Source organism: Musca autumnalis, unplaced genomic scaffold (assembly GCF_047663935.1).
Source record: "Musca autumnalis isolate F117 unplaced genomic scaffold, ASM4766393v1 scaffold_5, whole genome shotgun sequence".
NCBI lineage: Eukaryota > Metazoa > Arthropoda > Insecta > Diptera > Muscidae > Musca > Musca autumnalis.
In genome coordinates, this window is record NW_027412088.1 from 82,624,717 (window position 1) to 82,696,511 (window position 71,795).

The 71,795-nt window shown below is 35.1% G+C and overlaps 6 protein-coding genes and 1 long non-coding RNA gene across 12 annotated transcripts; 3 read left to right on the plus strand and 4 right to left on the minus strand.

Annotated features, from left to right (window-relative positions):
* The first annotated feature begins 8,856 nt into the window (after window positions 1–8,856).
* On the plus strand, window positions 8,857–9,327 carry LOC141404644 (U6 snRNA-associated Sm-like protein LSm8). The gene has a single exon (XM_073988160.1). It carries the CDS (start codon window positions 8,948–8,950, stop codon window positions 9,236–9,238), a length of 291 nt encoding a protein of 96 aa, XP_073844261.1. The 5' UTR covers window positions 8,857–8,947; the 3' UTR covers window positions 9,239–9,327.
* On the minus strand, window positions 9,309–10,940 carry PolD2 (DNA polymerase delta subunit 2). The gene has a single exon (XM_073988159.1). It carries the CDS (start codon window positions 10,622–10,624, stop codon window positions 9,350–9,352), a length of 1,275 nt encoding a protein of 424 aa, XP_073844260.1. The 5' UTR covers window positions 10,625–10,940; the 3' UTR covers window positions 9,309–9,349.
* Window positions 10,941–14,048: 3,108 nt separating this feature from the next.
* On the plus strand, window positions 14,049–32,293 carry LOC141405849 (uncharacterized). Of its 6 annotated transcripts, none has more exons than XM_073990626.1 (7): window positions 14,083–14,365; window positions 14,459–14,537; window positions 30,220–30,676; window positions 30,894–31,214; window positions 31,291–31,517; window positions 31,578–31,731; window positions 31,797–32,293. In XM_073990626.1, exons 4-7 carry the CDS (start codon window positions 31,136–31,138, stop codon window positions 32,003–32,005), a joined length of 669 nt encoding a protein of 222 aa, XP_073846727.1. In that variant the 5' UTR covers window positions 14,083–14,365; window positions 14,459–14,537; window positions 30,220–30,676; window positions 30,894–31,135; the 3' UTR covers window positions 32,006–32,293. The 6 variants fall into 6 exon arrangements, with proteins under 6 accessions (XP_073846731.1, XP_073846732.1, XP_073846727.1 ...); XM_073990627.1 differs by having other exon boundaries at window positions 30,220–30,316; window positions 31,077–31,214; XM_073990628.1 differs by lacking the exon at window positions 14,083–14,365 and having other exon boundaries at window positions 14,423–14,537; window positions 30,220–30,316; window positions 31,077–31,214.
* On the minus strand, window positions 18,640–19,909 carry LOC141405420 (uncharacterized). The gene is made up of 4 exons (XM_073989715.1): window positions 19,692–19,909; window positions 19,390–19,607; window positions 19,151–19,304; window positions 18,640–19,079 (listed from the first exon to the last, which is right to left on the minus strand). The coding sequence occupies exons 1-4, from the start codon at window positions 19,768–19,770 to the stop codon at window positions 18,778–18,780; spliced, it is 753 nt and encodes a 250-aa protein (XP_073845816.1). The 5' UTR covers window positions 19,771–19,909; the 3' UTR covers window positions 18,640–18,777.
* On the minus strand, window positions 28,452–30,296 carry LOC141405850 (uncharacterized). The gene is made up of 4 exons (XM_073990632.1): window positions 30,114–30,296; window positions 29,791–30,017; window positions 28,824–28,977; window positions 28,452–28,761 (listed from the first exon to the last, which is right to left on the minus strand). The coding sequence occupies exons 1-4, from the start codon at window positions 30,190–30,192 to the stop codon at window positions 28,577–28,579; spliced, it is 645 nt and encodes a 214-aa protein (XP_073846733.1). The 5' UTR covers window positions 30,193–30,296; the 3' UTR covers window positions 28,452–28,576.
* Window positions 32,178–33,876, minus strand: LOC141405848 (uncharacterized). Its single transcript, XM_073990623.1, has 4 exons — window positions 33,575–33,876; window positions 33,256–33,506; window positions 32,740–32,893; window positions 32,178–32,672 (listed from the first exon to the last, which is right to left on the minus strand). Exons 1-4 carry the CDS (start codon window positions 33,726–33,728, stop codon window positions 32,341–32,343), a joined length of 891 nt encoding a protein of 296 aa, XP_073846724.1. The 5' UTR covers window positions 33,729–33,876; the 3' UTR covers window positions 32,178–32,340.
* A 29,180-nt stretch (window positions 33,877–63,056) lies between these two features.
* LOC141404660 (uncharacterized) lies at window positions 63,057–63,634 on the plus strand. The gene is made up of 3 exons (XR_012413059.1): window positions 63,057–63,112; window positions 63,187–63,253; window positions 63,319–63,634. It is a non-coding gene; the product is annotated as an uncharacterized lncRNA (long non-coding RNA).
* Window positions 63,635–71,795: the final 8,161 nt, after the last annotated feature.

Here is a 71,795-nt window from a genome sequence, read left to right on the forward strand (position 1 = left end):
TATTAGTAACGCTTTCGCCTTTTGGACGTCTTTCTTTTTTAGTTTATGGAGATACGATGCTTTGCTCAAAGCATTCCACCACTCCAAAGAACCATACGAATTGGGCGTACTATGGTCGTTTAAATCCAATAGATGATCTGCTGTCTCTGTCCCCAACTCTTTCCAATGGAGTTCTTGCATGAATATAGAGCTATTAGACCTCTCTTGGCAAGTGCTTCGACATTCCTTTCCCAAGTTAATTGATGATACAGAATAATACCGAGGTACCTAGCTTACAAGCTAACTCCATCAAGCATCGGTAGCGTGAATGCTTTGATTTTCCTCTTGTTTGTAACCTTAACCAGCTCTGTCGTTGATGGGTTCACTCCAAGATCATTGTTGTCTGTCCATCTCCAAAGTTTGACTAGAGCTCCTTGCATGAGTTCCGTTAGTGTTTGTGGGAACTTCCCGCTGATCGCTTTTATTCGTAGTTGATCAAAATCGTTAAGTATTTAATTTATCACCAGGAGCCACAGCAGTGGCGATAGAGCGCCACCTTTTGGTGTGCCCCTGATGACATATTTCCGAATGGATCTTGCAACGATTTTTTAGTGGATTATCCTGCTGCTAAGCAATCCAGCAATCCAGTTGGATTAAAGCTTCAATGTGTGCTGCTAATGTGTAGTTTGAGCCTTACATATTTCTCTCGTTAAGTCATACGAACTCATATAGCGCTGATTCTAAAATGCCTTTGATGTAGGCATGTTGCCCGGAACCTATAATAGAATTTGACAACTAGGTCCAGATCCCTAGGTCCAGCAGCCTTTCTAAGGTATTTAGCATTGAAAATATGTTCCAGGTGCCTTATGTACGACAACACTCACATCTCCGGTGGCCTGAAGTTGGTTGTTGGAGCACTTGGATGTTCTGGTATATCCATAAAGTTGGTTATTGGCTAGGAGTACCATAACCCCGTTTTGATACTACCGATGGTTTGATGATAATTCGTACTTAACCCCCTCTATCGACTCGCTAAAGCAGATCTAAGACCTCAGCGTAGCCTTCTTTATTTCACTGTTGTACTTATTCAAAGACACTTTGTAGTTCTCCCATCTGTGGACAACTTCGTTTTATTGGTTTTGTTGTAAAGCCTTCTGCGAATCTTCCTAACATTTCCTAGATCTTACGACGGCCAGACCGGTTGTCTTCTCCTACCACAGAAGACCTCATAGCTATCCCCAACAACCTGTGTAACATGCTTCACACGCATTTTCAAACTCTGCGGCTGCTGTAGGACAGTGCGGTGTTCCCAGCTTTAAGTTTACTAAATTAGCGAATTTGTTAAGTCAGTTTTATGTGGATTACTACATAATGGATGCCGAATGCCGTAGATAGAGACTTGGAAAAGTATTTTCCGGTTGTCGGAAAAGAAGCACTCATTGGATACTTTCCAGTCAGTAATAAGGGATTCGTTATTATTTATAAGGGTTATATCGATAACCTCCACCTTGTTCTATTTTGAAAATACCCCAGCTCACATTACCTTTCATACCCCGAAAGGCCTGGAAGAATAAAGAAGGCGGAGCAAATTTCGAACTAGGTTGCCCTTTTCTTTTTTATTCCAAAGACGTATAGCAATAAAGACCAGAACAAATGCATTTTCCAAAAACATATGCTAATAGTTCCACATTTTGGTTACAGATGGCTACACAACTCACTGGAATTGATAACAGCAATGCCAATCGTTTTTGATTCCCATTTATCCCCACAGAAAACATAATCGTCGTGTTTTGTGGCTGAAATTTATTTATTTTTTTATTGTTCATTCAATGAAAAAATCAAAAGCGAATTCCGTCAAACTTGAGTTTTAATGTTTTTTCTTGTCAATATTCCAATGAATAACAGTTTTCGTTTAACAGAATGTTGCTATGATATCGTAGCAACAGAGGTTAACTCCACCTGCAGTTAATTTTTAACAATTGACTTGTCCTATCTTATAATATTGACATCTTTGTTTATTCTTTTATCAGAAACAAGCAAGGCAAGCAAGTGAGGCAGCTTATGTACCCAGGCCTTAAGTTTATGTCTCAAAATAAACTCAAATAAGGAATCACCTCCGACATTTGCGTCGTTTCTACCCCAGTCGTATTAGTGAGCATTGGCATCATATCCTAGGATTATGAGGCATGAGCTCCCCATCTCCTTAATTAGCCTCCTCTCCATATCATGGCCTGGTGGGTCGAGGCTTTCAAACGGAATGTAGATGCATAAAAAGATGATGGCTCCGCTGAAATTGTGGGTACGTCGGCGAACAGTATGTCTTTGTACTAACCTTCCAATGGTTTTACATAACAAGTAAGAACGGCGTTAAGTTCGGCCAGGGCGAACTTGTTATACCCTCCCCCACGAGTAGTCAAAGATGTAAATATACTAAGTCCCGGTCCACACTAGCATGTATTTCATTAAAAAATTTCATGAAATTAGGTGTTCTTAAATCGAATTCCCCACTACAGCAATTTTATGATTTTTCTCTACAATGGAGGTCGATCTAGAGACGCATAATTTCATGCAATTTTTTCAATGAAATCACTCTAGTGTGGTCCGGGACTATGATAGGAAAAGTCAATTGTGAAAAATTAACTGTAGGTGGAGTTAACCTCTGTTGTTACGATATCATAACAACATTCTGTTAAACGAAAACTGTTACTCATTGGAATATTGACAAGAAAAACATTTAAACTTAAGTTTGACGGCATTCACTTTTGATTTTTTTATTAAATAAACAATAAAAAAAGTAAAGAAATAAATTTCAGCCACAAAACACGACGTTTATGTTTTCTGTCGCGAGAAATGGGAATCAAAAACGATTGGCATTGCTGTTATCAATTCCAGTAAGTTGTTTTGCCATCTGTAACCAAAATGTGGAACTATTGTCATATGTTTTTGGAAAATGCATTTGTTCTAGTCTTTACACCTATACGTTTTTGGAGTAGTATTGTAGTAAAATGAAACAATTAGTTTCCTTTACTTTATGAATTCTTCTTCAATACCAAATTTCTGCAAGATCGGTAAAACAATGTGCCTAACCTTCAGAATACCAGAATTCCGGAGGTACCGTTCCGTGGGGGCTATATCAAAACTCCGATTTATAACTACAAATTTCTTTCGGAAAGTTTTTAAACTTAAAGAAGACTAAATACCAAATTTCCGATATTTCGGTAAAACCTTCAGAATACCGAAAATCAAGAGGTACGCTTCTATGGGGGTTATAGGAACCCGCGGACCAATATTTATGAATTTATAAATGAAACACTGTAGCTTATTTTTTTAATTATTTCTTACTCATTTATTATTACAGAATACAGTTATATTTTTAATAAAATGTTCATATCGTATGGTTTAAATATAAAGGAACACATTTCTCTTTACTATTTGCGTATTAAAATAATCCATCCGATGACTTAAACGATAATGCCATCCTTCTTAGGTATCTCAGCTATTAAGAGTGATCTGCATGGCATTGTATCAGCATAAAGAACACTGTCACTATTCGGTAGAAATACTGTACATTTTTGTCTATGCTGATCCACGTTTAATTGGTACAGGAAAATGTGGACGTGGTAATTCATCAAGGACTCCTCTCTCTTTTCTAGATACCAATTTCATGGCCAATGTCACCGTGAAAAGCAAAAACAATGTCATAAAAATTAACACAATTGAATGGATTTTCATCGTGAATTGCGATTAGTTTTTTATCTCTCACTTTTAGATTTGTATTGCAGTAAAAAACTGCACCTTTCAATCGATTTGCATCATCTTTTATAAGCACTCGAGTGCAATTTTCCTATGTATATGTAAACATATGAATGTGTATTTAACGAATATGTTTGTGTAAAAGTATTTTTTTAAATAAATGCTTTTAATGGCGTGGTTAAACCATTTAAGTTTATATCGAAAATTCAAAACCACTTGTTAGTGGTTTTAAAGTAAATTAAAGAAATTTCTTTGCAAATGAGTCAAAATAACAATAATGATTGTACCATGGTAGAACAAATACAAGGTAAAGTTAATACTACAACAAATACAACTCAAACAACAACCACAAAGGAATTTGTTTTTGTTTGTAACGTTACTGCCAGTTGTATTTGTAAACAAAACAAGGAAATGTCTATAAATTATTGGAATTTAAAAAACTAATAATTTTTCACATTTGGTTGAATATTTTGGAAAACATGAATGAAAATTCGTTACATTTTTAATTTTTATGTTTCCACATCATTCCACTAAATGCATAAATTCTCGCAGAAAGTAGAATTCTTGCAGAAAAGTTTGGGGTCGCTGGAAATTCATAGAAAAAGGAGAAGCTGTTTCAATGTTTTGTTTTAGAAATCAAAGAAGCACATGTTTATTAGGGCTTTATTTTTTTTAAATTTAAACAAAATACCTCACATATTAACAAACGTTGTATCGCCCCTACAAGCGTGGATTTACTGTGCGGCTTATCGTTCGAACTTGGAGGAGGTTACATATCATTGATATGAAGAAGTCTTTCTGGGAAATGGTTTTTTCCGAATGATATATTTTTTTTCTCAAAAAATATATGTCCCTAATGTACATCGAAATAGAAATAAACGTATAAAATGTCATATGAAATTTGACACTATCGTTACAACCCAGTTCAGTCAGCTGTGTATTGCTGCTACCTTTTCTTATTCTACCATGGTACCTATGTATGTTTATGGTATAATACATATATATGATTGATTTGAAGTACGAAATAGGCGCGATGCGGGGGCTTAAGTATACCATAGCTTCGTTCCAGTACTGTTTTAATGATAAAAGTGTCAAAAGAGCAAACTGTCGAAAATGAGTTCTACATATATGAAGACGTGGACCTATAGCGATAAATTTCATGTGGAAAGTTTTATACCTCCAACGAAGACTTAATACCAAATTTCAGCTATTTCGAAGGGATATTAAGGGCACAACCTTTAAAATACCAGAAATCCGGAGGTACCTTCTATGGGGGCTATATGAAGACGTATACATATACCGGCAAATTTCAGGTGGAAAGTTTTATACCCACAACGAAGACAAAATGTCAAATTTCATTCATTTCGGCGGGATATTGTGGCCACAACCTTCAAAATACCGAAAATCGGGAGGTACCTTTCTATTGAAAATGCCGAATATCGATAGGTACTGTTCTATGGGTGCTATATGAAGACGTGGACCTATGTGGACAGATTTCACTTGTAAAGTTGCATACCCCTAACGAAGACTTAACACCAAGTTTCAGCCATTTCGGTGGGATATTTAGACCACAAATCTTTGAATATATTTTTGCATATGCTCATTTTATGCAGATATGTTTAAATATGTCAAAATATGCACGATATGCAAAATATGCACGATATGCAAAAATTTCTGGGCCTAATTCGTTTTATTTTGTGATAAAACGAATTTCTGTCTAATCAGATTTTCTCTACGACCATCCTAACCATAATGCATTTGCATAGGATTCCGCTGTCTACTCATATGACATTGATAGATAGTGTAAACAACCCTTTATAGAACATTAATCTTATTCTGCAGTGGCCCGTGATTATTGCCACCGTTAGTTTCAGATCAGATTTCTTCATGTTGAGCAGAGTTGTAGTTCTTTGCTTGGAGAGGATTGGCCACATTGCATTGGTTCCGGTCCACACTAGAGTGATTTCATTGAAAAAATTGCATGAAATTATGCGTCTCTAGATCAATGTCGTGCTTTGATATTGTTAAAGTTACGAAGTTTTTCGGCAATTCACACACACACGACCCGAACGCAACGGAAGAGCACACAAATGTTTTGATTTGTTTTTGTTTTGCAGCATGCGTGCATACAACGTTACTAACACACTGGCAAAAGTTGCAAATATTGAGAATTTTGTGTGCCCTCTTCTTGGTCGGCTGTGCTCTAGATCGACTTCCATAGAAGAGTAAAATCATAAAATTGCTATAGTGGGGAATTCGATTTAAGAACGCCTAATTTTATGAAATTTTTCAATGAAATTCACGCTAGTGTGGACCAGGACTTGGATACCTTAACAGCCAGTTTTTGTATTTCGAAAGAAGAATGTGTGCGAATGAAACACGCCCGAACTTTAGTTTTCGAAGTAGTTTTACCTTCGCTTTTGCTTCAAAACAAAAAACAAATTTCAAAAACACACAAGAGTTTGGACGTGTTTCTTTCGCACCCATTCTTCTTTCGACATACAGGAACAGGCTGTATATCTTACTTCATGCAGAAAATACCAGCTGAGCGAACTTGAACTGCTAGAATAAGTTATTGTAAATTAAATTCTCATACAAACACAACAAATGTTGACATTTTGGTTGTACAACATTAAGTTTATTTGTTTTCTTTTTTCGAGATACATACATCTACCTAATTCTATACAGTTTGACATTTCAATACCTCACAGCGAATTCAAACGACAAATATGAATTTTGACAGCTCAAATCGAAATCATCTGATTTTGCCGGAGGACCTATAATTGGGCCATGGTTGTTGGCTTCCACATCAGTTGACTCCGATAAAAGAATAAAGAAGAACAGGACAACCTAGTTCGAAATTTCTAACTAGATTACCCTTTTTTATATCCTTTTATCAGAAGCAAGCTGGCGAGGCAGCTTATGTACCCAGGCCTTTATTATGTCGCTGTCCTATGCTTTGAATCATGGGTGAACACACGAACCAATCCCCGGCAACCTTCTGCCGAACCAAAAAGTCTACTTCTTCTTACCATAAAACTCATAAGATGAGAACACAATGAGAAATTCATGCTTATAGTACGTTTAGACTTATAAATCCACTCGATTTCAAATGTCAATTCCATAGTATATACGTCAAATAAATCGTAGTTCTAAATCCACTGGATTTGATTTGACATTTATTGTATGGGATTGACAGTTTAAATCATAATATAATTTCATAGTCTAATAGTACGTTTATATAACCGGATTTAACAAACCCACTGGGTTTCAAATGCCAATTCCATTGCATATATTTCAAATAAATCCTCATAAAGAAGGTTAACCATGCAAAATGCTATAATATAAACATGGCCTAACAGGCGTTTTATCCAAATTTATGTGTAAAGGAATAAAGAAATCCAAAATCGCATTTGATTGCCAGTGTGGTTGTTCACTTTTGTCAGTCATCAGCATGACGTTTGGTGTGGTAAATTCCCCGATTATTGTTATCGATGTAATACTATGTTTACATTTACGAAATCCACTCGATTTCATCTGTCAATTCCTTTGTGTATACGTCAAATGAAAACTCATCAGAAATCGATTGGATTTCATTTGACGTTTGAGCAATGGAATTGACAGTTGAAATCGAGTGGATTTCGTAAATATAAACATAAGCTAACACCTTATTATTCCACCATGGTCATCAGTTGTGGGATTCTGTAAAGCTGGGTACACATTAGCTTTGTTCCTTTACTTTTTTAATGGTAAGAGTGGTAAAAGAGAAAAGTGTCAAAATTGTTCAAAATTGCTCTCTCATGAACATTTTTACCAGAAAAGTAAAGGAACGGAAAAATGTAGATCCGGCAGCAATGTCAGAAAAAAACATAAAAAATCAATTTTCGTCTTTTATTTCACAGTTTTTGATTTAGTGTTGTCAGTGTTCGACTTTTTCTTCGGTTTTTCGTCCATTTTGTGAAATAATCGTCAAACAAAAGTCGAAAAATCAGTTCTGCCATTTTCTACCTACAGAAATTTTGCTGGTAGCCTGTGGTAGAAGAGAAAGCCATTTTCGATCTCTCTCCCCTCTCAGTCTCTTAAAAATTGCTTCCAGTTTTGACACTTTTCGGGGTTAAGGAACGCTTTGCAGGTTAAAAATGGTAACAAATGGTTAAAATGGTAACCACAGGTAAGTAAAGGAACACAGCTATTGTCAGTTTTCAATGTCGATATTTCGCAATTATCGATAACTGTCAAACCGTCCATCAACCACAAAACATTTTGTGGTTGCATGATGAATGACAAAAATGAACGACCATACTAGCAAGCAACAACAAAGCTGTCATTCAAAACTGACAATGTGTACCCAGCTTAACACATTTTTGCTGTTACCGACAAAAATCGGTAAAATTAAATCGCAAAATGATGACTAAAAACATAAAGAAAAATTAGCTGCGCTGTTTGTATCGGTAGAGGCTACCGACTACTTTTTATTAATCGTTAACTTACCGAAAAATTTCGTTAATTATCGAAATTATAAGCATTTTAATTTTACCGACAATTATCGATAACAGCAAATATGAGCTACAGAATCCCACTACAGGCAACCACAAAATATTTTGTGGTTGATGGACGGTTGGGCAGTTATCGATAATTCCGAAAAATCGACAGTCAAAACTGATTGTGTGTACTAGAGCTGACAAAAAATCGATGGCTCTATCGATAATATCGATTATTATTTAAAAATTCAATATCGATATATAGTTTTGCCTATCGATATTATCGGAAATCTATTGAAAGAAATAGAAATTTCGCTGCTTTAAAGCTGGGTACACATTGTCAGTTTTGAATGTCGATATTTCGCAATTATCGATAAATGTCAAACCGTCCATCAACCACAAAACATTTTGTGGTTGCATGATGAATGACAAACATGAACGGCCACACTAGCAAGAAACAACAAAGCTGTCATTCAAAACTGACAATGTGTACCCAGCTTAAAACCTTATATCGAAAATAGTAGCTTCTTGCAGGTTCTGGAACAGAGCAATAATGTTGGGAATATCGATGGTTTGCCAGCTATTGTGTGTACCCCTCTTAAAAGCTATCGATAACTCTCAAATCTTGGTTATCACTTTACAGTACCGCAAGATCAAGAAGAAGAGTTGGTGTTGTTTACATTCTACATTTTCCATAAAACGTTTGTTTTTCTTCCTTCTCGAACGTAATCAGAATGGCATCCACATTGGAACAGTACATCAACCATACAGTGTCCATAATAACGGCAGATGGTCGAAATTTTATTGGTACATTAAAAGGATTTGATCAAACCATAAATATCATATTGGACGAATCGCATGAGCGGGTTTTCTCAACAACGTCCGGCATAGAACAAATCGTTCTGGGTTTGCACATTATACGCGGTGATAACATTGCTGTTATAGGACAAATAGATGAAACCATTGATTCTCGACTGGACTTTGCCAACATTCGAGGAGAACCCTTAGGTCCGGTAGTTCATTGATGATGAAAACCCCCTTTGCCTCCTGCCTAGTCCATATGAAACAAACAAAATTGTGAAATAAAAGAATTCATTAAGTTTAAGTAAACAAATTGTGTGTTTTATTTTATCTTCTCACTCATCATTACAATCAAAACAAACTTCATGACATTCCAGATTTTCCAAATTCACCACAGCTATACTTTGGGTTTTGGCAAATCTCGGCACACATACCAAACGTGTTTTCTGGCCCTGTGTTCCTTCATAAAGCTGGGTGGAAAATTCAGCACAGTTACCCACAAAATACACGTGTGGGCACTCATTTATAACAAAAGGATCACAATCCAAGTACGGATAACATGCTAAGGTATCGGGAGCTGTTGGAGCCAAATGACCCCATTTAAGTGTAGAACGCAAGGCATCCAATGGTTTTTCGAAACCGGTGTTTCTTAACATGTCATTAACATTTTGTCCCGCCGTACCCATGATAAGAGCATCATCCACAGAACAAATATAAGGATTTGAAACACTCTGAAAACTTTCATGTTTGGCAGCCTTGGGAAACATGCAGCTGTGGAATGGTTGCTGAGGCATCATAAAATTTGCCGGATCATAGGCTCCTGGCATAACATCAAGATTTATAGAACTAGACCAAGCCGCAAACCATTCATCCAGTGCATGCATTGCATCGACATCTTTGGCTTCATTAGGTCGCGATTGTAATGAGGGTAGGCGTTTTTCTTCACTGCTCTTTACCGAATTGCCAGCAATTATAACTCGCAACTTTTTAGTTTCACCCGACTGAATTAAATTACCTCTTAACCAATATTGGAACAAATTAAGTGAGTCGACAAAATTGTGGGAATTAACTTGATCCAAGCCGGATAATAAAATAAGCAAACGATCCTCTCCTTTCTTGGGCAACGGTCTCTGTATGCCACCCTCATAGAAAAGGATTTCCTGGACATCGAAACGGCCATCTTCTTCTATTAAACCCATAACGGCACACACAACTCCCGTGGCCATTTCTTCACATCGCACCTTACCGTGTAGACGCACACGTTGTAGCTCATCTTCCAATATTACCTTATCCTCGGGATCAGAATAATGATGTCTGGCTGGCTGAGGGGCCAATTGATTTTCTTCGGATATTTCTTTGAGTATACTAGGCTTGTGTTCCTGATGTTTGTAAATTGTTCCAATGAGAATACATTCTTCTTCGTTCTCTTCACGTAGATCGCACAGCTTCTTAATCGGTACTGTCTTACCCCAATGTTCCTCGGCTCGTTTGGTCAACAGTGCCGTCATTTCGGACAAACGATGAGAATACAAATGAAAAAACTGCCTTTGATAATCAAATGACTTTGCCAAGAACTTCTGGGAAAGATTTTCATATTTCTGTGTGACCATTTCTTTATTGTGGGTACTTTTTGTGTTGTTTCCTTCCAAAGATTGCTTATTTTTCCGCTTTGTTTACCTTTTTGAACCGCCAAGCCAAGATATTTTCGCAATATAATTTTCTATAAGGGTGTTCGCATGGTATAGCGATAAATTATTGGTTATCGATATAATAGCTCTGCTCCTTTACGTGCCTGAGGTTACCATTTTTAACCTGTAAAGTGTTCCCTTACTTTTAATAGCCTACAATTTATTGTTCTGTTCCAGAACCTGCAAGAAGCTTCTAATTTTTAATACGATAACATTTTTTCCTTTATGTTATCGGAAAAAATAGTAAGAATTAGTAGATTCTTCCAGAACTGTAGTGCGATTCTCTAACTCATTTTTTGAGTTACCGACAGTTGTCGGTAAAATTAAAATTCTTATAATTTCGGTAATTACCGATGTTTTTCGGTAAGTTAGCGACGAATAAAAAGCAGTCGTAAAGTTCTACAGATAGCAAGAGTGTTGTCAACTTTTATTTGAACTTTTCATTCATAATTTTGCGTTTTAATTTTACCGATTTTTGTCGGTAACTCAAAAAATGTTTTAGAGAATCGCACTACTGGAACAGACTAAATATGATAGCAGTCAGGGGTGCCAAGTTGGTGGTTTTCCCGCTACTTGTGGTGATTTTTGACGTACAAAAAACACTGTTTGAGCAGGAATGTCAACTGTTTTAAGGTAAAAATCGCTACAGACCTATGGTGCGTATGTGGATGTAGCGATTTTTACATCGAAACAGTTGGCATCCCTGATAGCAGTTTACCACTTTTACCATTTTCTGCCACTGTTACCATTTTTAAAAGTAAAGGAACAGACCAAATGTAAAGCAATGGTCTGATCCAGAACTGCAAGAATCTACTAATTTTTACTATTATCATAGTAAAAAATAGTAGACTCTTGCGGGTTCTGGAACACACATCAATAGACTGCGGAATCCTATGCAAATGCAGTTGGCATCCCTGATAGCAGTTTACCACTTTTACCATTTTCTGCCACTGTTACCATTTTTAAAAGTAAAGGAACAGACCAAATGTAAAGCAATGGTCTGATACAGAACTGCAAGAATCTACTAATTTTTACTATTATCATAGTAAAAAATATTAGACTCTTGCGGGTTCTGGAACACACATCAATAGACTGCGGAATCCTATGCAAATGCATATATGGTTAGGATGGTCGTAGAGAAAATCTGATTAGACAGAAACTCGTTTTATTACAAAATAAAACGAATTAGGCCCAGAAATTTTTGCATATTTTGCATATCGTGCATATTTTGACATATTTGTACATATATGCATAAAATGAGCATATGCAAAACCATATGCAAAAATATATTCAAGGATTTGTGGTCTAAAAATCCCACCAAAATGGCTGAAATTTGGTATTAAGTCTTTGTTAGGGGTATGCAACTTTACAACTGAAATCTTTCCGCATAGGTCGACGTCTTCATATAGCCCCCATAGAACGGTACCTACCGATATTCGGTATTTTAAAAGTTGTAGCCTCAATATCCCATCGAAATGACTGAAAATTGGTATTTGGTCTTCGTTGGGGGTATAAAACATTCCACCTGAAATTTGTCGGCATAGGTCCATGTCTTCATATAGCCCCCATAGAATGGGACTTCCCGATTTTCGGTAGTTTGAAGGTTGCGGCCTCATTATCCCACCGAAATGACTAAAATTTGGTATTTGGTTTTCATTGGGGTATAAAACTTCCCACCAGAAATTTCTCGGTATAGGTTCACGTCTTCATATAGCCCCCATAGAACGGTACCTCCCCATTTTCGGTATTTTGAGGGTTGTGGTCTAAAAATCCCACCAAAATGGCTGAAATTTGGTATTAAGTCTTTGTTAGGGGTATGCAACTTTACAACTGAAATCTTTCCGCATAGGTCGACGTCTTCATATAGCCCCCATAGAACGGTACCTACCGATATTCGGTATTTTAAAAGTTGTAGCCTCAATATCCCATCGAAATGACTGAAAATTGGTATTTGGTCTTCGTTGGGGGTATAAAACATTCCACCTGAAATTTCAATTTGTCGGCATAGGTCCATGTCTTCATATAGCCCCCATAGAATGGGACTTCCCGATTTTCGGTAGTTTGAAGGTTGCGGCCTCATTATCCCACCGAAATGACTAAAATTTGGTATTTGGTTTTCATTGGGGGTATAAAACTTCCCACCAGAAATTTCTCGGTATAGGTTCACGTCTTCATATAGCCCCCATAGAACGGTACCTCCGGATTTCTGGTATTTTGAAGGTTGTGGCCTCAATATCCCTCCAAAATGGCTGAAATTTGGTATTAAGTCTTCCTTGGGGGTATAAAACTTTCCACCTGAAAATATTCGATATAGGTCCACGTCTTAATATAGCCCCCATAGAAGGGTACCTCCCGATTTTCTGTATTTTGAAGTTTGTGGCCTCAATATCCCACCGAAATGACTGAAATTTGGCATTTTGTCTTAGATGTGGGTATAAAATTTTCCACCTGAAATTTGACGGTATAGGTCCACGTCTTCATATAGCCCCCATAGAACGGTACCTCCCCATTTTCGGTATTTTGAGGGTTGTGGTCTCAATATCCCTCCGAAATGGCTGAAATTTGGTATTAAGTCTTCCTTGGGGGTAAAAAACTTTCCACCTAAAATTTGTCGGTTTAGGTTCAGGGCTTCATATAGTCCCCATAGAGCGATACCCCCCGATTTTCGGTATTTTGAAGGTTGTGGCTGTGGTTATACATTTCTCTATTTTATTGACTTGTCTGAAGAGAATTTTAAACAAAAAAAATTTACACGCAAACATTTTTGTACCTATTATTGAAATATTTGTTGTATAAGAAAATATGTAAAATGCACAAATTTTGCATATGCAAAAATTTATGCATTTTGCATAATGTTGCATATGTCATATGTTTCGATTGCAATGTAATTAGAAGCCAAAAATATGCCCAGTCTCAAAATTTGACATGAATCGGACCAAAAATAGGGGTTGCATAAAATTCCGCTGTCTACACATCAAATATTAACCCATTGTTTCTTATGTCTGTGTTTAGACACACAAATTTCTCGGGAATGTAAATTGAGTTTTTTGGGAGAGAGCGGAGAGGAAAGAGCTCCTCAATACTCTTTCCTACCCCCTATTGCCTAAAAACTGAATCTACTTTCCCGAGCAATTTGTGTGTCTAAACACGAAAATGTTTAACACAATCCAGAATTTACCACGAAAAAAATTTTTCAAGAAAATATTTGGTCTGTTCCAGTACTGCAAGAACCTACTAATTTTTACGAATTTTTTCGATAACATAAACGAAAAAATGTTATCGTAGTAAAAAATAGTAGCTTCTTGCAGGTTCTGGAACAGAGCATATAATTTTTTTCATTTGACATTTTTGTCCTTTATAAAATTTTTCATTTCACATTTTCAATTGGTAGTACAGCAATAAATCTGAAGATGGGTGAGAGAGTTCGCTGGCCAGTATCGTGTGATCGTTGCGGTCGATTGATTTATCAGAGCTTGCGTTCTTCTGCAACTTTATCACTGTGGACGCTATTCTAACCTGGCTCCTTGACAAGAAGTTTGGACAATAAATATATCCTGTGTTTATATATTAAACTGACATAACGATTCAAACAGAAAAAAGCTTCAAGTAAAGAATGGCATCTCAAAATTTGGCATTCCGAATTGGAGACGAGTAAAAGAAAGGGTAAGTTGGAGAGCTATCTAACAGTAAGCATCTAATTCCTATTTAATTTATCAGTGTTTTAATTTTATGCTTTTCGTCGCATTGTCTTGATAGCCAAACAGAGCTCAAATGTTTTTTATCTTTTCCAAGGATCTAATCGCTTTAGAACAAGCCTTCTGCTTCGAACCACCACGTAAGTAATCCATAGAATCAATTCTTTATCATTAAAACTTCGTTCATTGAACATCCCATTAGTTCCTGATGTCTTCAACCTATTCATGGGTGTCCTGCTGATTTAATTTGGTCTATATATGCCGCGGATATCGCCATGGCCACGTATACTACATAGCAAAAGGTTAACTCAAATTCATCTTCCATATCCTCAATACATTATCTGTATTGGTTACCATATTTACCACATCGTCATTACGGGAGGGTGTGCTTTCCTTCCGCCATAATTTGGAGGGTATAATTACATTTGTCATTCTGTTTGTAACTCATCGAAATATTCGTCGGAGACCCTTTAAAGTTTATATATTCTTGTTCAGCATAAAATTCAAATTCGATATAACCATGTCCGTCCATCTGCTGAAATAGACGTTTTTATTAATCCTATTCATAGCGATTATGAATCTTCACGTAGGGAGCTACTCACAAGTGAGTTGCAGTTCACTTTCACCTGCTCGAGCTATTACGATTGGGCAGGGAGGAGCACAAAAAGTGAACAAGGGTTGACAAGTCGGAAAATGGAAAATAATGGCGCGACTTGTGAACCCTTGAAATAATAATTTGTGTTACCATACCGTCATTTTTTGCACAAATAACTTTGGGATTATTAAATTCTTATTTTTTGCATAAAAAGTAAATAAATTTTCAAACTAATAAACATTTCTAGCAAGAAAAATGTCGGTTATTAAAAATCCACTGTAAAAGAACATGAATATTGGTAAAAGAAAATACAACATTGAAACAACATGGCAACATCTGTAACAGCTGTTCTTTTGTTTTGACAGATATGTGAAAATTGTTTATTTACACTGAAGAATTCGTAATTTATTGGAAAATCGTAAAAAAGTGAACAAATGTCGTTTAAAAACGTCATTAAATGGCTACAATAAGTAAATGTTTAATGTTGCATTTTGGGTGATAACAGAAATGGCAAGTTATCAGGAATACCAAGGAAATGGAGTGGAAGCTGTACCAGCGATGTTAGGACATCACAGGAGATCAATGATTGGTTCAAATGAGGTTCAGCATTTAGCCAATTCCAAGAATTGTAAATACAATTCGTGAAACATCCGATATTTTCTCCAGTATAAGAACCAATTCTATGAATGCTAAGTATAATTCCTAATGCTTTCTTCAACACTTAAACCAATTTAATGAATTTTAAATACAATTTCAATTGTAATTCCAATTTTTTTTTTTTTTTTTGTTCATGGCATATAACAACCGGTACTTAAAATACTATTCCAGGAAATTGCTTGGTGTAGATACCATTCCACTGGGTTATCGACGATGACGTGATTAAGATCTCAAAATGGTTTGGATCTCTTTGGGGGCATCAAAATATTTGATTCTATTCAAGCTTGAGGGCAAGTGATTGGACATGTCATCTTTTTAGCACCAGCACCCATTTTTTCCAAGACTGCGACCCCAAAAGTTCCAAATCGTGTACATTACTCTCTCCAGGAACAACAATCGCAGACATGGGTTGCTCCAGATTGGGTCCTTGTATATTTGTGAACCGCTTTATACAGTATGCACCTTTTTGATCTGTCCATACCTGAAAACGGGGAACGCTTTAGTTACAGTACTTGCTTGGGCGTTACCGTGAGAGCCATCCCAATCACCATCTAGTAGGTTGGCCCGACACACTAGGTCCATCAAGAATGATCTTCACTTTCTAGAGAGGAAAGCCCAACGATACAGGAGAGAACCCCTTGCTCAACAAGATTTGTATAGCTTTCACATAGTCGCAGTTTCTAATGTAAACAAATATAGTGTGAATAAAGTCCACCACAAACCAGAGTAGTTTTTGCTCAACTATACTCGGGATATTGCAGTCGTCTAAATTCTTATAGGGCAAATGTTGATAGCACCATGCATAGCACTCTTCGTCTTTTAAAGGTGCGATGCCAAACCTAGTCATTAAACTTCAGTGGATAGTTACATCCCATTCTTGGAACTGAAGTTAGACCCAATTTTGTACCAAATTCTGAAAGAATTCAGAGATTCAGACCGATTTGGTAAAGAACTCTGAAAAAATGTTAGCGGTAAATGTCCTAATATTTGTTTTTGTCGAAAACATATTGCGATTAAAAATATAAAGAAACTCTTATCACAATAAGGTAGAATCTATTCCATTTCCAATATTTCAACCATCTTTGATGGTCATCCTCAGGGATTGGCTTTCAAAAACAAGAACATTTGTTTTATGCAACTATAAACAATATGGTAGAAATTTATAATAACAATGATATTTCTCTCTTTTTATAACAATAAAAACAAAAAAATTTTAATTCTTAAGTTGACCTCAAGCCAAAATTAAAACCAAAGAAAAAAGCGTCCAAAGGTCAACAATAACCTCAAAACATAAAAAATTTCGGACCAGGATGAATGTTTGGACTGGATTCGGATTCGTCTGAAATTTTTATCACAGGTAGGGCTTGCAGTGCTGATCACGCCAATGTATATATCATGGGCAGGAAGTCCATACTTCCCGAGATATAGGCACCGAAAGTTCAAAAATTCCCTTGGTTTTGACGATAAGTTTAGTTTAAATCTAATTTTTTCATATATAGCCGGCCTTCGGCCGGGGATTTAAGACTTTCTCCTATGGACAGGACCAAATCTCGGCTAACGCGAACAAAATTTTCCTTTAAATCGAAATTTTTTTATCATCGATCCGAATCCAGTCCGTATATTCAACTTATGCCAAAATTTCTAATTATTTTTTGTTGCTTTCAACCTAAAATACAATTAATTATCATTACAGATACAAAATATTCGTATTTTTTAAAATAAATGACCACACTTAAATTTTTTTGTTCAACTCACTTTGATTTCGGTGGTGAGAAATTTCAGCACAAATTTGCCACTTTTTCTCACTTTTTTTACATTTGTAATAGCTAATTTTTTCACGAACGTGAGTTTTGCTGACCCTCTTGTTGTTTATAATAAGGGAAGAGTGAGAACATAACAGCACTCACGGCGATATGATGTTTATAATAGGGGAGGAGGCGAGAAAGAGAAAACTCACGGTGAGATGCCGTTCATAATTGGGCTGATTATGTTTAATGTTGAAAATGGGATATATCGGTCCACGTTTTGATGTAGGCCTCATACCTCCTGGTATTTGAAGGTTTTGGCCTCAATATCCCAAAAAACTATCCTCCATAATCGACCCCGTAGTCTTCGCGCTAAGGTATATAACACATTATTGCATGTACAAAAACAGCTCTTACAAAAAATCAGACAGTATAGGTCCAGGTTGTGGTATAACCCTCATAAAGTAGTAGTCAAATTTTTCTATAGAAAAACTATCCCTATATATCCAGGTTTTTATCCATGTACCGTTATTAACCAATATTATGTATTTCGATGGTTTTTAGTAAAATTTTCGGTCCTAGATTGTTGTAGTTTAATATTGTATGTTACTGTTACGGGAAATCGTTATGGAAAGAACAACGAAGACATTTGCCTTCTGAAAAGGATTTAATTTGGTATTTTGGAATCTCTCACAGAAAATGATCGATTATATGTTAAGATATTCTGATCCTTCAAGGAATAAGCCTTACGTAGGGAAAGAGCTTAGTACTTTATTAAACGAAAGGGCATATCTTTCCTTTACCGACCCAACGCAGAAAATTGCGAAAAGAATTACCACAGATAGTGCTTTTCATGCCTCCAAAGTTCGAAAAATTCCCTTGCCTACTTGGGACAAAATTTACGATTTAAAAAAAGGTTTTTTCGCGTAACCGAAATTCGCTCCTGTCCATAAGAAAACTTTCGATTTAAAGGAAATTTCTGTATTTTTTTCTGCGAAGGGTCGGAAAAGTAAATTTGTTCCAACGAGAGGACATTAATTATTTCTATTTAATACTGTTCGTAATTGAGGGTATAAAATGTTCGGGCCGGTCTAACGTAACGGCGTTCTTCCTCGTTTTTTTTTACTTTTTTTCTCTTGTGTTGCTTTATATGACGCGTTTTTTGATTATACGACACTCGTTCGTATAATGGATTTTAGTTTATAGTATTTTGGGTAGTTTAAAGCTCTACAAGAATTTGCAAAATTTTCCTTCTTTTCATATACTTTATTGTTGTATCAAAACAAGAGAAATTAAATAACCAAAATACTTTTCTATTTAACATAAATTATAGCTTAGTCTAGTAATAGATCTAAATCTTATAGTTATGCAGTCCATTTTTAGTTATTCAAATTCATCAATAACAAATTGTTCCATTTTGACAATATTCAATGGGGGAACATCATCATCAATCACATTAGCATCAGAATTATTAAAATGTTCATATTCATCTATATCTTCCGTTTTCACAATACTATTAAATTGCCCATCACTACTTATATTATTTACATCAGAGTCTGATTCAAGTCGCTTTTGTTTGTTTGCAATACATTTGTTCTTATGCCAACGATTTTTGGTATTTTTTAAAGCACGTCGTAAATCGTTGAGGAAAACTGTTCTTGGATAGTTTTCCTTATTACAAGCAGCTAAAATTCGAAAACAAGGATAGCAATCAATTAAAAAAATTAATCTGTTAATTGGTTATATAGTCATTTACCATATAAAACGTCGATGAATTTGCGGAAATCCAGTAGCCTCTTTTTCTGATGTAGACCATCAACATTGACCGCCACAATAACTTCATCGGAAAGTACATTTCTTAGATTTTTTACGAGACCACGAGGAACCAATAGATTTGTTATAATATTGATCTAAGGAATATCACAAAAAAGAACCACAAACATACAATTAATTACTTGTTCATGATTGTATTCCAAGAAAAAAAAACTAACTTACATTATTCTGCATATTTTCGTCATTAAGTTCCTCCTCATACTTAGCCAATGCCTCTAAGTTCTTCAATGGAAAACGTCGCAGCAGTTCTGTACCATTCTTACCATATATTACATCGTATACATTTGGTGCAGCTGTTGATGTTTTGCTCGCTTGCTCCAGTAATGCATTCTGTTTCATAAGTAGGTTGATAATCAGTTCATTTTGCTGTTCCAACCTTTCTGTTTCATGATTGAATAGAAGAAATAAATAACAACACATGTGTAAGGCGACGTCTCATGAAAATAGTTGTTGTTATTACTTACCTTTTAGTTCTTTCACCTCTTTTCGTAAACTAGCGGTTTCATCCTTTATTTTACCAATACGTTCACTAAGGTCTGTCATTTCCTTTTATTTTGCAGCTATTTTTGGGGTGGGTTTGAAGAAAACTTCACTTCGTGCAGTGTTTAGTTTAGCATTAACTTCGTTGAATGACAAAGTAGAACTGATGTATAAGTAGTTGATAAAGAAGTCATTTGGTAATAAGTACTGTTATCGGTATGAATGTTATCGATTAAGTTAAGGGGGTTCGCATGCTGTACATAATTGTATGAATTGAAAGAACTAACGAACATCAACTCGTAACTATTAGGACGTTTACATTTACGCAATTGAGTGGTTTTTAATATAATGCTTGGTTTACATTCGAAGGCGTTTCGTGATTTCGCGCGGAATCAGGCAACATTTTGCATCATTTCGCATACAAAAATGAAATCATCTCATTTCGTGATTTCAGCGAAATCAACATCGAAATCACAGTACTCATGATATACAACCCTGTTTTTGCCTAAAAAAGTACCAAAAGTTGCAACACTTTTCAAGTAACACAAGCTTCGTTCCCGTACTTTTTATTAGTAAAACTCGTAAAAGAGAGAACTGCAAATTGTTCTCACACACAAGTTTTTTGAAATAGTTCGGGAACGGAAAAATGGAAAATACGTCAAAAAAATTAAAACAAATGTAAAAGTCGGCGTATCAGCCAATCAGACGCCGGCAACCATGTTACTATTTTTTACTCACCCAAATTTGTCGTGTAAAAAGTTTTTAAAGAGAGCGTCATTCAGCGCCATTTTTGTTTAAAGAGAAGTGATCATTTTACAACTTTGTTGTGTACGGGAACGCTTATTCGGGTAAAAGTGGTAAAAATTGTAAAAACTTTTTAGTTCTGGAACAAAACTACAATAGGTAGGTAGATGGTCAGTTGCTGCAACAAAAAATTTTAGTATCAAAATGTGTAAATTACTTTGTTACGATGATATTTTCCATTCCCGTACTTTGTTAATGGTAATTTTAGAAAATAGATCGAATTGTCAAAAATTTCTCACCCATACAAATTTCCTAAAAAATACGGAAACGGAAAAATGACGGAAATTGCAAAAACTCCAGCAGAAATGTCAAAATCAACGTATCAGCTATAATATTCAGATACCAATAAACATGCTGCTAGCTTATACTATGCCAATTTTGTATAACGGAAAACAGGAGAAGAGCGTGTTTGTTATTCAGCGCTATTTTTATTCAAAGTGAAGTGCAAGTCTTGCTAGATTTCGGAGTACGGGAACGCATTTTTAGCACTAAACGGCAAAACTACTGCAAGTAATAATATTTTGCAGGCTCTGAACACAGCTTTTATTATCAAAATTTATTATTATGTCTCAACGATAAAATCATTTTTTATTTTTTCATTTGTTAGTACTATACCCAACTAATACGATATACAGATAATTTTCGAAATATTGTCGTATATTTTTGATGACTAATTCAATTTACAACAACTCATGGTTTAATAAGAAAGGTTAGCCAAAGCTTTATGTCAATTTAATTTTTTTCATTCGAGTATGCCTAAAACTTCAAAACAATATAAACAAACTGTGTATGTGTGTGTGGTGTTGGAATAATATGCCAAACAATTTAAAAAACAGTCGAATTCAATGATTTTTAAAATTGTTTTTAGACCATTTGTATGGAAGAAATTGGTGAGATTTGCATTGAAACAATCAGTTTATCATATTCACAACTCGATTATGTGGAGAAAACTTAACTCTTCATTCATTTTTCGCGTTTTTTATAAAATGCTCAAAAATGCATTGTAAACAAAACCACTTGTTGCTTTTATTTTGAAGTTTTAGGGATTCAAGAAAAACAAGGGTTCTATAGATTTTTTTCATTTAAATCTACCTCTTTACTTATACCATGCAACAACTTGTTTTGAAAATGCATGTTCAAGGCAAGCAGGCGAGGAAGTTTATGTACACAGGCCTTTAAGCCTTTACCTAATTAACTGCGTGTTGCGTGTGCGTTCAAAAATACAAAAACAAAATACATGTATTTCAAATTGAAAACAAAAACAAATACATGTATTTTGTTTTTGTATTTTTGAACGCACACGCAACACGCAGTTAATTAGGTAAAGGCTTTAAGCAAGAATGTCATGCTTCTTATGTATCTAGGCATTGAACACCGGGTCTAACCCGGGTTTTGTACCCGGACTTTCGAGTCCAATAACCTCTGGAAAAAAATTTCAAAAAATTCAGAGTTTTTACTAATGGTCTGTTCCAGAACTGCAAGAATCTACTAGTGTTTACTATTTTTTCCGATAACATAAAGGACAAAATGTTATCGTAGTAGAAACTAGTAGATTCTTGCAGGTTCTGGAACAGAGCATAAATGTGTCGAAGCAAGTCTTTTCGCAATATTCAACCACATACAGAAAAACTAATACAGTTAGATGTTTGTCGCATACAAATAAAACTGTGACACAAAATCGAACTCAAAGTCTGGGGGTGGAAAATTTCTTTTGTAGATGAAAGCCCTTGGTGAGTATATTAAGAACCCAAATGGAAATTTTCGCCATAAGTCAAGTTTCTGAGATATCGCGTGATGAATTTGTTGATATTTCCCCTATAAGCTTCATATCTCTCATGGTACAATAATACAGGTAGCATTATCAAGCCAGCTGATGGTAACATAATGTGTCAATTGCATTGAATTGATGTCAAATTTTGACATCTTATGTTACCAACAATTGCCGATGCGGCTACCTGTGTATTTGTACCATGATATCTCTCAAGGCAAATTTATATAGGGTATATGCATGAATTACAACAACTAAAAAAATTACAAAAACAACATTGTTGATATTTACCCATGGTAGAACAAGAAAAGGTAGCAGCAATACCCAGCTGACTGAACTGGGTTGTAGTGTTAGTGTCAAATTCCATTCGACATTTTATGTATTTATTTGTATATTTTTGAAGAACAAATTTATTCATCAGAAAAAAAAACTATTTCCCATAAAGACGGCTTCATATCATTGACATGTAACCTCCTCCAGGTCCGAACGACATGCCGCACACTAAAACACCGCTTATAGAGGCGGTACAATATTTGTTAATATGTGTGCTATTTTCTTAAACTTGAAAAGAATAAAGCCCTAATAAACATGTGCTTTTTTGTTTTCAAAAGCAAATGATTGAAACATCTTCTCTTTTTTCAATGAATTACCAGCGACCCGAAACATTTTTGCAAGTATTCTACTTTCTGCGAGAAATTATACATTTAGTGGAATGATATGGAAACATTCAAATTGAAAATCTAATGAGTTTTCATTCATGTTTTCCAAAATATTCAATCAAATGTGAAAAATTATTAGTTTTTTAAATTCCAATAATTTATAGACATTTCCTTGTTTTGTTTACATTTACGTTGACACTAAGGTTTACAAACAAAAACAAATTCCTTTGTGGTTGTTGTTCGAGTTGTATTTGTTGTAGTATTAACTTTACCTTGTATTTGTTCTACCATGATATTTACCTTAGGCAATTTCTCTTTGGCAATTGTCAGTTTGTCGGTGAGAGAGGGTGTTGAGAGGCAAGGGGTTACCATATGCCTCACCTCTCTCTCCATAAAACTGACAATTGCCACAAGGAAATTGCCTAATATAACTATGGACTAATTTTCAATAACAACAATGTTGTTTTTGTAATTTTTTTAGAAATAGAAAAGAAAATATTGAATAATAGGGTCGTTCCAAAAATTTTCTTAGGAAAAAAATAAATACATTTTAAAAATCCTCTAAAATACATGGTAGAACAAATATAAGGTAAAGTTAATACTACAACAAATACAACTCGAACAACAACCACAAAGGAATTTGTTTTTGTTTGTAACGTTACTGCCAGTTGTATTTGTAAACAAAACAAGGAAATGTCTATAAATTATTGGAATTTAAAAAACTAATAATTTTTCACATTTGGTTTAATATTTTGGAAAACATGAATGAAAAGTCGTCACATTTTCAATTTTTATGTTTCCACATCATTCCACTAAATGCATAAATTCTCGCAGAAAGTAGAATTCTTGCAGAAAAGTTTGGGGTTGCTGGAAATTCATAGAAAAAGGAGAAGCTGTTTCAATGTTTTGTTTTAGAAATCAAAGAAGCACATGTTTATTAGGGCTTTATTTTTTTTAAATTTTAACAAAATACCTCACATATTAACAAACGTTGTATCGCCTCTACAAGCGGGGAGGTTACATATCATTGATATGAAGAAATCTTTCTGGGAAATGATTTTTTCCGAATGATATATTTTTTTCTCAAAAAATATATGTCCCTAATGTACATCGAAATAGAAATAAATGTATAAAATGTCATATGAAATTTGACACTAACGTTACAACCCAATTCAGTCAGCTGTGTATTGCTGCTACCTTTTCTTATTCTACCATGTGTAAAATAGAACAAATTGGAATCAAAATGTAAATATAAAGAATACAGAACTGTCTTAGGTCATTGTAATTACACGTTTAGGATGAAAATCAGTATTTTATGGTAGCAAATATCGAAGTTTTAAATTTCAGGAGTAGACCCTATTACGTTTTGAAAACTAAATTTACAAAAAAGTAAGAATACAGCTGATTTTCACTTCTACCTTATATAAATATGCCTTGATATCTCTGTTTGGCATTATTGTTGCTTGGTTTAGAGAGGAAATGTGTTCAGTCATATCGATTTTTTGTAGAACATTTCATTCTTCTAACTCACTTCCTTTCATGTCCCTTTTGTCCTTCATTTCTTGAACCGTAATAAAATCCAATATTTTCTAAATCCAAATATTCTACAAAAATTCAAATTTTCTGTCTCTCGTTGTGCCGAACACGTTAATGACAAATTTTCTTAGACAATAGATCCGGTTTTCCCAATATAAAACCCGGGTTTTGAACAGGTTTTAAGTGACCGATTAAGCATACATGTATACAATTAGAAAGCTTATGAAATGGTCAATCACATGAAATCAATTCGCTGATTGCAGCTTTGTTGGTACCGATGCTAGAACAAAAAAACTTTTTTCTTAAGTCGTTTGAAGGGAAAATATCACTGCGCGTGAATATGAAGATCTAAGTTTGGGGGTGAAAAATTATTTTTGGCAATGAATGTCGATGAAGATAATCGGGTATGTTCCACTTCACGCCTCAAGCATTTTGCTCACCTCATTTACTCCAATTTTTTGCGAACTTATTGGGGCTAAGATTCATTGGGGTATTTAAAAAGAAGAGTACACCTTTGTCCGTCCATAAAATACTCGAAAAATAAGCGAAAATTGGGTGAACAAAATGCTTGAGGCGTGAAGTGTGTCTCAGAACATACACGAATATTATGAACCCGGAAGGACAGTTCTGCCATAGGCCAAACTTCTGAGTTTAGCAAACTGAATTCATTCTTGATGGTATACATATGTATAAGCTTTGTTCCTTTACTTTTTTAATGGCCAGTTTTACCAGAAAAGTAAAGGAACGAAAAAATGGTAGATCTGGTAGCAATGACAAAAAGAAACATAAAAATTCAATTTTCTTCTTTTATTTCACATTTTTTAATTTTGTTTTGTCAGCGTTCGCCTTCTTCTTCATTTTTTTCATCATTGTGAAATAATCGTCAAACAAATGTCGAAAAATCAGTTCTACCATTTTTTACCTGCAAAAATTTTCTGGTAGCCTGTGGTAGAAGAGAAAGGCATATGTGCCACCTCTCCTCTCTCACTCTCTTAAAAATTGATGCCAGTTTTACCACGCTTCGCAGGTTAAAAATGGCAACAAATGGTAACCTCAGGTAAGTAAAGGAACATATCTATACATAAGTGCATGACAAAAAACAACGTAACACAAATTTCATCGCTCCAAAACTCAGAAGTTTAACCTATGCACTATAGGTAATTTGCCCTGTTTTTGAGGCAAAAAGTCGATTTTGCAACTTTTAATAATAATAATTTTTTAGTTGGCATTGTAAAAAGAACATGTCAAAATTTATTAATATGAATGACATTTTTCAAAATAGCGCCATTATCGCGGTTTAAATTGCAGTCAAAGTGAGAATTTCGAAGAAGAACTAAAAATATATATATTGTAAGGCATATTTCAATGTACTTAAAACCGCGGAAAAATAAACCAAATATAAATATATGTAAAATGGAATAGCTTGGCAAATGGGAGAGGAATTTATTTCATATATAATATAGCTTAAACATTTTGGGTAGCGACCAAAAAACACAAAAAGTCAGAAATAAATATTTTATTTTTCTTAAAATCACTTCATATAGACTTATACTAAATTGGCCGTGTTTGGCCGTGATTTTGCAACCTAGAACACATTACTGAAAGTCTTCTGCATTGGTATTACTAGGTTTCAAAACCCGATTTTGCCCGTTTTTTGATATTTATGAGATTTTATTAGGTTACTTCTCAATAAAAAGTCTTAAAATTGTGGAAGTTTGATTTGAGGAAATAAACAATAAATGGAAAAAATAGGGTTGTTTACAATTTCATTGCAAGTAGAATAAGTAATGGCGACAAATTGTTCGGTATATCCGTGGTTTTCTATAAACGGTGCGGCAGTAGTAAGCTTTATTTTATCTCTCTATTACATATTAATCATTGATACGGTTTAAAGGAGTACTAAACTCGTCTTTATTAACGTATATTCAAAAAATATTCAAAACTGTATTAACAATTCGTTGGAAAATCTACTCGCGGGGACAAAATTTGTGTTACTTACTACCGTGATCGTTTTCATCAGTTTGTTGTGTATAAGAAAACTAATGAAAATGGCATTGGAAAAAATAACTTTGTTCGTTATATACGTAGTTGCTTATAACCGTTGTTCCTTATATCCGAATTTATCTGTAAAAATCTTTGTTTTATCTCACTTTTACACATAAATAATTTAAAAAGTTAAAAAATCCTTTAATTCCGCTGTTATTAATTTTTGTCTCAAAAACAGGGCAAATTACCTATAGTGCTATGGTAGAGCTGTCCTTCCGGATTCATATTATCTTCATCGACATTCATTGCCAAAAAATTTTTCACCCCCAAATTTAGATCTTCATATTTACGCGCAGTGATATTTTCCCTTAAAACGATTTAAGAAAACAGTTTTTGTTCTAGCATCGGAACCAACAAGGTTGCAATCAGCGAATTGATTTCATGTGATTGACAATTTCATAGACATTTTCATACTCTTGTGTCAGACACTGAAAATAACACATGAAAATATTTTAGCTTTTAGGAGAGAGCGGAGTTGAAGGAGCTCTCTTTCTCCCTTCTTACCCGTAAGCTCAAAACATTTTCATGAAAATTTTCATAGTCTGGCAGAAGACATAGCTTTCTAAAGGCCCCCACTCATTTATCAGTCTGTGCCGTCAGTCCGATGAACCCTTTCTGTATGTGTGACTGAGAAGTGTGTAGCACAAACCATCAGTCAAGTCTAAAAATCTTGAATTTCTCCTCCAAAAATGAATGAATTCTAAGTTTTTTGTGTTCCAACACCAACATTATTTTCTGTTTTTCAAAATTATTTATTGACAGTTTGAAAATAAACACAATTCACCCAGACTTGATGGGAGTTCATTTTGAAATCAAAACTATTTTGATTTTCATCAGTCTTGGAAAACTCACACATACATTCTCAAAATTTCAAAAATTTACACATACTACCATAAATGCTGGCAGTCAGACTGACTAATGAGTGGGGGCCTTAATGGAATACATATGTACTTAATCGGTCACTTAAAACCGGTTCAAACCCCGCGTTTTATATTGGAAAACCGGATCTATTGTCTAAGAAAATTTGTCGTTAACGTGTTCGGCATAACGAGAGCTATTTATGGTATATATTTCAGATGCACCCCAAACGTCTATATAAGCTATAACCAATATGTATGTCTACATACCAATTCATAACAAAAACATAGTTTAATTGTGAACCAAGTCCAGCTAAATGTCAAAAATGACCATGAAAACCGGACAATATCGATTAGTTGTCAATGAGAACCGTACCTAAAAACATCTGGTAAACATTTTTGTAGAAAATTTCGATTTTGAAAAATCTCATCTTGTAGTACTTTTACTACGGTTCAAGAAATAAAGGACGTGAAAGGAAGAATGAAATGTTCTAAAAAAAGATTCGCCCATCGAGATGACTGAAGAAATGTCCTCTCTAAACGAAGCTACAATAATGCCAAACAGATATATGAAGCTATTTTCCCAAGTATTATAGTGGAAATATCAAAAAATTCATCACGCGATATCTCAGAAATTTCCACGAGTTGGTCATATGAATTTAGCCCATGTAATAGCATATCGGTGGCCAACAAACTCACCGATCGATTGAGAGAGAAAGTTTGTAGGTTTTGTAACAAAATTCTGCAGTCGTTAAACGCCTGTATAAAGTCATCGGTTCTGTGAGGCTGTATTTAAGTCTCCTAAGTCCATATTTATATTAGGCAATTTTCCTTGTGGCAATTGTCAGTTTGTAGGTGAGAGAGGGTGTTGAGAGGCAAAGGGTTCCCATATAGCTTATCTCTCTCCATCGAACTGACGATTGTCGTAAGCAAAATTGCCTATTGTAAATATGGGCTAACCAACTTGACTGCTATTCCAACAGCCACAGATTATTATTACAAAAAACAAATTCAAAAAACACACACCAGTTTGGTAGTATTTCGTACACATTCATTCATACATGAAACAGACTGTTAAATTCATATTTTGTATTTAAACTATTAGAATAAAATAAAAAATCACAGCTTCCACTCCTAGTTAATACACATATCTTAGCCTAACCATAAAAATAAATTAACATACAGTCAATACTGGCTGGCTATTCCAGTTCGATTTGTTCCGTATTCACAATATCCCGTTGGACATCAACTTCAGTAAAACATTCACGTAGCTTTTGTCTGGCAGCACATTTGCTTTTGTGGCAACGATTCTTGGATATCCTTAAAGCATGTCGCAAATCGTTGAGGAAATTTTTTTTAGGATAGTGATCATTATCGCAGGCATCTAAAAATCAAATAATAAAACATTATTAAATTGCTGTTACCTTTAGATAAATATTAACTTACTGTACAAAACATCAATAAATTTCGCATAATCTAGTAGCCGGCTTTTATTATGATTACCATCTACATTGACAGCCATAATAATTTTATCCGAAATTACGTTTCCAAGATTTTTTATTAAACCATGAGGAGCCAGAAGATTTGACACGATATTGATCTAATAAAGAAACATAGATTAGATACGTAAATACATAAATAATTACACATTCATGCTTCTTAAGACTCTTTCACAAAGAATGGGTGTTTTGCAAGTCGCTCTCAAATGGAAAGTGTGCTTCTAACGGCATTTTCAAAACGAAAGTGTGCTTTTTAAGATCATTTCAAAAGTGAAGGGTGCTTCTGAGGGCCATTTCAAAAGGAAAGCGTGCTTTAAGACCCTTTGCAAAGTAAAGGGCGCTTATTGAGACCCTTTTCAAAGGAAAGGATGCTTATTAAAACCCTTTTCAAAGGAAAGGATGCTTATTGAGACCCTTTTCAAAGGAAAGGATGCTTATTAAGACCCTTTTCAAAGTAAAGGGCGCTTATTGAGACCCTTTTCAAAGGAAAGGATGCTTATTGATACCCTTTTCAAAGGAAATGATGCTTATTAAGACATTTCAAAAGGAAAGCGTGCTTTAAGATCCTTTCCAAAGTAAAGGGCGCTTATTGAGGCCCTTTTCAAAGGAAAATATGCTTATTAAGACCCTTTTCAAAGGAAAGGATGCTTATTGAGACCCTTTTCAAAGGAAAGGATACTTATTAAGACCCTATTCAAAGAAAAGGGCGCTTATTGAGACCCTTTTCATAGGAAAGGATGCTTATTAAGAACCTTTTCAAAGGAAAGGATGCTTATTGAGACACTTTTCAAAGGAAAGGATACTTATTAAGACCCTTTTCAAAGGAAAGGATGCTTATTAAGACCCTTTCCAAAGGATCATATCTCAGGACAGCGGTCTGAGGGTTTTCTCTAAGGACACTTGTTAAAACTTACATTATTCTGCATATTTTCTTCATTGAGTTCCTTTTCATATTTAGCCAATGCCGCTAAATCTTGCAATGGAAAACGACGTAGCATTTCTGTCACATTTCTACCATAGATTATGTCGGATACATTTGGTTCCACTATTAGTGCTATTGGTTTTGTGCTTGCATTTTCCAGTAAATTATTATGTTTGGTAAGCATTTCAATGATCATTTCATTTTGTTGTTGTATTGTTTCTGATTCATTCAAAAGGAAAATAAAACAAAATCCAATGTTTACGGTAGTATTAGTGTGATGTATTTACTAAAAATAAAGGCTTTATAAATACTTACCATTTAATTCTTTCACCTCCCGCCTTAAACCAATTGCATCGCTTTTTATCTTATCAATCCGTTCAGTGAAATATGCCATTTCTTGTCAATTTTTTTTTCGTTTCAGTTGTGAATTTTAACTAATTTTTTGTGTACACTTTTGCATCAGCTTCGTTGAATGTTTCAGTAACAGATGTAGAAGTGGTGGTTAAAGAAGTCATTTGGTAATAAGTGTGGTTATCATCTCCAGTTTGCAAGAGTTATCGATTAATTAAGGGGTGTTCAGATATGGTGTGATTTTAGTGAACTGATACACAGCATTTTCCATTTTGTTAAAATGTTTCTTGCTCGTTCATGGCAGTCATCCATGAACATTTTCGTAGTTTATGGACAGTCAAAAAATTTTGAAAGCAATCATTTAAAATTAACAGCCTGTTTCACTATGTCGAACCAAAAAGAAAACGAAAGAAAAACAACTCAACTAGTGTATAATTTTTAAATTTGTTTTAAAGCAAACACAAAGTCAATATTGCCATGAAAACCAAAGTTTAGGTGTTTTTCGTTCGCAATCATTTTCTTTCGACGTAGTGAAACAGGCCTTGGGGGTTACTCTGTATTGCGATGCGTTTGCGTTTGGTATTTTGTTAACGCAAGATATTTGCATTAACGCACGATTTTGAAGTACGCTTTTGTATTACAGATTGCGGTGATGCCAGAAAGGAAAAAGGAACAAAAATAGTTGCGAAAGGACATATGAAAACGAATTAGAGACGCATTTAATTTCCTTACGCATCGCAATAGAGAGTAACCCCCCTTAAGTTTATGCTCCTTTTTATATTGCAATTTGGGTTAAAATTTTTTAAAGCATGTGAACCCCCTTACTTAGCCGATAACTATCCCATACTATAGATTATAATTACACTTATTACCCAATGACTTCTTTTTCCACCCTTTCTACATATGTTTCTACTTTAACTTACGAAGAAACTGATGGTAATACACAAGAAAAATATTAAATATTAGTTGAAGTAAATACAACAAAAATGACAAATGTTGGTGAACGCATTGATAAATTAAAAGATGAAGCTATCGGTTTACGAAATGAGGTAAAGGAACTTAAAGGTAAGTACTTACCCATTGTTTTTAATGAACACGCCACATTAATGCATTCTCTATTGTACTTTGTTTTTATTACCAGAAACTTTACAACGACAAAATGAACTGATTATTAACATACTTACCAAACAGAATGAAATACTGGAGCAAGCAAGTGCAACACCACCAGTTCCACCAGTTGTAGCAAATGTATCCGATGTAGTATATGGTAAAAATCTTAGGGAGATGCTAGGACGTTTCCCACTGTCAAATTTAGAGGCATTGGCAAAGTATGAAGCGGATCTCAATGAAGAAAATATGCAGAAGAATGTAAGTTTATTATAGGAATAACATTTAGAAATTTATTTTCTATAATTGCATCTTTTATAGGCCAATATCGTTTCAAATCTTCTGGCTCCTCATGGTCTAGTAAAAAATATTAGTAATGTAATTTCGGACACAATTATTATGGCTGTCAATGTAGATGGTCATCACGGTAAAAGAAGACTATTGGACTTTGGAAAATTTATTGATGTTCTGTATAGTATGTCAATATTTCACACAAAATATGACATGTATTCTAAAGTTATTGCTTATTTTGATTTTTAGGTGCCTGTTATAAGGACGACTATCCGAAAAAGACTTTCCTCAACGATTTGCGACGTGCTTTAAGGAATACCAAAAATCGTTGTCACAAAAACAATTGTATTGCCAGACAAAAGTTACGAGAATGTGCTACTGAAGCTGTTATTCCTTCCCTGGATATTGTAAAAACGGAAAAATTTGAATTCGAAAAGTCCATAATGGACTATACATAGGTTCCAGATATAAGATTTGTTCGATAACCCAAAAAAATTTGTACAAATTTTACAAAACACTGTTCGATAACAAACTTGTTCTGTAAAAGAGAACTGAGAAGTACTTGCAAGTACTTTTTACTTGCAAAGATATCGAACATACCTATTGTATTACGCTAGACTTAGACATAACTTTTAAATAGCAACGTGATTTTAGTTTTATTTAATTCTCTTGTTGAAATAAAATTTATAAAGTCCTAGTTAAAGAGTGTAAATGTTGAAAAATATACATTTTAGATATATAAGAAAGATAGTTTATCATTATTTTTTATAATTAACAAACAAATCGTCATATATTAATCGCCCATAATATATGCATCTTCAGTTTTTATTACAGTTTCTAATTGTGAATCTTCACCTCTTATGACCTCTTCTAGTTCGTTTCCTTCAGTCGTTATTATCGTTTCTAATTCTGAATTCAGTTGATCTTCATCTTCCATATCTTCATCAACATCATAATTGTCATCATTGTCGTGATTGTTTGAGTCATCATTATGTTTTTCCGTTTGACTTTCTTCTAACAAACGTCTGGCTTTCAATTTGGAATTGCGATTTTTAACCAATCTCATGCCAGTGCGCATATCATCAAGGAACGCTTTTAAATTATAACCATCCTTGTAAACGGCCTCTGAAAAAGAAGATTGGTACATGAATATTGTTAAAGATTGTAGACCAGTACATGTTATGGTACTTACGAAAGAGTGTATCGATAAAACGTTTATATTTAAGAAGACGTATCTTGCCATGTATTCCCTCCAAATTGCTTTGTCCAATAATATTAGCAGATAAAACATATTTAAGATTTTTTGCTACTCCATTGGGTAAGAGCAAACGTTGCAATATGAGGAGCTGGGGAAGAAAGTGGTAAAAAATTAGATTTTATAAAAAAAAATAAACTGATAAAATTTGAAATTTCTTCAACCGCGTGGAACAGAATTAGTTCGCTAAAATGTAAATAAACCAAAACTGAAGCTGAGTAAACAATTAGTATGTATGTTTTATTCTCTACCACCCTCTCCTACTCCTACTTCAAAAAAAGGTGATATTCATCTTAAAAATTGAAACTCCCTTTCAAGGAGTGATGTGCTGCTACCACCGACGCTGGAATAGAGTGTGGTATTGGATTACCCAGGCATCATTAGCGACGCAACAGTCAAAACATTATCTGCAAACCCTATCCAATTTCAAATGTATGCTTCCTCAAAACTTACAACTTCTTGATTATTGCTTCCGTTCGATAATAGACTTTCAAGTTTGTCTAGGTCCTTGAAGGTCTCTATGGGAAAATATTTCGAAAAGTTTATAACATTTCTTTGTATTATGTCCGGGCGGGGTGCTGAAGATGATGTATCCGTTGCTGTTTCACTTCGATTTGCAATATTTTCCAAGAACTGCATTTTTTTAGTTTCCGATAATTCATGGATTATGGCCAATATTTTAGCATTCTGTTTCATCAGACCATCTGAAATATAAGAGAAGGGAAATGAATTATGTATGTTTTCAAATATTACAGTTATTATGTTTCCTTACATTTCAGTTCATTTATTTCATTTTTTAAATCACCCATTTCTTTTTCAAGTTCATCTACTTTAACATTCACATCATTTCCTTTCATGTCGCTGATTTCTTTCTTCAGTGATGTGGTCAGCTTTATAAGCTCCTCAACTTTTGCTGCTAGATCCATTTTTGGTAGATGTTTTCTTAAATACAGAACAGAAGTAAATTCTACTTTTTTGCAAAATATAACAATTTTTAATTTTTAGAAAATTCTTGAATCCTTCCCGTTTTCTGTTTACAAACAGACAAACAATGTTATCGATAACTGTATTATCGCTTTAAATGGTAAAAACAAAGGGTGATCACACTAGGTCTGTACGATAACCTCGCAAGTGAAAAGTACCCAGTGGGAAAATTGGGAACATATTACATTGAAAATATATTTATTAACGCATTATAAGCAATACGTTCCAAAACGTATCCGTAAGAATCGAGAAAAGAATATAATTGGACAAAAAGTTAAATTATTAAATATATTATAGAAGATACGTTATATAATATACCGTAAAGAATCGAACGAGTAATTCCACTTGACAAAAAATTCATATTAATTACCTCTTACATTCCCACTGGATACGACAAGGGAATGCAATGTTTCTTTTTGTATTTTTTTTGTTTTTTGTTGTAATCCCGTTATCTGCCGACGCCTTTAAGTCGCAGCATAAATTTGCCAGTTTTGTTTGTGTCGTGTAACAATAAAGACGTAGTTTTGTAAAAAAATTTAATGAACTATTTTAATTTCTGTTTTTAATGACTGAATCTTCTTTTTTTGTATTCTATGAATACTTTTTTAACTACATAAAATCCTTATATTTCTAAATATAAATAAAAAATGAATTAAAATTAATGGTTCTCTATTTTAATGCAATAAATTACTTAAGGCATACGGGGGAATAAATTATTTATAAAAAGAGAATACATACATAATACGATGCATTCCAGTATATGAATTCCATTATATATTACTAAAGAACTATAAAAGAATATACCCATTGATTACACGATGCTTTCTATGTGGATACTATAAAGGAATTTATTATTTTCCTAGGACATGTACCGTGTTACGAATAATGTATTCGGTAATCAATAAAACATAGTGGCTCTGTATTACCCGTTCGATTCCCATCGATTACATTTTCCCACTGGGTACTTGCAAATACTCAGCAAGTTCTCAGTAACCTCTCTCCACCATTTTTACTCTCTCGAAGCAAAAAATTTGCAGATTGTTATCGAACAGCAATTTGTAAAAACTTGCAAGAAGTCAGCTGATTTAATAAACAAGAAGAAGTTGGCGAAAAAGATTAAATTTAACAATTGAAGGTGTCTAGCATTTTTTTATTTTCCATTTAAAATTACAAAAATATAAGCAATAAGAGGAAAATAGACCTCGTGTGTTCTCCAGGAATGGACAATATTTGTCCAATCCTTCAGGTACCTCCCGCACACAATTTTGGAAAAGTTCACTTTAAGACCTGCTCTCGAATCACTGATTTTTGTTGAAGCATCTTGCATTCGCTGCCTCTATTACGACAGTAAAGGTATTTCAAGGGATCCGGAACTGAGTTCCACCCGGCTGAAATCATTTCTGCCTCTTATGTGACGAGGTCCTTAGTGTTGCTTACAACTATAATTCCCTTTCCAATGCACAAATATAAAACATACTGTAACGCATTGCGATGTTTGGCAAACATATTTATTGATATCGTTAGACGGCCAGGTAGTCTACATTGTGTTTCTCCTACTCCATGGATGCACTGCTTTTCGCTGAGATTTGATACCTTTAAAATAAAAAAAAAAAAATAGTCACCAGAAACTACAAAATAAGTTATTTTGCTTACATTAGCGTTTTCCATAATTTATTTAATATTTGTTTCCCTTTTTATATCTATTTATTTTAATAGCCAAACTTTTGTTTTTGCCAAGAAGTCCGCCACAGAACATTCGAATTTTAATCAGCTGATCAAACTTGCAAATTCTTACAAGAAAAATTTTCCTTGCAAAAACTTGTAAGCAAAAGTCTCCAAAACTCTCCAATATTCTCTCACTATTGTCTCCAAATTCTCTCTCTTCTACTTTGCAAGTTTGTTATCGAACAGCATTTTGTAAAAGTTTGTGCAAATTTGCACAAACTTTTGGGTTATCGTACAGACCTACTCTTGTTAATTTTTGGTCTGTTCCAGTACTGCAAGAATCTACTAATTTTTACTATTTTTTTCGATAACATAAAGGAAAAAATGTTATCGTAGTAAAAAATAGTAGCTTCTTGCAGGTTCTGGAACAGAGCATTTATGACTTGCAACACTTTACATGCGGGGTTGCAAATGTTAAAAAGTGTTCATTGGTCTGTTCCTTTACTATTGAAAATCGTAAAACCGGCAAAAGTAGCAAAAGATGTAAACTGCTCTCATATGAATTGTATGGTATTTGAATTAAAGGAGCGCTTTTCGAATAAAAAGTGGTAAAACTTGAAGATTCTTGCACGTAAAAGAACAGAGCTCATATTTCACGGTTTCATTGTTATGTATTTAAAAAATTTCATGAAATTATGCGTCCCTAGATCGAGATTCTTAGTCCCGGTCTAGTATGATTGCATTGAAAAAATTTCATATACATAATTTGGCGTTCTTAGTCCCGGTCCACACTATAGTGATTTCATTGAAAGAATTGCATGAAATTATGCGTCTCTAGATCGATTTCCATAGTAGAGTAAAATCATAAAATTGCTGTAGTATGGAATTCGATTTAAAAACTACTAATTTCATGAAATTTTTTAATGAAATTCACGCTAGTGTGGACCGTGACTTAGTCCCAGTCCACACTAAAGCGATTTCATTGTAATTTCATGAAATTATGCGTCCCTAGATCGAGTTTCATGCTAAAGTAATATCATGAAATTGCTGAATTGGGGAACTCGATCTGAGAACACCTATTTTCATGAAAATTTTTAAATCAAATCACTCTAGTTTGGACTGGGACTATGCTACACGTTGACACTTTCACGACTTTCACAGCTTTTGAGAAAGAATGGTGGTGAAGGAGCTCCCTTTCTTCCTTCTTAAGGGGTGTTTACACTAGCCATCAATGTCATATGACCCGAAATAAAAACATTCCATATCTGTAGTGGGATTCTGTAACTCATTTTTGCTGTTATCGATAATTGTCGGTAAAATTAAAATGCTTATAATTTCGATAATTAACGAAATTTTTCGGTAAGTTAACGATGAATAAAAAGTAGTCGCTAGTAGAGCTGGCAAAAAATCGATGGGACTATCGATAATATCGATTATTATTTAAAAATTCAATATCGATAGATAGTTTTTTCTATCGATATTATCGGAATAAAAACCCATAACCTAAAATCCATTGAAATAAATAGAAATTTCGCTGCTTTTCGGTTATGTGTGTGTAAGGAAGTACGTCCGTATTCACACGTAAACATTTTTCGGTAAAATAAAATGTTTTTTTTTTACAGTTTTTTTTTAAATAAAAGCAGTTGTTTATTCTCCTTTACATATCTGTGAACTACTTTTGCATAATTTCAAGAAAATCATTGAGATTTCCTCCATTTTCATCTCCAAATTAATGGCGATGGCAACTTAACGATAATATCGATAGCAATCGATATTTTAAAACATTATATCGAAAATATCTAATGTTGGGAATATCGATGGTTTGCCAGCTCTAGTCGCTAGCCTCTACATCAGGCATGACGAAAAGGAGAACGGTCGTCGCCAACTAAAAGACAATGTTGACGACGTCTTAGCGTTCTGAACCACAATCCACTTAAAAAATCTTTCGATGTGAAAGACATATACAGTCTACGATGGTAAAAATCCATTGGCTGTAATATGAATGTAATAGTGAAAAATTGATTTCTGGAATAGAAGGGGGACAATTGAGTCGCCCTTGGAAACAAAAAAAAAGCTTCAATTTGAAATGCACAAATGCAAATTTGCAATCTTAGATGTATAAATAGGGGCTCCAAATGTCGAAAATTGTCTAGCAAGAACAACATCTAATATGCCTGATGATGTTAGCCTAACCAGCTAACGAAACGATCGTCGCATATCGGTTGATGTGTGCATAGGACTTCGCTAGATATCAATTTTACAATGTAATCTCCTTAGGTCATGAAGCTCGATTAATTAAATTAATGAAAATTCAAAATATTGGCAACTTATAACAGTGTGTTAGTAAGGGGTAGTTTACACTATATGTAAATGTCATATGACATGAAATTTTCCATCGTTATATATTCGCTAATATGTGTAATATTGGAGATTTTCCTTACGCCATTTACTCTGTGCGTCCACACCAGCAAAAATGTAAAAAACTACGTCTCCACATTGCCTCCGTGAGTAAATATGGAATGTTTTTATTTCGTGTCATATGACATTGATAGATAGTGTAAACTACCTCTAAGTTTGTATTCACGCAAGCTACAAAACAATAACAAATCAAAACATTTGTTATCTTTTGTACGCTTTTTCTGTGCATTCGGGTCGTGTGCGTGTAAATTGCCGAAAATCATCGGCACCGCCGTGCCAAATGTGCCCATGCTTGCTCTACATACACAAACAGTAATGTCAATTTTTCATTATGTTTTTTAGTCATAATTTTGCGATTTAATTTTACCGATTTTTGTCGGTTACAGCAAAAATGAGTTACAGAATCCCACTACTGCCCACACAGACAATTTGAAGATGTAATTTCACTGCAGTTTTGCTGGTGTGGACGCAAAAAGTAAATGGCGTAAGGAAAATCTCCAATATTGCACACATGGAAAATTTCAGGTGACATTGATGGACGGATTGGATGGAATGGATTTTTGTTGTTTGCTCCGCTTTCTTGGCGTGAAAGCGAGGAATTAAATTGTACTGCAAAACATATGATCGCCGGCGCCAAAAATGTCACGCTTCGATGTGTGATACCAAAAAACGGCGTCGTAACGAAACAATTTCGACATTTGTCCCGGTCCACACTAGAGTGATTTCATTTAAAAATTTTCATGAAATTAGGGGTTCTTAGATCGAGTTCCCGACTACAGAAATTTCATGATATTTCTCTACTGTGGAACTCGATCTAGGTACGCATAATTTCATGAACTTTTTTGGAAAGCAAGCAATGAGCTGATTGAGTTCCGGCCTTAACTCTTAAGCAGAAAACACATCCAACGTTTGAGTAAAGTTTTGTGTCATTTCTGGTATATGAATAAAAGACAAAGTGCTGCCAAGTTTTCTTTATTCTTCTACCAGAAATGAAACAAAAGCTCTGTTCCTTTACGTGCAAGAATCTTCAAGTTTTACCACTTTTTACTCGAAATGTGTTCCTTTACTTGATGTTAGCATACAATTGTTATGGGAGCAGTTCACAACTTTTGCTAATTTTGCAACTTTTACCATTTTTCAAAGTAAAGGAACAGACCAAAAACTTTACTCAAACGTTGGATGTGTTTTCAGCTTTAAATCCAAAAATGTTTTGTATGAAAATTTCAACGTGTAACATAAGAGTTATGAGCACGAGACATACCCCCTGTTTTTGTAACTCAAATTTTCCGATTCGTTCGTGTTTGTCACACACAAAAACACATTTTGGTTTTTGTATCCAATGCTGTTTGTATGTGTGTGATACTATGTTTACATTTACGAAATCCACTCGATTTCAACTATCAATTCCATTGCTCAAACGTCAAATGAAATCGAATCGATTTCAGTTGAGTTTTCATTTGACGTATACACAAAGGAATTGACAGTTGAAATCGAGTGGATTTCGTAAATGTAAACATATTTTGAAAACCAAAAGAAACTTTTGATTTCCCTCATATATTTGGTTTTCATACAAACGAAAACGTCTGAAAAAGACGATAGAAAGAGACCCATCGTTTTGAGCTGAAATTTCGTTGTTTGTTAATGGGTACTTTACACGATATGTTTTTTACATATGAGTTGTCACTTCTCCCATACAAAATATATATGCAAAGTGACAGCTCGTATGTAAAAAACATATCGTGTAAAGTACCCATAAAGAATTTCGCTGAAAACGAATGCATATGATGGGAAATTGATCTACAGAAATTTTTAGATACTCATACATGTAAAAATACGCCATACGGATTAAATATCATATCATCTTTCCAAAATGTATTTTGACATTTTTTGAAAATTGTTTTCTATTGCTCTGTTCCAGAACAAGCTACTATTTTTTACAACGATAACATGTTTTCCTTTATGTTATCGAAAAAAATAGTAAAAATTAGTAGATTCTTGCAGTTCTGGAACAGACCAAATATTTGTCAGTACATTGAAGGGTCTGTTCCAGAACTGCAAGAAGCTACTAATTCATGGTTTAATAAGAAAGGTTAGCCAAAGCTTTATGTCAATTTAATTTTTTTCATTCGAGTATGCCTAAAACTTCAAAACAATATAAACAAACTGTGTATGTGTGTGTGGTGTTGGAATAATATGCCAAACAATTTAAAAAACAGTCGAATTCAATGATTTTTAAAATTGTTTTTAGACCATTTGTATGGAAGAAATTGGTGAGATTTGCATTGAAACAATCAGTTTATCATATTCACAACTCGATTATGTGGAGAAAACTTAACTCTTCATTCATTTTTCGCGTTTTTTATAAAATGCTCAAAAATGCATTGTAAACAAAACCACTTGTTGCTTTTATTTTGAAGTTTTAGGGATTCAAGAAAAACAAGGGTTCTATAGATTTTTTTCATTTAAATCTACCTCTTTACTTATACCATGTACTAATTTTTACAATTTTCTTCGATAACATAAAGGAAAAATGTTATCGTAGTAAAAAATAGTAGCTTCTTGCAGGTTCTGGAACAGAGCAGAATACTTTTTTGGAATTGCTACAAGGAACATATTTTTTAATGAGAACAATTCAAAAATGTTAAAAATTAACATAATGGAAACACTGATATATAAAGCTTTTCGGAATCAAACGAATGCTTTTCAATAGCTCTGTTCCTTTACGTGCAAGAATCTTCAAGTTTTACAACTTTTTACTCGAAAATCGTTCCTTTACTTCAGACACTATACAATTCATATGGAAGAAGATTACAACTTTTGCTACTTTTGCCAGTTTTACCATTTTCAAAAGTAAAGGAACAGAGCAAATGTTTTACATACCCTAGACTGACTTCTTCTTCTTCTTCTTTATTTGCTTATTCGATTTTCGAATATTAGCGATCATGCAATTACATAAGCTTTGTTCCCGTACTTTTTAATAGTAAAACTCGTAAAAGAGAAGAAGACAGAAAATTTGTTGTCAAACAAAAGTTTTTTCATCAAGTTCGGGAACGCAAAAATGGAAAAAACGTCAAAAAAGCTGGAACAAGTGTCAAAGTCGGCGTACCAGCCAATCAGACGCCGGCTTCCATCTTACTATTTTCTACACGCTCAAATTTGTCGAGTAAAAAGTTTTTAAAGAGAGCGTCATTCAGCGCCATTTTTGTTTAAAGAGAAGTCAACATTTTACAACTTTTCTGTGTACGGGAACGGGTTTTCGGGTAAAATGTGTAAAAGTCGTAAAAATTGTAAAAACTTTTTAGTTCTGGAACAGAGCTATAGTTTCTATTTTCATTAGATTTGACTAAAGAGTTCTCTATTTCGTGATGTGTTGATAAGGTGGTCTGCGTTATGATATCCGGTCCATTGCTGTATGTTCTTGAGCCAGGTTGTTTCTTTTCTACCTCTGGAATTTCTACCTTCTACATTTGCTAGGAGAATTAATTGGAGTTGTTTATATTTGGGATTCCTCATAATGTGTCCTAGGTATGCACTCTTTTGCTTTTTAATATGCGTTGTAAGTTCTCGGGTGCGGTTCATTCTTCTGAGAACCTCTTCGTTCGATATGTGAGCTGTCCAGGGTATTTTTAGTATTCTTCTGTAAACCCATATCTCAAATGCCTCGAGTCTTTTAATGTCTACAGCTTTAATGGTCCAAATTTCAACTGCATATAGCAATACTGACCAAATATAATTTTTAACGAATCTTGTCTTCGTTTCAATGTTTATGTTATGGCTTGTTAACACTTTTTTATATTTGGAAAACGCGTCCTTTGCCATCTCTATTCTGCATTTACTAATTTCTTTGCTGTTGTCCCATTCCTCATTAATTAGAACGCCTAAGTATTTAAAACATTTTACTCTTTCAATAGTAGAGTTATGTATTTTTAATGATGTGTCCGTGTGCGAATTTTTTTCTACTAATCACCATGAACTGTCTTTTGGATATTAATTTTTAGCCCATATTTTTCGCTATATTCAGTGAGTCCGTTCATAAGACTTTGTAGTCCCGACATAGTATCAGCCAGAATAGTGGTGTCGTTGGCGTATCGGATGTTGTTCATATATTTAGTCTGTGTTTAGACACACAAATTTCTCGGGAAAGTAAATTGAGTTTTTGGGAGAGAGCGGAGAGGAAAGAGCTCCTCAATACTCTTTCCTACCCCCTATTGCCTAAAAACTGAATTTACTTTCCCGTGTGTCTAAACAGGGACTAATTTCTGATTTGTATACCTTCTTGAATATTTAAAAATGCTTCTTGAAATATTTTTTCACAGTATATATTGAATAGTAGTGGAGATAAGACACATCCTTGTCGAACTCCTTTGGATATCATTATTTCTTCTGTTGTATCTCCGTTGACATCAATTTGGGCAGTTTGATGCCAGTATAAACTTTTTATGCATCTTATTTCTTTGTCTTCTATTCCAATAGTCTTGATTATTTCGATCAGCTTATCGTGTTGTACCGTGTCAAAGGCTTTTTCGTAGTCGATGAAGCATATGAATACGTCCTTCTGAACTTCCCGACATTTTTGTATAAGAACTTGGATACAAAACAAAGCTTCTCGTGTGCCTTTTCCTTCCTTAAATCCGAATTGTGTATCTCCCATTGATTTCTCGCATTTTTCATATATCCTATTATGAATTATTTTAAGGAATATCTTTAATATATGACTCATAACGCTTATGAGTCTATAGTCACTGCATCGTTTGGCATGGCTCTTTTTCGGTATTGCTATAAACGTGGACTTCAGCCAGTCTTGTGGAAATTGTCCTGTGTCATATATATGGTTGAAAAGTTTGGTAAATAGTTGTAGATTGTTTCCATCAATGAGTTTTAATATTTCTGAAGGTATCTCGTCAGGCCCAGTTGCTTTTTTGTCCCTCAAAGATTTAATAGCCCATTCTACTTCAGAATCCGTTATGCTCGTTCCAGACAATATCTGCGTGGATTGATTTTCGTAGCATGATCTTTTATCATCTGTAAAGAGCTTTTGTATGTATATAGTCTTTCCAAATTATTTTTTTCTCGCTAATTTCAGTCACTATTTCATTGCTCTCATTGTATAGTACAGCAGAAGTTGTTTTACGATATACACCAGCAGCTTCCTTTAATTTCTTGTGTAGGTTGTAATCATCGTGTAGGTTTCTCAATCTTTCTATTTCTTCGCACTGATTATTCAAATAAGCGGTTTTTGCAGCTCGTATGGCTGTTTGAATTTCTCTGTTGAGCTCCCAATACAGTTCGTAATTTGAATTTTTGTATTTTCGGCGTTCATCGATAAGGTGTAGAATTTCATCCGTTATCCAATCCTTATTCTTTGGTTTTGTGTAGTTTCCCAGATCATGTTGAGATATGGTGTTTATGGTAGTTTTAACTCTTTCCCATATATTTTCAACCTCATCAGCATTAATTGTGTTCAGTTGCACATTTAAGTTATGCGTTATATTACTTTTAATGAGGGGATTTGCAAGTTTTCCAATATCAAGTTTTTTACGATGTGTTTTTTTGGGTTTAGATATAATCTTTGTGCACATATTTGCCATAAGAAGATTATGATCAGAAGAAACATCTGCTCCTGGGTATGTCGAGGCCTTCGTTATAGACGTAAAGTGGCGCGTATCTATGAGAATGAAATCAATTTGATTTCTAATTGTGTTTCCTGTTCTATCTTGTGGCGATTTCCACGTGTACAGTCGTCTGGGAGGTAGGCAGAAATATGTGTTTGCTACTTTCATTCGGTGTTCTTGGCAGAATTCTATTAGTCTGTCACCTCTTTCATTTCTATTTCCCAATCCATACTGTCCACTTGTTCCTGGGACAGCGATGCTTCCTATCTTCGCGTTGAAGTCTCCCTGAATAATCGTTATTTCATGTGGTTTTGTCAGATTAAGGAGTTCACCAATTTCATTATAAAAGAGTTCTACTTCTTCGTTGGTTTTGTCAGCTGTAAGAGCATATACTTGCAAAATATTTATATTAAGTGGCTTGGCCATTATTTTTATCATCATGGTCCTGTCAGATTTTAAAATAACACTTGTGATACATTTGGCAATATGGGCTTTGACAATTATTGCAACTCCGTTTCTATGGTTTCTGTTAAGGTTTCCCGAGTAATAAATTTTAAAATGTTGGGATAGAAATTCACCTGCTTCTGGCCACCATGTTTCACATACGCCGAGTATATCAATATTATGTCTTTCCATTTCATTAAGTGTGTTGGCTAGTTTGCCAGGCTCGAATAAACTGCGGACATTCCATGTTCCAATTTTTAGTTTTTGTTTTGTTTTACCTCCGGGGATTCTTAGCACCCTCGAGTTACCGGAGATTGAGGCCGTATGTTTTGTGTTGTATTCATAATTGCATGATTTTCAAGGGATGGTACATCAGTGGTTTCCCGTTGCCTTCTGATGGGTATATAGTTTTCCTTCTAGAATTCAGCCGCTCCTCTGGAGTACAGACGCTGTTTGTAGTCGCCCAATGTGGAAACAGACACTACGTTCCTTTAAGATGTGAGGCTGATTAGACCACAACATCCGATCCTAGCGTTGGGATTGCCAACAAAACCCTCTAGGCCGGGTCGCCTTCTCACTCAGGGAATACTTGATTTAAAATCGGAAGTAGTGAGCTGCTTGGAAAATTCAGCAAATGAATCATCTCTGGTCATTCCCAAGTGAGTGGCGATCAGAGACTTTCCGTACCGAAGTACACATCTGAGAAGATCCCCATTCCCCCTAGACTGACGGGCAATGTTAATTTGCATTAAGATGGGCATTTAATAGGTCTGTATAACCCAAAAATTTGTACAAATTCGTAAAAATTTTTACTAAATGCTGTTCAATAACAAAATTATCCAGCAAAAGAGAGCGAGTTTGGAGAGATTTTTGGAGAGTTTTGTGACTGAGAACTTGACTTTTAATCACCTGTTCAATGTAAACAACTCTAAATGTTAACATTTGTGACCAAGAAAATTTCACAATTGCACATTTTTTTTTTAGATTCTAAAGCGTTGTGGATAGGTTTAAAACATTAAATAAGTAAACTGCAATTTTAAAATTTATGTTTTTGTTCCGTTTGGTTTAAAATATCAAAAGAAACAAAAACAAATGTCATACATTTTCGGAAACAGCTGACTTTCTTGCAAGTTGTTGCAAAATGCTGCTCGATAACCTTCTGCAAATTTTCTTGCTTGAGAGAGCAAAATTCACTGAGAGAGGTTGCTGGAACTGACTGAGTAATTATTGCTGGGAAAGTTATCGTACACACCTAATTTCAACCTGACGATAGTTTCTGCATTTACGAAACAGCTGTTTGCTGGTAAACAACTGTTTGTTGTTGTTTGCCATGCAAATTGTGTCTTAGAGCTCCTACATGAATATGGGCTCTCTTTTACAGCATTGCCATATTGAAATACCTAAATTCAGTTTAAATTCCCTTTGATTTTATGCATTTACCCCCTGTTTTTGTAACTATTTTTCGTTCGTCTATATTCGTAATAATTTGAGCCCCCATAGCTCAGCCCCTAGATGACATACGGGCCTGATTCTTCGTAGGCATGTTCTATATATAGCAAAGAATTCCTCATTCAAAAATCAGCGTTCCACACTTGCCCTAAGGCGAGTAAATCGATCTACAAAATTTGACAATTCGTGAGAGGACAATAATTTTTTTTACATGGACAAGTCCATTTGATTGTGCATGGCCCGCTTTAGGGAGAGATTTAACTTGACCCAACCACCAGAGACTGGGAGAGATCCAAAATAAACACCATCGTTGTGGAAATCCCCAATAAAGAGGATCTTGTGGACATCCTCTTTATTAAGCATTTCCACAACGGTAGAAGAAGTAAGCAATAGTATCGCAAAACGTACAACGAAAAGAGTAAAGTGCCAGAGGTTCAAAGACAGAAGTTTAATTAGAACCAGGCGCGACTGAAAACAGAACAGAGGGATGCTCCAATATCAATAATACTCTCACCAATTCCTCAGAAGCGGCGAAAAAATAAGATCCTCAGGGGAACAGAACACCGCTAAATCATGTAAAAAGAAAATAGTTTTTCGCCTTCAAATGTCCCGAGTAAACTTCGTCAAGAATAACGCGGAGGAGCTTGCCAAAGTATTCTTTGACAGAGGGTGCATTGGTGAGCTAGGACATGAAGAGGGTGAGCGCCACCGCAGAATCATGGGGCCAAAAGGTTGGTACATTAAATGTTCCGCCTTAAGGCCTCGACACATAAGAAGCATGGCATTCTTGCTGAAGTCATATCTGATAAAGACCAAGTTCGACCTAATAAAAAGATTTCAAAATCACATTTGAATTAGGTCGAACTTGGTCTTTAGTCATTTACCAGGGGCTGGATTCTTGTTCTATGAAAATTTGAAATGAAAAATATTTCTTTATAATTTTTTTCATTTGACATTTTTTTCCTTTATAAAAGTTTTCATTTCACATTTTCATATAAACAGAATTGAGCCCCAGATATGACTTAAGCAATAATGCCATGATTTTTATACCCCAGTTACATTTAACCGGATTAACCCAGTGGGTTTGGATTTCAAATGTCAATTCCATAGCGCAAACGTCAAATAAATCCTCATGAAGTGGGTTAACCCTGCAAAAAACTCTAGTGTAACCGTACTATTATGTGTCGAGGCCTTTAGTCATTTACCAGATATGACTTAAGCAAGAATGCCATGCTTCTTATGTGTCGAGGCCTTAATACTTTGGTATTGAAGAGATGCGAAATTATCCACAGGGAGGAGAAAGAGAAAGGCCATCTCCTTGTAGTGCGACTTGGCGATCTCTCACTGGCCAGTCTCACAAACACTTAAGGCATATTGCAGTCCACTTCCGAATTGGAAGAGATTGATGGGTGGAAGATGCCAAGAAAAGAATTAATTAGTAAAAAACGCATTACTAGGCGTTTACACCAGACAGTTTGTCTTCAAATACAACTCTGATTTACTAACACATATGTACATATATTTGTCGTTTGTCTCCCAGCTGTCCATCATTTTTTCAAAGACAGTCGGGTTATCAAATTTTTGACATTTTTGTGAAAAATAAGTGAAATGATAATTCAAATGTGCTGAAAACAAAAGCATATGTACAAAAACAAAATAAGTGAAAGGAAAGCGAAACGAAATCGATGATTTTCATTCATAATTTACAACTGTTTTAGCAGTTGTCTCGACGCCTACGTCACACAGGCAAGTTTTGGGTATTTGACAATCAATACATGAACTCAACTGTCCTGTCATTTGTAAACGCAGGGTTAGTAGACTAACAGGCGTCCCTACAAAACACCTAGGGAACACTACGTTGGAACACTATAGCCCTGGGTACATTAGCTGCCTTGCCTGTTTGGCTTGCTTGCTTCTGATAAAAGAATAAAGAAGACGGGGCCAATTTTTCAACTAGGTTGCCATTTTCTTTTTTTATTCTTAGTCCATATTTACATCAGGCAATTTTCCTATAGGCAATTGTCAGTTTGTCGGCGAGAGATGGTATTGAGAGGCAAAGGTTTACCACATGCCGCACCTCTCTGCACATCAAACTGACAATTGTCGCAAGGAAAATTGCCTAATGTAAATATGGTCTTTAATCAGAAGCAAGCAAGGCAAGCAGGCGAGGCAGCTTATGTACCCAGGCCTTTATACCTTTTATTGCCCAGCCTTCGCTCAAATAGTTAAGAATTTATTTTTATGCTGTGAATCTGTATTTATGGCATATTTTCTTCATAAAGTACATAATATGTGTTTAAGTATATATGTGTGAGTACATTACATTACATATTTATATATAGATAACCTTTATATCCTAAAAGCTGTTGCGCCTGCCCAAGTTATTGATGGGATATTGAGTTGGTGGGTATCTGTTTGGTGTTTTAGTTGGCTTTCCGGACCAATTATTGGTTTGACGTTTTCCAGAGTTGGTTTGAGCTTTTCCAGAGTTGTCACGCCTATTTGGTTTCGGTTGTACAGCAGGTGTAAAGGGCTTTGGTAGCACAGCAGGATTATAGGGTCTTGGTTGCACAGCAGGTTTATAGGGTTTTGTTTGTCCAGATTTGTATGGTTGATCTACTCGCGGACTAATAGGGTTGGCTAGATTCCCGGGATTATTTCGCTTATATTGATGTTGTTGGTAAGGTCTCTGAGTAGGCAATGTATATCTCCTATCTTTAGGAGATCCTTGTTGTCTGGCTGATGTTATAACAGCCAAAGCCAAAATTGCTCCCAAGAGAAAAATTACCTTCATGTTTGGTTCAAAAATTATCTTGATATTATCCGAAAATTTATAACAGATTATTGATTTGTCGAGCGTCAACAAGAAACTGTTACTGTTCTTGAGACATAATCACATGGTTTGTCGTATAATAAATATAAACAATGTGGTTTTGTAAAAACTTATTGAAATCGAAAAAAGTTTTTGTTTGAAAATAGATTGGCGTGTAATTTCCAAGATTATTACAAATTAGAAAAATGTTTGTATTACTCACTACTACCATTCGGTACATACAATTTACAGCGATCTTAATCATTTTTAGAATGGACCAAAGGGGGACATATAGAACGTTTAGATTTATGAAATCCACTGAATTTTAAATGTCAATTCCTTTGCTCGGCACAAATCCCGTGGATTTTTTTAAGTAAATGCTTTGGACTTGTCAATCGAAATACTGTGGATTTCGTAATCCTAAACGTACTACTATGATAATAAAGTGGATTGTTTGAAAGATTTTAGGTACCCTAAAGAGGACAATAAATGCGGGTATACCCTTCACCACTATTTGGGGAGTTTTGTAAGTTGGATTTTGGCTCAAAAGTTTGTAACACGTAGAACTGATAGTCGTTGATACGTCCCTGTTTGAGTTGAACGCATTTTACACTTGCTCTTAAAACAGGTGTTTTGCGAATTTACGTCATTTATTTGACAGATTACTTAGTTAGCTGGCCCATTACAGAACATTTGTTTCATAGGCCGAACTAAGAAAAGATCTCCAATTCTCTCTATTTGTTGCTTCGCACTCTGGAATACCGCGCCTTTTCATCTCTTCATCCACTTGTTTGCGCCATCTATTCCTTGGCCTACCAATTCTGCGTGAGCGGTTCGTATTTATACGCCTTTTTAGCGGGTTCATCTTCGACCATTCTTATGATATGGCCTAGCCTACGCAATCGCTGCATATCAATACGTTTAACTATAGTAATGTCGTTGTATATCACATACAGCTCGTGGTTCATACGACGTCGATATTCGCCGTCAACGCAGATTGGTCCGTAGATCTTTCGAAGAATTTTTCTCTCAAACACACCAAGCACTGCCATGTCTGCTTGCGCAAGTACCCACGCTTCGGAACCATACATCAGCACGGGTAGTATCAGTGTTTTGTAAAGCGTTATTTTTGTTTGACGAGTTGTGGCTTTGTTTTTAAAGTGCTTACTTAAGCCAAAGTAGCATCTGTTGGCCAATACAATTCTTCTTTTTATTTCACAACTGATGTCGTTTGTTGTGTTTATGGCGGTGCCGAGGTATACGAAGTCTTTTACTACCTCAAAATTATAGGAACCAACTTCAACAGTTGGTCCGATCTCAATGGATGCATTGCGCGTCGACACCATCAACATGGTCTTCTCACCGTTTACCGCCAGACCCAGATTCTCTTATTTTCACCTTCGCATCTCGTATAACCTTTTCTAGCAGGATGTTGAAAAGATCACACGAAAGGCTGTCTCCTTGCCTGAAACCTCTTTTGGTACAAAACTCTTCGGAGAGGTTCTTTCCTATTTTAACTGAAGATCTTGTGTCAGTTAGAGTCATTTTACAAAGCCGAATGAGCTTTGCGGAATACCAAATTCAGACATTGCTTGGAATACTTTTGAACGTAGCGGGCTGTCGAAGGCTGCTTTATAATCGACAAAAAGGTGGTAGGTGCATAGACTAATTAAGCAGAGACTACGAACGCTCTCATTTTTCATTCTCAACCAGATGTCGCACGAATCGATTTGGGGCTAGTCATCTGACTCAAGCCAGACTGGGGCTAGTCAAATGACTCAACTTCGAAAACAATTTATTTGTTTTTCTACCAATTAGGGTCTCTGTTTGCAAACTTCGCCACTTTAAAATGTACTTTACATATGAAATTAACTATGCCACTCTTTTTGATAGGCATATATTTCGTAAATGTTAATATTTTTAGGAGTTTTCGTTTGAGTGAAACAAGTAGCTGTCACTCAAACCACAAACATGCGTAAACGACATCTATGTCGCCGCAGATAAATGGTGAGAGCCATTCTTTGTCTCTACATTAATTAGTCTATGGTAGGTGTCGATCTGCATATCTTGGGTCTTCTCTCTCTCTCTTTTTCCTGCGGAAAAGACGTTTCTCCTCTCTCCTTTTCTCCCGATACCTCTCTCGTGCGCTACGCGTTGCTACTGATTGTAAAGTAGCCCCATACGCCGCATTTTTCTCTTCAGTAGCAGCACGACACTCCTGGTCATACCATGGATTCCTCTCTCCTTTTCTCCCGATACCTCTCTCGTGCGCTACGCGTTGCTACTGATTGTAAAGTAGCCCCATATGCCGCATTTTTCTCTTCGGTGGCAGCACGACACTCCTGGTCATACCATGGATTCCTTGGTGGAGGTCTCTGGTATCCAAGTACTGATTTTACGGAGTGGGCAACATTTTGCCATTGTGCTGATATGTTATCGGGACGAGGAGTGCTTTGATTAAGCAGTTGGGCCAGTTGAGTGGAATATGCTGTGGCTATCAGTTGTGATTGCAGCTTACCGATGTCTATCTTCCGTGTTGTGTCTTTTCGCAATTTGTTTGCTACGTTTAATCTGGTACGTACCTTTGCTGCAACAAGGTAGTGGTCCGAGTCTATGTTTGCACCTCGGAACGATCGTACATCCAACACGCTTGATGCATGTCTTCCATTTATCACAACGTGATCAATTTGATTTCTTATTCTTTGATCTGGCGACAGTCAGGTGCCCTGATGAACATCGAGATGCTTAAATATGGTACTGCTAACTACCATGTTTCTTCGCATGCAAAGTCTATCAGCCACATACCATTGTCAGATGTTTCACTGTGGAGACTGAATTTCCCGACTGTTGGGCCAAAGATATTTTCCTTTCCAGTTTTGGCATTAAAATCTCCTAGAATAATTTTAATGTCATGGGCAGGACAATGGTCATATGTTTCTTTTAAGCGCTCATAAAATATATCTTTGGTCAGTTCATTCTTGTCTTCAGAGGGGAAGCATGGGCGCAAATAAAGTTGATGTTGAAGAATGTTGCTTTTATTCGAATTGGAGAGCAGATGTTTTACCTCCGACCAACTACAAATCCGCAACCAAACTCATGCTTTATGTCGTGGCAGCCTAATACAGTGCGTCACCTTTAGGTGTTATTGTGACGCCTTTCCCATTCCATAGTATTTCCAGTATGACAGTAATGTCGGCCTTGTACTTTTCAAGTACATCTGCTAATGCGTAAACTGCACCTTCTCTATAAAGAGTGCGAACATTCCAGGTGCAGATTTGCAGATCACGGCCCTTCAAACGTTTGCGGGGGTCGTCAACTTTTGAGGGATTTGTTTTCCATAGTATGTTGCTTTTTTCAGTGGAGGGTTACTAACCCTGCGCCCAAACCCAAGCTTTTAACGTTCACTACCTTTAACGGGTGTTAAAGGTGACACCACGGGGTGGTCAGTGTCCATTTGAGATGAAAGAGGGACCAAGATAAATCCTGGACTTTGCCATGTTAAAGCCGGTCAGGACCGTTCCTTCCGTTCCCCTACGTCACCCTTTATTTGACAGATATTCTATGGAATTGACAGCGTATGTGCAATAAAATGCGTTAGATGTATTAAAGTAGTTCAGAGACTCTACATTCGATCGGATTTCCGCCTGAAAAATCGTCTTATGATCTGGCAGTCGGAGGGAGATTGTTATTTCCGGTTCTTCGATATTAAGTTTCTGTCCCGCTCTCCCCTAGCATAGCGCTATCTGTTCTGGGCCAGCGCAATTTGGAATCGAGCGACTGATTTCTTTATATGTAGTCAGCAGTACCTCCTTGTCCACTGGGAATAGTCAGGCTTAATCTCTGAGTCATCGTTATATTTTATTACAGAATATCTCTTGAGCTCTTCTATTGAAAACAGAATACATCTTGAGCTCTTCTACTGACAACAGAAGACCTCTTGTGTTCTTCTATTGACAACAGAAGACCCCGTGTTGTCTTCTATGGACACCTGAAGACCTCTCGAGGTCTTCTGTAGACAAAATAAGGCCTTTCTAAGGGATACAGACGACCTCTTGAGGTAACATAAAACCTCTTGTGATCTTCAATATTAACAGAAGACCTTTGGAGATCTTCACTGGACAATAAACGACTTCTAAAATATGGATGGCAACAGCAAATTTAATAGTAGAAAATTCCATTTCTGCATTGAAACTCATACTTTTTACAATTAAACTAATAGCCGAAGGCTCAAAACACAGATATTGTATGAATTTGACAAAAATTTATTTCGTTTCACTTATTTTATTTGTGTGATTTTCACTTCTGGCAACGAAACTTCAGTTGAGTTGCCATCCCTAATCGACAACTTGGTCTCCCGTATCGTTGTTAATGGTGACATACAATGGTTAATTCCACATTTTTCCGGATTCCATGGCAGCTGACCTGGAGGATCTGGAAATATTTTTTGACGAGTAGTATGTTTTGGTGGTATGTTTATGGTAGCTTTTGATCCATTCGCTCATCAACTTAAGTCTTATAGCTGCGATGGCTACTTCATAACTTACCTGAATTTCTGTGAAGCTCTAGTTGGTTTAGTCCTCATTGGAATAGGTGTAGTTACGCTTCTGTAAAGCCATTGTGTCCCATTTTGAGTCTATAGCCTTTTTGCAGGTTAACAAGCAAAGAAATGTTTATGGCCTTGATTGGGAAAACGTCCACTTTTCGTTTTCCTAGTGAATAGAAATAATTCCGTTTTTTCTGTGTTAAGATTTAGACCTCTCGGTCCGGTCCAGTTGTAAGCTTCCTTCTTTCTGGTTTAAGATTTAGATCTCTCGGCCCGGTCCAGTTGTAAGCTATTTTAAGTGTCGTTTCGGTCCCTCTACAAAGCATATTTGGATTATTTCCCTTAGAAGTATTATAACGCCTTCTGCATAAGAGACTGGTTCAAATCCATCGTCGATTAAGGCCTGGGTACATAAGCTGCCTCGTCTGCTTGCCTTGCTTGCTTCTGATAAAAGAATAAAAAGAAAAGGGCTACCTAGTTCGAAATTTGCTCGGACTTCTTTATTCTTTAATTTTTATTATGTCAGAAATTAAGGAGGCAAGCAAGGTAAGCAGGCGAGGCAGCTTATGTACCCAGGCCTTTAATAGACCACATAGAGGTGGCCTACTTTGGCGTTCCTTGACCAACTTTGTCTCTTTTTGTTACGTCAGGAATCGCCCAACTATTGCTTAGCATATGGTTTATCCAGTTCCTCAGGGCTCAGTGAACCTGAAACTCGCCTAAGGATTGCATCAGTGCTGACTATGTTGAAATCACCTTCGATGTTGATTTATTTATTGAATGCATGTATCTATCTTCTTTTCGAAGGTTCTATCTGATTCTACCCACTGATCTGCTTTTAAAGTATGCATGTTGTATGTATTTGAGCATATCGTTGGAAATGTCACTCTTTATCATGGTGTTGTCCAGCGTGCGTTAAATTGTCTTTAGTAAGAATAAGGTTAAACTTATAGGGCGATAAGATTTTAGTACTGACTAGCTTGCCGGGTTTTGAAGTAGGGGAATTGGTTTTGAATAGAAATCATTAATTAATTTTTTTTTTTTGATAGTCGTCCCGGGATACATCTGCTTTTTTGCGTTTTACCCAAATGTAAAGTCTTTGGACCACTTTGCCCTTGTTATGAATTTTTTTGAAGGGGATAACTTCCTTCGAGAGATTATTATGATATAATTTCTACCTATATCCCCCTTATTCTCCAATTCTCTTGACAGGTCGTTAGTATTAAAATAATCTAAAAACGCTTGGTCCCTTTTGTTGTTAGTGTTAGTACTACCCCACGATATGTAGCGTGAGTTAGCATCGTTCTCTACTAGTACTTCGTTACCTGTTTGCTTGATCACCGACGGAGGTGGTAATAAGTCTGTCTGGTTACTTTCCCAGCAAGAATTGTCCAGCAAGAACTTTCTCAGAGAGTAAGTGGTTTTTATTCTCTTTTGCTAGAAAATTTTAAAAAGTAAACAGACTCCTTCCCAGCAAAAACCAGCAAGCAATCAGCTGGCTTGCCAAAACAGAACAATTTGTCCGCCAACAAAGGAAGCAAACACGTTGTATTTTATTAAAAATAAAAAAGAAAATGAAACAAAAAAGTATTTTTGCACTTTACAAATTTGTTCTCCATAAAACAATACAATTATACTATGTTATTTCCACAATAAAATTGTTTTTAATGTTCACAAACATAAATCAACAAAAAAACTAAAAACAGCTGATTGATTGTTTTCAGGAAGAAGAAGAGCTTGCAAGTGCTTGCTAGAAGAAATTTGGCCATCAAGAATTTGCAATCTCTCAGTGAAAGAACTGTCAAAATGTCTCTCTCGAATCGCTCTCTTTTGCTGGTTTTTGTGTTAACAGAGAACTTCCAGCAACAATTGGTACAAATTGTTACATATTTTAGGGTAACCAGGCACAGCTAATGTCGGCGAGTCGAACGCATGTTAGAACAATAAAAGGTAACAGCAATACACAGCTGATTGAACTGGGTTGTAACGTTAGTGTCAAATTCTATACGACATTTTATATATTTATTTCTCTTTCGATGTACATTGGGGATATATTTTTTTGAGGAAACAAATATATCATTCCGAAAAAACTATTTCCCAGAAAGACTTCTTCATATCAATGATATGTATCCTCCTCCAAGTTCAAACGACGAGCCGCACAATAAAGCAACGTTTGTTAATATTTGAGGTATTTTGTTAAATTTGAAAAAATAAAGTCTTAATAAACATGTGCTTCTTTGATTTCAAAAACAAAAGATTGAACCAGCTTCTCCTTTTTCAATGAATTTCCAGCGACCCCAAACATATTTGCAAGAATTCTACTTTCTGCGAGAAATTATGCATTTAGTGGAATGATGTGGAAACATTCAAATGTAACGAATTTTCATTCATGTTTTCCAAAATATTCAATCAAATGTAAAAATATTAGTTTTATAAATTCCAATAATTTATAGACATTCCCTTTTTTTGTTTACATGTATCGGTAACAGTAACGTTACAAACAAACACAAATTCCTTTGTGGTTGTTGTTGAGTTGTATTTGTTGTAGTATTTACTTTACCTTATATTTGATCTACCATGAGTCGAACGGTTGATATACTTGTGCTGACGCTAGGTATACATATATTCCCATTCCCTTGCTTAAGTAATGTGGTGCCTGACATTGACTACTCTGGAGAGAACAGAAAAAGTACGTTTTTGTGGGATATGATAAAGGCTCTCGATTGAGTTTCCGTATTTGCGTGAAAAGTTGATTTTGTTCAGTCGGGGGAGACGTTGTTTTTTCGGGTCCAAGGTACCTGAATTTAACCAATATGTATACATATTACCTTTATGTTTTCCACCAGGGATTCTATAAAGGCCCCGGCACATTCGGTCCGCTACGAGTCGCGTTACAACAACCATATGGTTGTTGTTTCTAACACGTGACGCGATGCATAGCGGACCGTATGTGCCTGGACCATAACGCATTTTTGTTTAACGACAAAAATCGGTAAAATGAAAACGCTAAATTATGAATGAAAAATGTCAATAAAAGTTGACAACATTGTTACTGTCGGTAGTACCTAGCGACAACTTTATTTTGCTCGCTAACTTACAGAGAAATTTCGTTAAATAACGATATTATAAGCAATTTAATTTTACGGATTTTTGTCGGTAACCAAAAAATGCGTTAGAGAATCCCACTACTGTAGTGGGATTCCCTAAGGCATTTTTTGGTTACCGAAAAAAATCGCTAAAATTAAAACGCAAAATTATGAATGAAAGGTACAAATGAAAGTTGACAACACTGTTGCTATCGGTAGTACTTAGCGACTACTTTAGCTCTGTTCCAGAACTAAAGCTGGGTACACATTGTCAGTTTTGAATGACAGCTTTGTTGTTGCTTGCTAGTGTGGCCGTTCATTTTTGTCATTCATCATGCAACCACAAAATGTTTTGTGGTTGCTGGACTAGAGCTGGCAAATCATCGATATACCCAACATTAGATATTTTCGATATAATGTTTTAAAATATCGATTGCTATCGATATTATCGTTAAGTTGTCATCGCCATTAATTTGGGGATGAAAATGGCGGAAATGTCAATGATTTTCTTGAAATTATGCAAAAGTAGTTCAAAGAAATGTAAAGTAGAACAAACAACTGCTTTTATTTTATAAAAATGTAAAAAAATACATTTTATTTTACCGAAAAGTGTGTATGTGTGACTACGGACTTACTTTCTTACACACACATAACCGAAAAGCAGCGAAATTTCTATTTATTTCAATGGATTTCAGGTTAGGGGTTTTTATTCCGATAATATCGATAGGCAAAACTATCTATCGATATTGAATTTTTAAATAATAATCGATATTATCGATAGTGCCATCGATTTTTTGCCAGCTCTATGCTGGACGGTTTGACAGTTATCGATAATTGCGAAATATCGGCATTCAAAACTGACAATGTGTACCCAGCTTAAATAGTTTTTAAAATTTTTACCACTTTATTTTGGTTGCAAACCTACCGACAAACTTAGTTAATTAACGAAATAATAAGCCTTTTAATTTTAACGATTGTTGTCGATAACCAAAAAATACGTTAGAGAATCCCACTACTGACCTCAATCAAAGGTCTTGGGAGTCGCTGATGGTTTCGGCTTCCACCTTTGTGTAGTGGCATCTTCCCTCTCATCTATCCGTGCCCTTTAAATTTTGAAGTGGACAACGTTCGAGATAAAGTACACCATACCCTTCGTCTTTGTGAGACTGGCTGGCTAGCGAGAGTCAAGTCCCAGCACAAGGAGAGGGTCATCCTCTTCTTCACAAACAAAGGCTCATTTTTGCATGCCTTTCTCTCGAATTTACAGCGTACAGAACGAGTTATCGTAGGTGCATCAATTTTGGCACACGTACCTATTACTGAATTACAATCTTCAGGACAAAAAACTGGGATGGTCGGTCCACGTTTTCATATAGCCCCCATAGAACCGTGCTTCACGATTTCCAGTATTTTGAAAGTTTTAGTCACAATGATCAACCAAAATTACTGAAATTTGGTGGTTGGTTTGGCAGAGGTATGAAACATTCCAACATAGAGTTGTGGGTGTAGGTCCACGTTTTGATATAGCCCCCATAGAACGATACCTCCCGATTTTCGGAATTTTGAAACTTTAAGCCTCATTAATACACCGAAATTGCTGAAATTTGGTATTTAGTCATCGTTGAGGGTATAAAACATACGCCTTGAAATTTGTCGGTATAGATCTACGCCTTCAATAGCCCCCATGGAACTCTACCTCCCGATTTTCGGTAATTTTGAGGTTTTAGCCTCGTTATCTCACCGAAATGGCTGAAAATTGGTATTTAGTCCTCGTTGGGGGTTTATAACTTTCCACCTGAAATCCGTCGCTATAGGTCCTCGTCTTCCTATAGCCCCCACAGAACCGTACCTCCCCATTTTCGGTATTTTGAAGGTTGTGGCCTATTATCCGACCGAAATGACTGAAAATTGGTGTTCAATATTCATATTTTTTGTGAGCTTATTGAATATATAAAACTCTTGCCTTTAAATATATGAATTTCCCTTCCAATTTTTGTAAAAAATCGAATTTTGATTTTCGCTCTTCACCATTTGTTTAAAAAAAATTATATTTTTAAAAGTCTCTCGTTTTAAAGCAAAACTAGTACGTACTTAATAAGCCCACAAAAATATATGGTGATCGGTTCATTCGTTTTCGCGCTTTGTTAAAATGGGGGTAACCCCCATGACACAATAATACAGGTACAACGAGAAAAACAGCTGATTATCACACTAGTTGTCAAAATGCATTGTTATAAAATCACATACAAAAGGTAAATACGCAATTCACAGCAATGCGTTATTGTGAAGAATTTTGACGTTTGGTATGATTTGATGTAACACCTTCTTATTCCACCATGGGTAACCCCATAGTGAGATGGTCACTGAAAAAGAGAAATAACATGTTCGTCTGCAAACCTCTGCAGCGGGAAACTTTATACGTTTGAAGTACTCACTTTTCAAAACTCAAACACTCAAATATTCAAAATTCAAATCCCCTCATACCAATTGCGGATATTATTCGAATGTTCGGCACACCTTTCGAAAACGATATCACATTCGAAGTATTTGCAAATGTTTTTCGGGTGTACACAAGCACGTTGTTCTTTTGTTCGTCAAAAGATTAAAAACGATGTCGTTTTCGAACATTTGGCGAATGTTTTTTCTTCACAAGAAAAATTGTTTCGAGAAACATTTTTTACTTTGAAAATTTTTTTGTTTCACAAAAAAAATTATATTGTTTGTAAAAAATTCCCATTTGCTTTTTTCAAATAATTTCGATATAAATGCTACGTATAATATAAACAATAAGTGTTGATAAAGACAACATATGGGTAGGTTGCCAAACACAAGACAACAATGTTTATCAACTGTTACATATCGAGTCGCAAATATAAAGAAATAAAAACGGAAAAGGTACATAACAGAAACATCAAGAAACTCCCAAAAAATGTTTTTCGCCACTATCGTAAAAACTATCATCTTTCATTCGCTAATAATATTATTAACGATATTCGAATTCGAAGGTTCTGCTGCCACAAACTGAGCGACGAATGAATCGTTTTCAATTCGTTCTCGTATGTCGTTTTCGAACAAAATATCCACAAAACTATCGAAAAACATTCGAAAACGAATCGTTTGCGATAGCAATGGTATGGGGGGATGTATTTTTTTGGGTAATCGGACATTGTGATATTGAAGGAAGTCCCTGATAATCTGGCACGTAACCGTCTATAGCATACGGCCTTTGAGATCGCCGTTGTATCGTTTTATCTGTGAACTCTTCAATTTTTACCTTCGGAAAACGTAGCATAATGGTTGGATGAGTGGGACTTCGGTCATAACAGCTCAACTCGAAAAAGAATTAATTAGAAATATCACTATAAATTACCTTCGCCTTAATACGACAAACGTAAAAGAAACAAATATTCATTTTTGCAGACACTGCGTGGATGAATATGAAATGGAGATGATTGAGTATCTGTTATGTCGCTGTCCTATGCTTAAAACGCATTTTACACTTGCACTTAAAACACGTGTTTTGGGAGTTTACGCCACTTATTTGACAGATATTATGTGTGTTCGTTTACTCAAAATTTGTACAAATTGTTACTGGATGTTGTTCGTTTACTCTACAGTACAATGCAAAAGACCTTAGCCGATTACAAGATGTTACTGGACTTGTACAAATTGTTGAGTAAACGAACACACCTATCGTATGGAATTGACAACTTCAATGATGCATGTTTTATAAAAGATGACAATGAAAAATCTTAAAGATCCATTTCTAATTCATAACAATTGTGGAAAATACAATCCATTTTAAAATAGTTCGAATACCGCACTCCATTTTCAAATAAAACAATCTTTACAAAAACCCATGGTAGTAATTATATCATGGGCAAACCACATTCTTTATATGTGTGTAGTATTCGACTATGTGATTTCGCTATATAAATGCAAGATTATAGCTGAAGAGGACAGTAACAATTTTTCGTTAAAGCTCAACAAATCAATAATTTGTTATAAAAATTCAAAGTAAATTGTGGAACAATAAGATGAAGGTTATCTTTCTTTTGGGAGCAATTTTGGCGTTGGCGGCCATTGCATCAGCCAAACAAGGAACACATAAATATAGAAAAAATATGCGGCCTACCCATGGACCTTACCAAGAACCGTTTAAGACAAATAATGCTGCCAAACAGTATGTTGACCCTAAGTCTATTAGACTTCCTTTACAACCGGTCAGGCCCTACAAGTCTGCTGTACAACCAAAACTGTAAATGGCTCAGATATCTCCAATATATTTTCAAAAATTATTATTATACTTTGTCTATAATTTGTTATCTAAGAGACATGCTCTACACTTCTTATCCTGTTACATATTCTTAGAATCCATAAAAAAATTAAGTATTTTTTCTGAATTTGAAACAATATAAAAATAAACATTTTAGGTGGGTTCGTTTACTCAATAATTTGTACAAATTTGTACAAGTCCAGTAAGTTCTTGTAAACGACTAAGGTCTTTTGCATTGTACTGTAGAGTAAACGAGCAACATCCAGTAACAATTTGTACAATTTTTGAGTAAACGAACACACATTTTGTCAATTAAAATATATCTTACTTGGCGTTTACACCAGACAATTTGTCTAAAAATACAACTCTGATTTCTAGCACATACATAAATTTGTCGTTTGTCTCCACGGTTGCCACAGCACAAAAAATTGTCTACCAAAATTTTCCGAAAATGTTACCAAAAAGTTACCAACAAATTAAATTTGCCATTTCGTTTGATACATATCGGACCATGGTAGAACAAGAAAAGGTAACATCAATACCCATCTGACTGAACTGGGCTGTAATGTTAGTGTCAAATTCCATACGATATTTTATATATTTATTTCTATGTTCGATGTATATTAGGGATATACATATGTATATTTTCATCAGAAACAAAAACTATTTCCCATAAAGACTTCTTCATATCATATCATTGCACATAGGTTTCAATAAGGAAATTTTTAGCCAAAACCCTATTTTTGAAGTATCGAAATTTTAATTTTTTTTGCACAGAATAATAAAAAACACATTAGGTCATCTGAAAATAATTAGTTTTTGTAAGTACCGATAGATGCCGTTAGCTGGAGCAGTGTCAAAGTTGGCACTTAATTGCAAAAAAAAAACAAATTGTGTTGTAAAATAGACTATTTTTGTAGTGTTGTGTAGCTGCATATATATAGAGAAGTGAGACCAAAGTTATAATGAATCGGGAAGCTCGTGGTGAGTACTTTCATAATATTAAAAAAAGAACTAAAAATGTTGTAAAGTTAGAGTAGTAAATTCCCTGTTTGTATGTATATTGATAATTATTTTTTTCAAATATTTTTAAAATATATTTAAACTTTTAAAAAATGTCCAAGTTTGTCCACCTCCAAATTGATTTTGGAAGATAGCTGGGGGCTGAACTAATAAATTAAGAAATAAATTCTTGCTCAAATTTGCCACAGTTAAAATAAAGTGGATTTTTCTATTTTAAGATGGGAGAATTTTTTGTAAATACCTGTTGTGATTGTACGTAGTATCCAATTGAAATTGAACGATAATACCCACATCTATCAACTGATTTTTCTTTAATTTAATATTTAAGGGTTTAAGAGTGTAGAAAACAAGTATGTGTAAGTTTTTTGAAAATAGGTCAATTTTTTGTCTCAGCCCCCACATAAAAGTACCGTCCGATTTTAGATATTTTGTGGATTTTACCGACAATTTATGACCAATTCGGCTGAAATTTGGTATTTCGACCTCTTGGAAGATATGAATCCTTCGTACCAAAAATTATTAACATAGGTCAATGTTTTGGTTTAGACCCCACACAACGGGACCACCCTGTTCAACAAATTTTGGCTGTTTTTGGTAATTTTGGTCGATAAAGCGTAAGAATTGCTGTTTGTACACATTTAATATAAATAATAATTAATTTCAATACAAAATGGACGTTGAAATAGTTTTGGCCAGAAAATTTGAATTTGAGACCATTGTGCATTGACCTCCTCCAAGTCCGAACGACGTGCCGCACACTAAAACACCGCTTATAGAGGCGGTACAATATTTGTTAATATGTGTGCTAGGTATTTTGTTAAACTAGAAAAGAATAAAGCCCTAATAAACGTTCATATCTCGACGAGATAAGCGATTTTGAGATGTGTGTCCGTCCACTAAAAATTTTAATCAAACTGCAGGCCACAATAGTGGACCAATGGACGTCGGGCTCCCACGATTAGGTTTTGGGGGTGATAATGAAATATTTAAGGACCAAAAACAAACTTTTAATCCGATTTTGTTGCGGCTATGTAGGTCGCAATGATGGTCTGATCGAAGTTTAGGACGTAGAAAAAGCCTGCCATAACTTGATGATCAGATAATACTTAGCGGGTGAAATGAACCAACAGTTTTGCGGGAAAATTGGTAAAATGTTTAGTATAATGACTATATCTTTATGAAGATATGAAGATATGTTCCCCCGAAAGTTATATTTAGAAAAGAAACTCATGACCTTTTCATTGGTAATTTGGTAAATAGTTTTCGCTGTTGTTTTAAATTATTCAAATATTGAAGGCTTTAGCCACATTATCCAACTGAAGTTGCTCAAATTTGGTTGTTAGTCCTAATTTACATTGGGCGAGTTTACTTGCGGCAATTGTCATTTTGTAGGAGAGAGAGGTGAGGCATATGGTAACCCTTTGCCTCTCAGCACCCTCTCTCACCTACAAACTGACAATTGCCGCAAGTAAACTCGCCTAATGTAAATTGGGACTTTCTGTGTATAAAACATTTCTTTCGAGAATCGCATGGTACAATTATTACAGGTAAAAGCAAGTGCCAGCTGATTTGATTTTGCCGTAATACTAGTGTCAAAGTCAATCTGAAGTTTTGATATTTTTGTTTTTGTTTCTTTGTCAAATTACTTATTTTGTTTTTTTTTTTTTCTGAATAGGATGAAAATATTTCTGTTACAAGCATAAATGTTTGCGTTTTAAAATTATTGGTAATTGATTAAAATAAAAGTTGAACATTGGTGGCTGTGTTTGCCTCAGCCTCATAAAATCCAAATTGTTTGAAATTGTAAAAAATGGATGGAAAATCAACCGATATTACATGAAATAACGCTGTAATGAATTTATGCCCCTCCGCTGTCGAATATGATTGATCGGATTCGTCCAAATACATGCTATGGTAGACGTTATAAGAACTGTCACTTCGAAAAACTTTCAATAAGGGGAACAGAGATACAAATTTCTAAATGAGTCGATGTTCCATGTGAGATAGAATATGTCATTGCCCACCATTTCATAGCATGATAATGATTATAATGGTTATAATTTCATCCATAGATGCTACCGCATTCCTTCACTCAAGCCTAAAAGAAAACAATGAATCAAGAGTTATGGGCTAACACAGGTTCCATCTAAAACTTTATTTTAATTATATTCTACTTCCATAAATAACCATCTCCGTCTACACAGGATGGACACAATAATCTCCAAATGGCAACAACCAGGTCATGGCAACAATCGGGTTCGGAAATTATGCAGTATTTAATGAGGACTACTTTATACAAGCACTACTAACAAAAGTGACCAATGTGCAGAAGTTAGCATGGATGAAGATAGTGGGTTCCAATCGCCCACAAGACGACACAACTTGGTTCCAGATCCAGAGCATTTCTCATGTTAACCTTCTGAAAAGTCTTGGAGTTTACTCGTCTAGTTTCTTTACACTTTCTTAACTTTGCATAGGTCAATCCGACTGGACATATTCCTTTGTTAACTTTATCCTTTTTAACTTTTATTTATTATTTTTTTAAATAAATGCGTATAAAAGGTCAGAATTTTCGTCTATTTCATTTGTTTATGTTTCAAAAAGTAGCTGGGAGTGTCCACGTATCGAATGACATTTTGTCTGAGCAATGGTGCCGTAATTTGCAATTATTTTTGCTATCCTTGATTGGTATTCCTCTATGTCATTGATGGCTATCCTCACACTGTTGAAAATATTATAACGTTTGTGTATAGAAGTACTCTTCTCTTCCAAGGGCAAAGCTGAATGCTTATGTTTTGTCTCGCATCATTGGGTTGTAAATAGACCTGGACTGCGTTATGATGTGGTTCTTGTGTTATTTCTTTCTTGTACTTCCAATCACTCTGTTTGAGAACTTTTCTTGGCGATTTTAAATCCTGGGCTTCAGAGATTTCATCTAAACAAATAATTCTTTTTCATTCTGGCCATGTTATTAACAGTAAAACCTACCGCTAATACGAATTCCCGCTAAGAATACAGGTAGAGAAACGTTAGGATTACAAACTACAAAGCGTCTTATTAATTCTCTTTAAACAATTATATTTTAAAAAACTAAAAACAATATTCGTAAAACTTCAAAATATGTTGACATTTCATATTTTTATTTACTTTTTGTATGGAAAGGCTTTGACACTTGTATTACTTCCAACAACAAATCTCTATGTGGTTCTTGTTACGTTTGTTGTACAACAACACTTGCTTTTACCTGTAATAATTGTACCATGCGAGAATCGTTTGATATTGCACCCTTACCCTGCGTTTACAAATGCCAGTATTGGCAAGACAATAGCAAAAATACAAACCTTTTCCACAAATACATTTATAAATTTTTAAATATGTATAGAGAAAAGTATGAGCTCTGTTCCAGAACTAAAAAGTTTTTACAATTTTTACCACTTTTACACATTTTGCGTTCCCGTACACAAAATTTATATGAAAATCGTTTACGACTTTTACAACTTTTACGACTTTTACCACTTTATAAAGTACGGGAACAGGCCAATGATTGTATTGGTGAAAATGGTTTGTAACTTTGCTATTGTCTTGCCAATAATAGTTGTGTCTTTTTACTTTTTCAGTAATAATTATTCAGTAACTTCTTTTCAGAGAGTAAGAGAGATTTTTCTCTTTGATACGAAAATAGAGAAAAAAGTAAAAAGACAGCATTTAGTAAACTTTAGCAAGGTAACAGTTGATAACCAAAATAAAAACATTGGCGCCAATGCATGAACGAAAAAATAACTCCAAAGCAAAAAAAAAAAGTTCTTCAATTTTAAACAAAATAAATAAAAAATTATGAATATATTAATAAAGTAATCAATAAATAATCCTGAATCGTAATATTTATTGTATTTTTTCTACAAAAATAAGATAAACATTGAGCAGCTGACCATTAGCAGATGATTAAAAAACAGCTGATCGAACTTGCTAAATGTTGCTGGGAAAAATTCTTTCAGCAACTTTTAGCAATTTCTCAGCAAACAACTGTCAAAATTGTTCTCTCACTTCGCTCTCTTTTACTGAACTTTTGTGTAAAAAGACAGCATTTAATAACATTTCGTAATAATTATTGCAAATTATCACGTAAAAAGACACACCTAATGTCAGTGTCTAATGCCATGTTCAGACTAGCGGTAATTCGCTCTCTATTCGTTGTTCGACCCCAAATTACGATACAATTACTTCATTTCCCATTAGTCCAGTCAAAATAGACATTGAAATAGCAAAAATTCCCACAGAGCTGAATTTTGGTGGAGAGCTAGGGTTTGCCATTAGAAGCAACGTCCTAAAAGTCCTCATCGATCCCATGTGTGCAAAAAACATTATTCGGGGTCAAAGGTCACATTTTAAGGGTTTTTAGGTTTTCGGATTTATTTCTTGAAAACGGTTGATCTAATAAAAAAGTGACTAAAGTAAATATTGTAGACAGAAAAATTACCTACGAGTTTGACCTTTATAATTTTTTTCCTAGAAGGAACCATTCTTGAGATATAGCTGTTCTAAAAAACACATGATTTTTATGCACTTATAAGGGAAATATGCACATATTCAGACGAACCGGCAAAAATAAGCGAAGTAATCGGGTCTGTCCCCCAAAACAAAATATATTTTCTTGAAGAGCGAAATTATAGCTATCTTCTAAAAAAAATTCCAACAAAATCGGAGAGTGTTTAGTAGAGTTATTCAATGTTAGAGTCATTTTATGCAAAAATAGCCCATTTAACCCACATGTATAATCGAAAGCCCAACGGGAATGACCCCAACGAAAACTCTCCGATTTTTTTCAAGCTTTGTCCGAAGGTAGGGTTTGTTGCGCTGATTACGGAAATGTATAATTTTCAACGGTTGCGGATCCGGTTCGCCGGTTATTCGACCCGAAAGGACAAATTTAAAAACCGGGTTAGACTCGGTTCTACTGAACCGATTACTGCAAAGTGGATATCGTTTGAAAGCTTACGGAAGTATCTAATACATAGTGTCGTTACTTTAACCGGCTCGCCTCATAATGTACTTACGCGGCTAATTTTTTATTTGACCTTTAGATCGCGATATCTCGAAAATGGTAAGTCTTTTTTAAGAATCATAAAGACCACTCTTGTAGACAATTATTGAATCTACAATATTTACTTTAGACGGCTTTTGCTAAGTCTTACCGTTTTTGAGAAAAATTAAAAAAAACTGAATAATCCCTCCAAAAATGACCTTTGACCCTGAATAACTTGTTTTGCACACATGGGATCGATGGGGACTTTTAGTACGTTGCTTCTAATAGCTAACCCTAGCTCTCCACCAAAATTCAGCTTTGTGGGAATTTTTGCTATTTCCCCCTTATACGCATGTCTATTTTGACCGGACTACATACAAAATTTTGAGAACGAACAACGATTTTTGTACATTGTTCAATTTAAATTACTCTCAGAACAACGATAAAATATGTCCCATCTCTAACAAATGAGAGAATTTATCGAAATAAATTAATTATGACAGGAAAAATAAAAAATTAAAAATGTATTAAAAATCCAAAACTTTTTAGAAAAACTGCAAAATATGAATGAAAAGTAAACAGTTTAACGACTAGTATACATTCAAATCATAGCAAATTTTGTCTTTTCTTCCATTGCAGTTACATTTCTTGCCCATCGTTTCAAATTCGCGTACAAATTTAGAAACAAAAATCAAATGCCTGCCGGAATGTCTGTATACCAAAAAAGATATGTTGGCAGGTCTCTCTCTCGTTAATTATTGAAATAGAAAAATTTGAAAATATACTGAAAACACCAAAATTGTGAGAAAAAATGGAAACATGAATGAAAATAATAGAATTTAATATTAAATAGATATCTGAAAAGAGGATAAATATTTTTTTCAGTTCATATAAAATAATTTTACCCGTATTTTGGTTGAAACTTTCTTTAAAATCAGTAAACAAAAACCATGAAATATGAATCATGTTGCTATGAATTGTGTACCAGAACGAACGACGTGATTCAAATGCTGGTATGAACATGACATTAACGCCTAGTTAGAAGGATACCGCCCGACTTTCGGTACATATTTTGAGGGTTTTACCAATTATCGAACCTACATGGCTTACATTTTGGGAGTTTCTCTTCGTTAGGGGTATACAATATTGCTACAGGTAATTGTATAATTTCACTATTTTAGTTATTCTCAAGGTTTTAGCCGGATGATTCCTATCACCCGGCTAACACCTTGCAAAAAACAGGTAGAATAGGTGCATAACCGATGTGAAGAAAGACCCTTATGGCCCCGGCACATACGGTACGTTGTGCGTTGCGTCACGCGTTAAAAACAACAACCACATGAAAAAAGTGTAAGTGATGCCAAGATTGTTCTTGAAGTTTTCATGTGGTTGTCGTAACGCGACGCACAACGTACCGTATGTGCCGGGGCCATTACTATGATATTTGCATTTCTCGCCGTTGGCTAATTTGACGCACATTTACATGCGGAACATAATACCCCGTTTACATATAATCGGATTAACCCAGTGGGTTTGGGTTTCAGCTGTCATTTCCATTGCTTATACTTCAACTAAATCCTCATAAAGAAGGTTAACCCTGCAAAAATCTATAATATAAACGCCGTGTAATAAAAGAAAAGCAAAACTATTTGGTCTGTTCCAGTACTGCAAGAATCTACTAATTTTTACTATTTTTTTTCGCTACCATAGAGGAAAAAATGTTATCGTAGTAAAAAATAGTAGCTTCTTGCAGGTTCTGGAACAGAGCATTTATAGTTTGTACCAAGGCCTATATAAGGTCGGCCATTCAGAGTTCTGCTAACAAATTTTGACAACAATTTTATTATTGTAATTTGAGTTTCTTTGTATTTTAAATCACAATAAAGTTTTTGACAACAAACATAACAATCAGGTGGGCTTAGTGTCAAACTGTATAAACTGTGGTTTGTACAATCAAAACTTATGCTAAGTTTACATTTACGAAATCCACTCGATTTCAACTGTCAATTCCATAGCTCAAACGTCAAATGCAATCTCATCTGGATTTCATTTGACGTTTAACCTATGGATTTGACAGTTGAAATCGAGTGGATTACATAAATGTAAACCAAGCGTTAAAAAAGTTACCAAACCAAAAACGAAGTTACCAACCATATAAAAAGTTAATATTCTACCAACTGCGGCAACCGTGTTTGTCTCCCAGCTTTCCATAATTTTTTTACAGACAGTAGCTGTATAAACTAGATACCTTGGCCTTCAGCTTCCCGAGCCCAGTCGATCTGGGATGCTGATTGACAGCTAGGGTATCACCTCACAGGTTCCCTCTACGGCAGGGTCGAGCTTCTTTGCTTAGATCGTATAGTGAGGGCGCCCACTGAGTTGTTTTTGCATTTGCTTCTCTCTCTCTCACGTACAGTGTAAATTAATGAAAACAAACAAAAACATAATGTGGTTGTTGCTTTTTTCACTCATACGTTTGAAGATCCTCTGCGATCCAAAAGAACCACTGCGTTCACTTTACTTTTAACTTTAAAAGAGAAATCACCTATCAAAAAGGTAATCTTGTTGTTACAAAGAAAACAAAACCAATTCAATAAACCAGCAACTATTATTATTTAAAAGAACTGTTTCCTCTATGTTATTATTTATTATTTCTTTTCTCCCATTGCTCTACACAAACAATAGACTTAACAATTTTTTGACATTTTTGTAAAAGTGAGATAATAATTGAAATGTATTGAAAACAAAAACAAAATATGTGAACGGAAAACAAAAAGAAATCGATGAGTTTCATTCAAAATTTTACAACTGTTTTTGCAGTTGTCGGGACGCCTACGTCACACATGCAAGTTTTGGGTTTTTCGACAATTAATACATGAAATCAACTGTCCTGTCATGTGTAAACGCAGAGTTAGTATTAATTGGCAATCTATTGCTCTGTTCCAGAACCTGCAGGAAGCTACTATTTTTTTACTACGATAACAATTTTTCCTTTATGTTATCAAAGAAAATAGTAAAAATTAGTAGATTCTTGCAGTACAGGAGCAGACCATATTTGTGGGAAATAGCAGTACTCAGCAAAAATACTCATTACAAATTGACCTACTAACTCATTATTTTAACAAGGGCATGTCACTAGAAATCATCAGTTATTTTTGGTCACTAAAAAGTAGAAAAATAAGTAGTTACTCTCTGATTACTTCAAGTCGTAACTACTTATTTATCTTGTTAAAATAATGAGTTAGTATGTCAATTTGTAATGCGTATTTTTGCTGGGTACATTTAGACTATGCCGGGTTTAGCAAGCCCGGTGGAGCGGTAAGGAAGAAGATGGCAAGAAAAGCAGCCAGGACATCAAAAATTCCAAGCAATTTCCGAACAAACAGCGACTGCCTAGAAGCCCGCTTACTGGTGCACATATGATGGAGGTCGTATATCTCAAACTCAGTAGTGTGATTCTCTAACTCGTTTTTATATCCTCCACCTTAATATGGAGGGTGTAATTAAATTTGTCATTCCGTTTGTAACACATCGGAGACCCTATAAAGTATATATATTCTTGATCAGGGTAAAATGTTCGTCATGTCCGTCTGTTCGTCCGTCTGTTAAAATCAAGATACAGCTCGCAATTTTTAAGATAGAGCTTTGTAATTTGGTATAGAAGTTTATATTACTCCTAGGATGGTTGACATTGCAAATAGGCTATATCGATCAACGTTTTGATATAGCCCCCATAGAACGGTACTACCCGATTTTCGGTGTTTTTAAGATTGTAGGCACAATATTCCAGCGAAATGGCTAAAATTTGGTATTTAGTCTTCTATAGTCCCTATAGAACGGTACTTCCTGTTTTCAGTGTTTCGAAGGTTTTGGTCACAACAACCCACCGAAATAGCTGAAATTTGGTATTTAGTCTGCGTTCGAACTGAAAGTCGTCGGTATAGGTCCACGTTTCGATATAGACCCCATAGAACGGAACCTCCCGATTTTCGTAGTTCTGTAGGTTGTGGCGTCAATATCCCACCAAAAGACTGAAATTTGTTTTTTAGTCTTCCATGGAGTTATTCCAGAAGAGCATTAATCAGCACAGAGAAGCGTACCTCTTGATTTTCAGGTTTTTGAAGGTTTTACCCACATTATCTTATAGCTCATTTAGACTAGCAATAAATCCTCAACTGGATTTAATAAATCCAGTAAAAATCTCATTGCATTTAGATATACCTTTGGAGGATTTAGTCAGCTGATTTTTGTTCATAGAACAATTACCAAGGTAGATGTATCAGCCCATCTGGTCGACTTTGAAACGTCAAAAGAAATTGTTGTAAATTCAATTTGTCTCAAAAAACATACGGCAAATCAAAAATTTTTTGTTTAATATTGAAAATGTTAGCACATTATGCTACTCATGCTAACTAATGAGCAAGTATTGAATTATTTTATCGTTTAGACATCGTAAATATAAGTCTTGGTTGATTAAAATCAACATTGTACATCAAAGTAAATTTATGCTCTGTTCCATAACCTGCAAGAAGCTACTATTTTTTACTACGATAACATTTTTTCCTTTATGTTACACTGTGCAACAAAATGGAGCTCAAAGCCTGGGGGTGGAAAATTCCTTTTGTGGATGAAAGCTCTTGGTGAGTATATACAGAACCCAGAAGGACAGATCCGCCGTGAGTCGAACTTTTGAGATATGGCGTGATGAATATTTTGCTTGAGACCCTATAAGCCCTCAGATATCAGCGTTATATCTTTGTCCGCTGTTGTTTTAGCTTATTTTTAAGATCACATTTCTTCATCCAAATCAAATGAGGATTGTTTTCGTAGAGCATTTTGACCTTCTATCTCGCTTCCTTCAATGTCCTTTTCGTCCTTTATTTCAAGAGCCGACGTTTTTCAGCTTCGAAATGTTCTGGAAAAATGTCGCTCAGAAAATTTTAGCTACGGCTCTCATTAACAACTAATCGATTTTGTCGCGTTTTCATAGTCATTTTTTACATTTACCCCTGTTTGCTCAGAAAAAAACTGTGTTTTGTGTTTTTGTATATTCTGTAACGAATATACAAAAAAAAAATATTGTCTTTTTCTTAACAAAAACAGGGTAAATGCACAAAACGACCACGAAAACGCGACAATATCGATTTGTTGTCAATGAGAGCTGTACCTAAAATTTTCTGGCCGACATTTTTGCAGAACATTTCGAAGTTGAAAAACGTCATCTTGTGGTACTTTTATGGCGGCTCTTGAAATAAAGGACGAAAAGGACATTGAAGGAAGCGAAATAGAAGGTCAAAATGCTCTACGAAAACAATCCTCATTTGATTTGGCAGAAGAAATGTGATCTCAAAAATAAGCTAAAACAACAGCGGACAAAGATATAACGCTGATATCTGAGGGCTTATAGGGTCTCAAGCAAAATATTCATCACGCCATATCTCAAAAGTTCGACTCACGGCGGATCTGTCCTTCTGGGTTTTGTATATACTCACTAAGAGCTTTCATCCCCAAAAGGAATTTTCCACCCCCCAAAATTTCGGTTCACAGTGTTATCGGAAAAAATAGTAAATATTAGTAGATACTTGCAGTTCTGGAACAGACCATTAATTTGTTCGCCTTGTTTAAAAATTTTTACATTTTAAATTATTTTTGTTTTAT

Bases quoted from the DNA above. Each gene is read 5' to 3' on its own strand.
- LOC141404644 (XM_073988160.1), top strand. From the start codon at position 8,948: ATGGCATCCACATTGGAACAGTACATCAACCATACAGTGTCCATAATA.
- PolD2 (XM_073988159.1), bottom strand. From the start codon at position 10,624: ATGGTCACACAGAAATATGAAAATCTTTCCCAGAAGTTCTTGGCAAAG.
- LOC141405420 (XM_073989715.1), bottom strand. From the start codon at position 19,770: ATGACAGACCTTAGTGAACGTATTGGTAAAATAAAGGATGAAACCGCT. The intron at 19,608-19,691 runs GTAAGTAATAAC...ATCATGAAACAG, and splicing joins AGAGGTGAAAGAACTAAAAG to AAAGGTTGGAACAGCAAAAT. The intron at 19,080-19,150 runs GTAAATGACTAT...TTCGAATTTTAG, and splicing joins ATTCATCGACGTTTTATATG to CTGCTTGTAATAAGGAAAAC.
- LOC141405850 (XM_073990632.1), bottom strand. From the start codon at position 30,192: ATGGCATATTTCACTGAACGGATTGATAAGATAAAAAGCGATGCAATT. The intron at 30,018-30,113 runs GTAAGTATTTAT...TGAATGAATCAG, and splicing joins GGAGGTGAAAGAATTAAATG to AAACAATACAACAACAAAAT. The intron at 28,762-28,823 runs GTAAGTTAATAT...TTTGATTTTTAG, and splicing joins ATTTATTGATGTTTTGTACA to ATGCCTGCGATAATGATCAC.
- LOC141405849 (XM_073990626.1), top strand. From the start codon at position 31,136: ATGACAAATGTTGGTGAACGCATTGATAAATTAAAAGATGAAGCTATC. The intron at 31,518-31,577 runs GTAAGTTTATTA...CATCTTTTATAG, and splicing joins AAGAAAATATGCAGAAGAAT to GCCAATATCGTTTCAAATCT. The intron at 31,732-31,796 runs GTATGTCAATAT...TTTGATTTTTAG, and splicing joins ATTTATTGATGTTCTGTATA to GTGCCTGTTATAAGGACGAC.
- LOC141405848 (XM_073990623.1), bottom strand. From the start codon at position 33,728: ATGGATCTAGCAGCAAAAGTTGAGGAGCTTATAAAGCTGACCACATCA. The intron at 32,894-33,255 runs GTAAGTTTTGAG...TTTCTTCCCCAG, and splicing joins GAAGCAATAATCAAGAAGTT to CTCCTCATATTGCAACGTTT. The intron at 32,673-32,739 runs GTAAGTACCATA...CTTCTTTTTCAG, and splicing joins TTTTATCGATACACTCTTTC to AGGCCGTTTACAAGGATGGT.